At 39.7% G+C, this 60,948-nt stretch overlaps 6 protein-coding genes across 11 annotated transcripts in view; 4 read left to right on the top strand and 2 right to left on the bottom strand.

Moving 5' to 3' along the window:
• The first annotated feature begins 543 nt into the window (after positions 1 to 543).
• On the top strand, positions 544 to 25,483 carry LOC131952985 (cell cycle checkpoint protein RAD1). Of its 2 annotated transcripts, none has more exons than XM_059315958.1 (9): positions 544 to 562; positions 11,464 to 11,623; positions 12,627 to 12,782; positions 13,429 to 13,523; positions 17,946 to 18,057; positions 19,652 to 19,774; positions 20,168 to 20,232; positions 23,756 to 23,900; positions 25,371 to 25,483. In XM_059315958.1, exons 2-9 carry the CDS (start codon positions 11,507 to 11,509, stop codon positions 25,410 to 25,412), a joined length of 855 nt encoding a protein of 284 aa, XP_059171941.1. In that variant the 5' UTR covers positions 544 to 562; positions 11,464 to 11,506; the 3' UTR covers positions 25,413 to 25,483. The 2 variants fall into 2 exon arrangements, with proteins under 2 accessions (XP_059171941.1, XP_059171940.1); XM_059315957.1 differs by lacking the exon at positions 544 to 562 and adding an exon at positions 9,303 to 9,367.
• A 2,106-nt stretch (positions 25,484 to 27,589) lies between these two features.
• On the bottom strand, positions 27,590 to 35,002 carry LOC131952986 (17-beta-hydroxysteroid dehydrogenase 14). Of its 2 annotated transcripts, XM_059315960.1 has the most exons (10): positions 34,895 to 35,002; positions 33,130 to 33,168; positions 32,125 to 32,222; positions 31,859 to 31,925; positions 31,288 to 31,379; positions 30,761 to 30,865; positions 30,295 to 30,362; positions 29,359 to 29,455; positions 28,098 to 28,293; positions 27,590 to 28,030 (listed from the first exon to the last, which is right to left on the bottom strand). In XM_059315960.1, the coding sequence occupies exons 1-9, from the start codon at positions 34,986 to 34,988 to the stop codon at positions 28,141 to 28,143; spliced, it is 813 nt and encodes a 270-aa protein (XP_059171943.1). In that variant the 5' UTR covers positions 34,989 to 35,002; the 3' UTR covers positions 27,590 to 28,030; positions 28,098 to 28,140. The 2 variants fall into 2 exon arrangements, with proteins under 2 accessions (XP_059171943.1, XP_059171942.1); XM_059315959.1 differs by having other exon boundaries at positions 27,590 to 28,293.
• Positions 35,003 to 35,093: 91 nt separating this feature from the next.
• LOC131952984 (general transcription factor IIH subunit 3) lies at positions 35,094 to 43,750 on the top strand. Of its 3 annotated transcripts, none has more exons than XM_059315956.1 (13): positions 35,094 to 35,158; positions 36,159 to 36,193; positions 37,249 to 37,331; positions 38,706 to 38,812; positions 39,185 to 39,315; positions 39,899 to 39,985; positions 40,322 to 40,380; positions 41,539 to 41,613; positions 41,735 to 41,788; positions 42,706 to 42,774; positions 42,943 to 43,078; positions 43,252 to 43,288; positions 43,654 to 43,750. In XM_059315956.1, the coding sequence occupies exons 2-13, from the start codon at positions 36,178 to 36,180 to the stop codon at positions 43,709 to 43,711; spliced, it is 912 nt and encodes a 303-aa protein (XP_059171939.1). In that variant the 5' UTR covers positions 35,094 to 35,158; positions 36,159 to 36,177; the 3' UTR covers positions 43,712 to 43,750. The 3 variants fall into 3 exon arrangements, with proteins under 3 accessions (XP_059171939.1, XP_059171938.1, XP_059171936.1); XM_059315955.1 differs by having other exon boundaries at positions 35,100 to 35,257; XM_059315953.1 differs by having other exon boundaries at positions 35,100 to 35,286.
• A 422-nt stretch (positions 43,751 to 44,172) lies between these two features.
• Positions 44,173 to 46,179, top strand: LOC131952994 (thioredoxin domain-containing protein 17). 2 transcript variants are annotated; one of them, XM_059315971.1, is made up of 4 exons: positions 44,173 to 44,389; positions 44,831 to 44,909; positions 45,324 to 45,405; positions 46,000 to 46,179. In XM_059315971.1, exons 1-4 carry the CDS (start codon positions 44,233 to 44,235, stop codon positions 46,141 to 46,143), a joined length of 462 nt encoding a protein of 153 aa, XP_059171954.1. In that variant the 5' UTR covers positions 44,173 to 44,232; the 3' UTR covers positions 46,144 to 46,179. The 2 variants fall into 2 exon arrangements, with proteins under 2 accessions (XP_059171954.1, XP_059171953.1); XM_059315970.1 differs by having other exon boundaries at positions 44,828 to 44,909.
• Positions 46,180 to 56,228: 10,049 nt separating this feature from the next.
• On the bottom strand, positions 56,229 to 58,183 carry LOC131952972 (vitamin K epoxide reductase complex subunit 1-like protein 1). The gene is made up of 3 exons (XM_059315933.1): positions 57,972 to 58,183; positions 56,763 to 56,872; positions 56,229 to 56,582 (listed from the first exon to the last, which is right to left on the bottom strand). Exons 1-3 carry the CDS (start codon positions 58,181 to 58,183, stop codon positions 56,356 to 56,358), a joined length of 549 nt encoding a protein of 182 aa, XP_059171916.1. The 3' UTR covers positions 56,229 to 56,355.
• A 288-nt stretch (positions 58,184 to 58,471) lies between these two features.
• Positions 58,472 to 60,948, top strand: part of LOC131952995 (thioredoxin domain-containing protein 17) — a 5,882-nt gene continuing 3,405 nt past the window's right edge. Inside the window, exon 1 of the mRNA XM_059315972.1 lies at positions 58,472 to 58,735. Coding sequence (XP_059171955.1) covers positions 58,600 to 58,735 — 136 coding nt within the window. The 5' untranslated portion in view covers positions 58,472 to 58,599. The remainder of the gene's footprint in view (positions 58,736 to 60,948) is intronic.

Here is a 60,948-nt window from a genome sequence, read left to right as displayed (position 1 = left end):
TATATATATATATATATACATATATGGGGGGCCCAAAAAATTTTTTTGCGGGGTGGCCCATTTTATCTAGTTCCGCCACTGCCCCCCCCCTCCGTTAAAGTAAACTCCACTTAGTTACCCCCCCCCCCCTACGTTTAAAATCTTTTCAAACTAAATTATCTGCCCCTAATAGTCGTCACTAAACCCGGCTCTGCTTGTAAACATTTAGCGTGAACCACAGCTCACCAGACCATGTAGGGGAGGGGGTGGTAGGGAGCGCGCTTACAGCTTGTTTTCAAGCGTCTCCCAGAAGAGAATTATATATAGATCTAGATAGATAGATAGATAGATAGATAGCCCAGCGCTATTTACAGTTCAATAACTCACTTTAGAAAACTAGGGCATGTCTAAACTACACTAGATCTATATTGAATCGTTATAAAAAAAAATACGAGCCGACCCGCGGCGTATCATACGCCGCTATTTATTAGTTGTTTTATTTTCTACTTTTCAGTAATTCATAATTTGTGAATTCGACAGTACCACTGCTGTCACTGAACATATTTTCTTTAAAACACTATCAGTAAGTCGTTGAGGATCTAGATTTAGTTCTGAGTTCTTTACAGTGGCGGAACTAGAAAAAATGGGCCACCCCGCAAAAAAATTTTTTGGGCCCCCCATATATGTATATATATATATATATATATATATTTATATACATACATACATATGAGTGCATTGGTCTGTTTTGAAAATCTGTTTTCATTTATGTTTAATACTTCTAATCATTAAGTCGGTCAAAAGTATATCAATCATGAAGCTTTGTATAAGTAATGGTGTCTCGTGTTATGTTTATTTTTATGTTTTTTGTATTAATATTATTAATTTTATCTACGTTTCATTTTTATACTATACTATTCTTTAGTACTTATTTTTTTTTAAATAATAATTAAGACCAGTAATTGCTGTTTAATTTGATTATTACAAATCTATTAAAAAGAGCTTTTGAGCAACCCTATTTGACTATTTGAAAAAGGGAAATAATTTATGGAAGTGGTTTGAGCGTTTGCCTATCTTTCACACTACAGCTAATGTGTATATATTTTAAAAATATTTTTTTACACAACAGCATGTCTTAGCTACTATATAACATCACTGCTGTATTAGATCTGTTATCTGTTTGTTATTTACAAGGTTCCAGTGACGAAACTAATATATATATGTAACTAGGGGAAGTTACCAAGAGACATAACGTGTTACAGTCTGACGTCACAGTGCAGGTGTTGGCTGATGCCAAGGCGTAATATCTCGGGAAGCGATACGAAAGACGGTCTGTCAACTTTGATGTGACAGGATGCAGGTGGCTTATTAAAATCGGACTGTACGACAGAAGCGGCGTAATTAACAGTCTGATGTAACGATTAGAATCGATTACAATTACGATTATGATAGGACCGAATATGAGTACGATTATGAAGGGGATATAAGGAAGGCGACGGCTGAGCTCGAGGTCTCAGAAGGTCTCAGAAGGTCTCAGAAAGTCGGTCTGTCTCTCAGAAGGTCTGTCAGTCAGTCCGTCAGTCTCTCTCTCTCAGTGAGTCTGTGTGGCAGTATCCAGTTGGTTATATTGTGTTAAGAAGGACGTTAGACATGTGTATTCAGTTAGATGAAGCCTAGTGAGGACTGTTGGGGGTCCGTTGATTCAGACTATTATTGTGAAACATCTCTCTTGATTCAATATATTATTGTGAAACATTCTTTGATTCATGTAATAAAAGGATCAATAATGAACCTGCATCTTCGAGTATCTATGCTGTGGTCAATGTTGTGTGGAATGAGTGGTTAGACTCGGGAAGGTCACATTTGGCGTTGTCGGCAGGGTAGTCAGAGACTCGTTACATTTGGCGTTGTCGGCAGGATAGACTCGGGGACTCGTTACATTTGGCGCTGCGATCAGGATGAATTCAACGAGACTTGCCGCGTTAGGCACCCATAGTCAACCTAGTTCATAACTGTGTTTAGTGTGTGTGTGAATTCGGACATTCAGGAACAGTGAAAATTGAGGAACGAGGAAAATTTTTTTCATACACACACGGTAAGAAAGAACTCTTTTTTTTTACTAAAGGAATAAAATGTCTACTCTGGACGAGAAGCAGACCCATATTGTGGTCCTGTCCAGAGAGTCCCACATTAACAAATTTTACGGGGACGGTGATCCAACTTTAACCAACAGGTTCAGTGAAGAGGTCAAAGCGGCCTGGGCCTCGAGAAACATGTCACCAGAGGAAAGATTAAGACTGCTGATGGGCAGTATAGGAGAGACGGTTAGGGCAGAGGTCAAATGCCACGATAAAACCGTCCAATCAGATCCAGATAAGGTGCTGGATCTAATTATGGAGACCTTTGGGGAGAGACGGTCGGGATCGCAACTGCTATCGGGGTTCGTAGGCTTAAAGCAGAGAATGGCGGAGAGTGTGATGGAGTATTCACACCGAATAAACAGGGCCTTTGATTCGGTAAAGGGCAAAACACCTGACATTGATGTACGCCTACTGAGGGACCAGTTCATCGAGGGGCTAGCAACCCCGATCTTAAGGAGAGAGTTGAAAGAGGAGGTCCACAAAGACCCGCAGTTGACCTTCCTTCAGGTCAGGAACTCAGCGATCCGCAGGTCCGAGGATGAGGACCAATCGAACTGTTCGGTGGACAAAGTCTCGGTGCCGGAACAGAAACAATCCCCACCCACGGGGACCGGCACGGTGGAAACCATGATGGCTCAACTGTTGGCCCACCTGGATAAGGTTAACCAAAGATTGGAGAGGTTGGAAAGCAGGTCAACAGCTGAGAATCAGGAAAAGAACGGGACAAAACAGAGACAGGTTGGACGGCCGCGACCCGCCGGTCCATCGCTCCGGTGGACGGCTGACGGTCGACCAATTTGTTTGTCCTGTTCACAACCCGGACATATGGCACGGTACTGCCAGGGAAACGGTCGTCCTCTGTAAGGCAGGGCCAGGCTACAGAGGGGCGAGGTTATGGCCCAAGAAGCAAAATGATGGGAGTCTGTCCCGAAATGGTGATTACGATTGGGGACATCGCGGTGAAGGCAATTGTGGATACAGGCTCCCAGGTGACGACAATCACGGAAAATTTTTACACCAAATGGATGAAAGGAAAAGACCATAGGTTGAGGTCTGACACATGCATGCGCCTGACGGCAGCTAATGGACTAACCATTCCATACTGTGGTTATTTTCTGGCGGATGTCGTGGTGGCGGGACATAGGTTGAAGCAGGTTGGGGTGTTCGTTACGAAACACAACCTAGAGACAAATGTGTCAAATATACCTTGCCTGTTGGGCATGAATATTCTTGGCCAGTTGCCAGAATTTCTTACAAATATTGTCGGATCGACCACACCAGGTCGGGGATCCAAGTTGGCCAGGTTTGCCAAGACCAGAGGAAGGATATCAGTCCCGGCAAACACGGTCAAGGCAATCACATTACAAATTGGGGATAGAAGCGTGAATGGTGATGTGATGATAGAACCATGTGGCGCCGCACTGAGGGCAGGCGTCGTGTTACTGCGGACATACACATCAGCGGAAAATGGACTAGTTCAAGGATTAGTGGCAAATGTTTTGGATGAGGAAATTTTTATACCGCCTAATACTCTGGTAGGAGTACCACAGAACGTCGAGGTACAAAGGTCGGCACAGTGCATCGAACTGAGCAATACCAGCAGTAATGAAGTAACAATTAGGTCGGTCAATGTGACGGCCGAGGTGAAGAAAGAGGATGGCCGATCATATACATTCCCGGAAACTGAGGACCCAAAACTAAATGAATTGTTGAATAAGTACAGGGATATATTTGCCTCGTACGAGGGTGATTTGGGTTACACGGAAGTAATAAAACACCAGATACCCTTACTACAAGACAAGCCGGTGGCGCAACCTTATCGAAGATTACCACCGAGTCACTACTCTGCGGTGAAGGCACACCTGAACGATCTACTAAAAAAGGGAATTATTACAACCAGCACGAGCCCGTATGCGGCACCGATAGTAGTGGTAAAAAAGAAGTCAGGGGAGATAAGACTGTGTTGTGATTACCGGAAATTGAACAATATCACAAGAAGGGATGCATTCCCCTTGCCTCGTATTGATGAATGTCTTGATGCGTTGGGGGGAGCAAGATTTTTTTCTACCTTGGATTTGGCTAGTGGCTACCACCAAGTGGCCATGCACCCCAACGATCAACATAAAACTGCATTTATTTCTCCACTGGGACTGTACGAGTGGACCCGTATGCCGTTTGGTCTAACTAATGCACCTGCTACATTCCAGCGAGTAATGCAGAGTGCTATGAGTGACTTTCTATTTCAAATAATGTTGGTGTACTTGGATGATATACTGGTTTACTCAAAAACTTGGGAGGACCATCTAGAAAGATTAGAACAAGTGTTTCTCCGTCTTAGGGAGATAGGAGTAAAGCTGAACCCAGACAAATGCTGCTTCGGTCTGAAATCGGTACATTTTTTGGGTTACGTGATTTCGTCGGATGGCATCGCCACTGACCCAGATAAAATTGCAGCTGTTAAAGAATGGAAACAGCCAACAACTACGGTAGAGGTCAGATCATTCTTGGGCTTTGCTTCCTATTATAGAAAATTTGTGCCTGGTTTTGCAAAAATTGCCGCACCATTGCATGACTTGGTAAACAAAATGACAAAGAAACACAGTAAGGAGAAAAAGAAAGGTAAAACACAACTGATAGGTGAATTATGGACTGATGAATGCCTGAACTCGTTTAAGCTATTGAAAAAGGCTTTGACAGAGGCGCCGATATTGGGATACGCAGACTTTGACAAACCATTTCGGCTACAAATTGACGCCAGCTCTAAAGGTCTGGGAGCTGTGCTATCACAACAACAAAAGCAAGGCTTCAGGGTTATTGCTTATGCCAGTCGAGCTCTGAAGGAATCAGAGAAGAACATGACAAATTACAGCGCCATGAAACTAGAACTGTTGACATTAAAATGGGCTGTGACGGAAAAATTCAGGGACTATCTATTAGGTGCTAAATGTGTGGTATACACTGACAATAACCCCTTGAGTCACCTAAAGACAGCAAAGTTGGGATCCATCGAACAGCGATGGGCAGCAGAATTGGCACTCTTTGACCTGGAGATAAAATTTCGCCCGGGGCGGTCCAATGGCAATGCGGACGCCTTATCAAGGAATCCTTACGAGAGACCGGGCGATGAGGAAGAAACGCTGACAGGAATATGTGAGGTCAGAGCGTCAACAGATATCCCTCACGGGGTGCAAGTGAGGCAGAACGGACAGACCGGGGTGGAGCACATTTCCACAGAGCCCGGACATATGGACATTGGTGATTTTAATTGCCTTAATCACAAAGAGATAAGAAATGCCCAGAGAACGGATAGTGGCCTACAGCCGCTGTTGAAACACGTCCAGGAACAAAAATTCCCAGGAAGAAGGGAAAGAGAACAATTTGGTCGAGAAACAAAGAAAATACTGAGTCAGTGGGACCGTCTCAGTATACAGGATGGTGTTCTCATGCGGAGAATTCATGACCAAATTGATGGGACAATACACCAGGTGGTGGTGCCTGGACAATTACGAGAAGAAGTGCTAAGGTTGGCACATGACAGGGCAGGACACCAGGGTCAGGACAGGACGCACAAAATATTACGACGAAGGTGTTACTGGCCCAATATGGAAATGGAGGTCAAACGCCATTGTGAGGCTTGTGTGAGGTGTCAGCATGCGAAAATGCCAGTTGTCAAAATGAGACAGCCATCGGGACACATATTAGCGACAAAACCACTAGAGATTGTGGCTATGGACTTTACGTCGTTGGAGCAATCATCGGATGGGACGGAACATGTGTTGGTAATGACTGATGTTTTCACCAAATGGACTGTGGCGGTGCCCACACGAGATCAGACTGCCAAAACAGTGGCAAAGGTCTTAATAGAACATTGGTTCATCAAATATGGCATACCAAGACAATTACACTCTGACCAAGGAAGGGCCTTCGAGTCAGAAGTAATTAACCAACTGTGCAGCCACTACGGGATCAACAAATCTAGAACAACCACATTTAATCCGAAAGGAAACGGACAGCGCGAGCGGTTCAACCGCAGCATGCATGATTTGCTGCGTACTCTAGAACCTGAACAGAAAAAACGTTGGCCTGATTTTCTCCCAGAGTTGGTATATCTATACAACTGCACACCCCATGCCACAACCGGCTTTTCGCCATACATGTTGCTGTTCGGACGGGAGGCTCGACTCCCCCTTGACTTGTTCCTAGGAAAAAAGGAGAGTATGACTGGCTCATACACTGCACTGGAATATGTGAATGAACATATGAGACGAATTAGAGAAATGTACAGGGTAGTACAGGAAAGACTAGAACATGAAGCACGGCGAAGGGAACCGCCGGTACAGACAAAGGACCCGCCACTCAAACTGAACGACAGGGTATTACTGCGTAGCCACCCGTTAGGCAGAAACAAAATCCACGATCTCTGGGGACAGGAGATATGGCAAGTCGTGGAGATGCCTAAAGTAGCAGGTGGCCCCTTTAAGATAAGACCCATCGATCACGCCAAACCGGATCGGTGGGCGAATATTGCTCAATTAAAGAAATATTGTCATAGTCAAGAAGAGCAGTTACACACAAGGAAACCCAAGACAATTAGGGAACCGGAAACTATAACGGAAATTCACATACCCATCCCGGAACCATGTCACCATCAACAGCGCAACAGCGACACACAAAGGGAGGAAACCGGCAACAAGGAGGATCCCGGTCCCTCCAAAAGCAGAGAGACAGTAGACCATCAGATAAGTGGTCCGCGGAGAAGTTTGAGAAACAGAAAGAATACGAAATTTTTTGTCAGCAACCATCAATTCTTTCATGGTCGCGCTGGTATGAAAACAGACTGTTCAAAAAGTCATAAAAGTGAACTGGTGAAGGCACCAAACGAAAAAAGGTGGATGTGAATTCTAGAACTGTTTTGTGTCTGAGGAATATGATGTAGACACATTTGATATGTGAAAGAGGGATAACTGTCAATCTTATACGAATGTGACGACATTGACAGTGAGTGGAACAATGGATTTTTTTTTACGGTGGTGCGATGGACTTTGAAGGACTGCGCCTGCCAAGCGTTGTTTGTGGTTGATAACACACAAAAAAAGGCAGGGGTGGATGTAACTAGGGGAAGTTACCAAGAGACATAACGTGTTACAGTCTGACGTCACAGTGCAGGTGTTGGCTGATGCCAAGGCGTAATATCTCGGGAAGCGATACGAAAGACGGTCTGTCAACTTTGATGTGACAGGATGCAGGTGGCTTATTAAAATCGGACTGTACGACAGAAGCGGCGTAATTAACAGTCTGATGTAACGATTAGAATCGATTACAATTACGATTATGATAGGACCGAATATGAGTACGATTATGAAGGGGATATAAGGAAGGCGACGGCTGAGCTCGAGGTCTCAGAAGGTCTCAGAAGGTCTCAGAAAGTCGGTCTGTCTCTCAGAAGGTCTGTCAGTCAGTCCGTCAGTCTCTCTCTCTCAGTGAGTCTGTGTGGCAGTATCCAGTTGGTTATATTGTGTTAAGAAGGACGTTAGACATGTGTATTCAGTTAGATGAAGCCTAGTGAGGACTGTTGGGGGTCCGTTGATTCAGACTATTATTGTGAAACATCTCTCTTGATTCAATATATTATTGTGAAACATTCTTTGATTCATGTAATAAAAGGATCAATAATGAACCTGCATCTTCGAGTATCTATGCTGTGGTCAATGTTGTGTGGAATGAGTGGTTAGACTCGGGAAGGTCACATTTGGCGTTGTCGGCAGGGTAGTCAGAGACTCGTTACATTTGGCGTTGTCGGCAGGATAGACTCGGGGACTCGTTACATATATATATATATATATATATATATATATATATATATATATATATATATATATATATATATATATATATATATATAACACGCTATCATTCGTGTATTTATTTGAGACGTTTGCCTTGTTTTCTAGAACAGTGGTTATTAAACGTAAACAATGTCGGCACTTTATTTCTTGGATATTAGTTGTTGGAGCGTTAGCTTGTCTACACTACCACCAATACGAGCCAGCTTAGTTGTTGAGGCGCTATCTATTCGCTTCTTGTAAGGCTAGGAGCGGGAGGGGAGGCCTCAGAAAGGAACTTAAAAGGGACAACAAAGCACTGATGTGCTTTTATCCATCAGTACCAAATTTGGGATGGTCTCAAAAAGCCGTCTTAATATCTAGCGGCCTCTCGCGCAATTGATGTTTTTTCAAAAGAATTTGCCGACAACAGCGTGTGTTTGATTGTAGGAAAAAGAATATACAAGAGCGTGGGATGGTGTCTATAGAATAAATATACTCCAACCGCAGCTACAGTATTCTTTTTTCAAAACAACCATCAGGTCAAAAAAGAAAATTAATTTTAACTATAAAAAAATGATTATGGGCGGCTGTGGGCCCCCTAAACGGCGTGGGCCCCCCCGCATTGCGGGGTCTGGCGGCACTGTAGTTCCGCCCCTGAGTTCTTAGGCAGGGGCCTAGCTAAAGAAGATAAGTAAAAAAAAAAATTCATAAAAAACGTTTTAATAACAAGCTTTTATGTAATGATGCACTAAAAAGTAGAAAATAAATTATAGACTACTATTTAAATAACTATAAAGAAAAGCGTGGGTCACTTCAGTATCTATTGGATACCTTTACTAATGTTAAGGAAGACACCTACGCTTTTCTTTATAGTTATTTAAATAGTAGTCTATAATTTATTTTCTACTTTTTAGTGCATCATTACATAAAAGCTTGTTATTAAAACGTTTTTTATGAATTTTTTTTCAGTACTTTACATGTTTTATTTACAATAGAGTTACATGACTAAAAACCATTGCGCGCCTACTGAACATCACGTTCAGTAGGCGCGCAATGGTTTTTGAACGCAGCCATTACGTGATGGCGCAGCTATTGAAGGTGATGACGCGTGTGGTGTGGTTGGCTAGACATGCCTACTAATTCGGTCCAAATTTTAATTAATTCATAAAAAATTAATTAGGCATCCAATTAAGTCAAATTTAGTTTCAGATTGCATTGTCTTCATGTCTTGACCCACGTGCCAACTGTGAATCGTATCTGTCAAGTAGAACTGTCCGAATGTTCACTCCTGCGTTTCCGTCTAGACAGACAGACAGAGGAAGTGAGTTAAATAAAAGCTTGTAATAACAAGGGGTTTCTTTTTACTGCTGCACTGCAGGGGAATCTACTCTAAAAAAATGTTAAAAATGGCGGGTTAAAATCGTATGTTAAATGTTTTTTATTTATGTTAGATCTAGACTCTAGATCTAGTATAATAAATAAATAATGTGGATTATTTTAGATAATAATGTTTGAGTCGTTTTTTAACAAATTATGTATTAGTTACATTAGTATTACAGTATTATTACAAATTCAGAAAATATAGTTTAATATACAGATACTACTACTCTAGTCTAGACTAGAGGCTAGGTCTAATCTAGATTATGAGGTACCTATTCTAGTTCAGTAAACATAATAACTTTCGGAAATCTAGATCTATCATTTTTTTATGACTTAGGTAATAAGGTAGGCCTACGTAAAATCGTCCAAGACTAGTAATGTAAAAAAAGTGACACATTTTAGTAATTATTTCAGTTTATTTCACATTTTTACAAGGATTTATGTTTTGAAAGTTACAAAAATATTTTAAATATTGCAAAGTTTCATTCATGTACTCTGTACCTGTTTTTAAACAATTGTATTAAAGCTTTTCAGTAATAAATAAAGAGTAGCCATGTTTTCATCAGATGCCACCAAGTTCATTTAGACATTTACTTTAGCAGCCATAATTAATTTTGTTTTTTGTTAAATTATAGTTAGAGATGTGATGCAGGGGAAACCACTCTAATTTACAGATGGTCTCTTTTTATAAAGCAAATCTTGCTCGCAAACACTGCTGTTACAGTTGATTTCTGGCTTATATTGATATATTTATTATTTAGCCATTGATTTTTGTTTATTATTCAGTTATCTATAATATTTGACACAAATATATCACAACATATTTCTATTAAAGCCTTAACAATGAGGCAACTTTTTTTCACATTACTTATTACTAGCCTTGGCTAATTTTATGCACCTAAAATGATAGTGGAAAGTTACCAAAATGTGTTTGACTTGTTATAGTTATAGATAGTGGAAAGTTACCAAAATGTGTTTGACTTGTTATAGATAGTGGAAAGTTACCAAAATGTGTTTGACTTGTTATAGATAGTGGAAAGTTACCAAAATGTGTTTGACTTGTTATGGATAGTGGAAAGTTACCAAAATGTGTTTGACTTGTTATGGATAGTGGAAAGTTACCAAAATGTGTTTGACTTGTTATAGATAGTGGAAAGTTACCAAAATGTGTTTGACTTGTTATAGATAGTGGAAAGTTACCAAAATGTGTTTGACTTGTTATAGATAGTGGAAAGTTACCAAAATGTGTTTGACTTGTTATAGATAGTGGAAAGTTACCAAAATGTGTTTGACTTGTTATAGATAGTGGAAAGTTACCAAAATGTGTTTGACTTGTTATAGATAGTGGAAAGTTACCAAAATGTGTTTGACTTGTTATAGATAGTGGAAAGTTACCAAAATGTGTTTGACTTGTTATAGATAGTGGAAAGTTACCAAAATGTGTTTGACTTGTTATAGATAATGGAAAGTTACCAAAATGTGTTTGACTTGTTATATATAGTGGAAAGTTACCAAAATGTGTTTGACTTGTTATAGATAGTGGAAAGTTACCAAAATGTGTTTGACTTGTTATAGATAATGGAAAGTTACCAAAATGTGTTTGACTTGTTATAGATAGTGGAAAGTTACCAAAATGTGTTTGACTTGTTATTTTAAAAGTTGTAAAAAATCTGGCCTCAGGCCACCAAGGGGTCACCCATAAATGACGTCACACTCGTAGGGGGGGGGGGTCCATAATGTTGTGATGATGTGTGATGAGGGGGGGGGGTTCAGATGTTGCGACGTCACACTTTGCATTATAAAAAAGCAATGTTAGAAAACGAATTTTAGATGTCATTTCGCGTTTTAGATAACTGTTTTAATAAATTGTAATAGTTTAGACAAGATTTAAGAAAAATATCGATGTTTTAAAAAAATTCAACTGCAATTTTGAGGGGGGTTGTAGGTTGAGGTGTGACGTCATTTTAGGGGGGGGGTCTGGCTTTTTGTAAGGACGTGTGTCGGAGGGGGGGGGGGGTAAAAATCGTCAAAAAAACCAATACGTCATTTATGGATGACCCCCAACTAAAGAAATATTTTAACCTAATCATCTAGACATTAGTCTAATTATTTATGCTTAATTATCCGTCTTTCCCCAGATTAAATGATGTGTAAATGGATTAAGTTTGTTGCCTAGTAGAAATGCCGTCCCATTTGTCTACTCAGAGGGCTGAAGATGAGAGCCATTACCTACTTGTGGCCAAACTGGATAACGCCCGCAATGTTTCAACAATACTCAAGTCCATCCATTTTAAAGAAGTGAGCTGTTCTCCTTATATTGCTGTTCTCCTTATATTGCTGTTCTCCTTATATTGCTGTTCTCCTTATATTGCTGTTCTCCTTATATTGCTGTTCTCCTTATATTGCTGTTCTCCTTATATTGCTGTTCTCCTTATATTGCTGTTCTCCTTATATTGCTGTTCTCCTTATATTGCTGTTCTCCTTATATTGCTGTTCTCCTTATATTGCTGTTCTCCTTATATTGCTGTTCTCCTTATATTGCTGTTCTCCTTATATTGCTGTTCTCCTTATATTGCTGTTCTCCTTATATTGCTGTTCTCCTTATATTGCTGTTCTCCTTATATTGCTGTTCTCCTTATATTGCTGTTCTCCTTATATTGCTGTTCTTCTTATATTGCTGTTCTCCTTATATTGCTGTTCTCCTTATATTGCTGTTCTCCTTATATTGCTGTTCTCCTTATATTGCTGTTCTCCTTATATTGCTGTTCTCCTTATATTGCTGTTCTCCTTATATTGCTGTTCTCCTTATATTGCTGTTCTTCTTATATTGCTGTTCTCCTTATATTGCTGTTCTCCTTATATTGCTGTTCTCCTTATATTGCTGTTCTCCTTATATTGCTGTTCTCCTTATATTGCTGTTCTCCTTATATTGCTGTTCTCCTTATATTGCTGTTCTCCTTATATTGCTGTTCTTCTTATATTTTCAATCACTAGGCCCTACTTAGTTTAGGCTAACCATTGGAAAAATAAAAAAGTTTATTTGTAACCTTTAAAGGTATGAAAAGTTTTATAAAGATTTTTGTCTTTATAAAATTAATAAAACTAGGGCAGGCGACTGTTCATTAACTCTTTTGTTACTAATGTCAGATTTTTCCATTTATGTTTTGGACTAGACAAAAAATCCTAATGATTAATCTCATTTATGGCACTTAAAACATTAGCTAAAGCATAATTTTTTTTACCCGTTGTCACAATTTATTCTCCCTAAAACGCTGACTAAATCAGATGATAATTTTGTCAGACAGCTACTGTGTTTGCCAGTCCGCTGGGCCTGAAAGTCACAGTGGAGGATTCCAAATGTGTACAAGCCAACGCTTTCATCCAGGAGAGCATCTTCCATTTCTACAGCATTAAAGCAGATCAGTTGGCATTTAAAATCAACCTCACAGTTTTACTGGTAAGGGGGTCATACATCTTACATTACTACAGAAATGTGGGCCTTAGACATATGTGATGTGTTACCAGAAGGTGAACAGAAGAGGGGGGGGGTTGTAAAAAGTGACATTAGATTTGTGTTTTAACAAAAGTTTTCAAAATGAATTGTAGAAGTCATTTCACTTTCACATTTTTAAGTTTTCTAAATTTAATTTTTATACAATTGATCAATAATTGTAACCAAATATAACAAAAATATGTTAAAAAGAAATGACTGTTTCTGGTATTTAGCCATTTGCTGGTGGGGTTGATACGTTGGATGTGATATTTCCAGAGGAGGTGGTGTGATTGGTGTATAGCATTAGGAGCAAAATTTAAAATGGTGAAAAAAGTGTTGAAAAATATATTGTGTGTGGTTAAAGGAATGACCATTTTCTGACCCCTAATGTTGATGAATGTTTGACCATTTACTGACCCCTAATGTTGATGAATGTTTGACCATTTAATGACCCTTAATGTTGATGAATGTTTGACCATTTAATGACCCCTAATGTTGATGAATGTTTGACCATTTAATGACCCCTAATGTTGATGAATGTTTAACCATTTACTGACCCCTAATGTTGATGAATGTTTGACCATTTACTGACCCCTAATGTTGGTGACAGGAGTGTCTGACCATATTTGGCAGCAGTGTAATCCCTGGAGTCAGCACAAGTCTCAAGATGTGTTACGCTGGTTACGGCTGTCCACTCATTCTTATGTAAGTTTTTTGTTACGCTGGTTACGGCTGTCCACTCATTCTTATGTAAGTTTTTTGTTACGCTGGTTACGGCTGTCCACTCATTCTTATGTAAGTTTTTTGTTACGCTGGTTACGGCTGTCCACTCATTCTTATGTAAGTTTTTTGTTACGCTGGTTACGGCTGTCCACTCATTCTTATGTAAGTTTTTTGTTACGCTGGTTACGGCTGTCCACTCATTCTTATGTAAGTTTTTTGTTACGCTGGTTACGGCTGTCCACTCATTCTTATGTAAGTTTTTTGTTACGCTGGTTACGGCTGTCCACTCATTCTTATGTAAGTTTTTTGTTACGCTGGTTACGGCTGTCCACTCATTCTTATGTAAGTTTTTTGTTACGCTGGTTACGGCTGTCCACTCATTCTTATGTAAGTTTTTTGTTACGCTGGTTACGGCTGTCCACTCATTCTTATGTAAGTTTTTTGTTACGCTGGTTACGGCTGTCCACTCATTCTTATGTAAGTTTTTTGTTACGCTGGTTACGGCTGTCCACTCATTCTTATGTAAGTTTTTTGTTACGCTGGTTACGGCTGTCCACTCATTCTTATGTAAGTTTTTTGTTACGCTGGTTACGGCTGTCCACTCATTCTTATGTAAGTTTTTTGTTACGCTGGTTACGGCTGTCCACTCATTCTTATGTAAGTTTTTTGTTACGCTGGTTACGGCTGTCCACTCATTCTTATGTAAGTTTTTTGTTACGCTGGTTACGGCTGTCCACTCATTCTTATGTAAGTTTTTTGTTACGCTGGTTACGGCTGTCCACTCATTCTTATGTAAGTTTTTTGTTACGCTGGTTACGGCTGTCCACTCATTCTTATGTAAGTTTTTTGTTACGCTGGTTACGGCTGTCCACTCATTCTTATGTAAGTTTTTTGTTACGCTGGTTACGGCTGTCCACTCATTCTTATGTAAGTTTTTTGTTACGCTGGTTACGGCTGTCCACTCATTCTTATGTAAGTTTTTTGTTACGCTGGTTACGGCTGTCCACTCATTCTTATGTAAGTTTTTTGTTACGCTGGTTACGGCTGTCCACTCATTCTTATGTAAGTTTTTTGTTACGCTGGTTACGGCTGTCCACTCATTCTTATGTAAGTTTTTTGTTACGCTGGTTACGGCTGTCCACTCATTCTTATGTAAGTTTTTTGTTACGCTGGTTACGGCTGTCCACTCATTCTTATGTAAGTTTTTTGTTACGCTGGTTACGGCTGTCCACTCATTCTTATGTAAGTTTTTTGTTACGCTGGTTACGGCTGTCCACTCATTCTTATGTAAGTTTTTTGTTACGCTGGTTACGGCTGTCCACTCATTCTTATGTAAGTTTTTTGTTACGCTGGTTACGGCTGTCCACTCATTCTTATGTAAGTTTTTTGTTACGCTGGTTACGGCTGTCCACTCATTCTTATGTAAGTTTTTTGTTACGCTGGTTACGGCTGTCCACTCATTCTTATGTAAGTTTTTTGTTACGCTGGTTACGGCTGTCCACTCATTCTTATGTAAGTTTTTTGTTACGCTGGTTACGGCTGTCCACTCATTCTTATGTAAGTTTTTTGTTACGCTGGTTACGGCTGTCCACTCATTCTTATGTAAGTTTTTTGTTACGCTGGTTACGGCTGTCCACTCATTCTTATGTAAGTTTTTTGTTACGCTGGTTACGGCTGTCCACTCATTCTTATGTAAGTTTTTTGTTACGCTGGTTACGGCTGTCCACTCATTCTTATGTAAGTTTTTTGTTACGCTGGTTACGGCTGTCCACTCATTCTTATGTAAGTTTTTTGTTACGCTGGTTACGGCTGTCCACTCATTCTTATGTAAGTTTTTTGTTACGCTGGTTACGGCTGTCCACTCATTCTTATGTAAGTTTTTTGTTACGCTGGTTACGGCTGTCCACTCATTCTTATGTAAGTTTTTTGTTACGCTGGTTACGGCTGTCCACTCATTCTTATGTAAGTTTTTTGTTACGCTGGTTACGGCTGTCCACTCATTCTTATGTAAGTTTTTTGTTACGCTGGTTACGGCTGTCCACTCATTCTTATGTAAGTTTTTTGTTACGCTGGTTACGGCTGTCCACTCATTCTTATGTAAGTTTTTTGTTACGCTGGTTACGGCTGTCCACTCATTCTTATGTAAGTTTTTTGTTACGCTGGTTACGGCTGTCCACTCATTCTTATGTAAGTTTTTTGTTACGCTGGTTACGGCTGTCCACTCATTCTTATGTAAGTTTTTTGTTACGCTGGTTACGGCTGTCCACTCATTCTTATGTAAGTTTTTTGTTACGCTGGTTACGGCTGTCCACTCATTCTTATGTAAGTTTTTTGTTACGCTGGTTACGGCTGTCCACTCATTCTTATGTAAGTTTTTTGTTACGCTGGTTACGGCTGTCCACTCATTCTTATGTAAGTTTTTTGTTACGCTGGTTACGGCTGTCCACTCATTCTTATGTAAGTTTTTTGTTACGCTGGTTACGGCTGTCCACTCATTCTTATGTAAGTTTTTTGTTACGCTGGTTACGGCTGTCCACTCATTCTTATGTAAGTTTTTTGTTACGCTGGTTACGGCTGTCCACTCATTCTTATGTAAGTTTTTTGTTACGCTGGTTACGGCTGTCCACTCATTCTTATGTAAGTTTTTTGTTACGCTGGTTACGGCTGTCCACTCATTCTTATGTAAGTTTTTTGTTACGCTGGTTACGGCTGTCCACTCATTCTTATGTAAGTTTTTTGTTACGCTGGTTACGGCTGTCCACTCATTCTTATGTAAGTTTTTTGTTACGCTGGTTACGGCTGTCCACTCATTCTTATGTAAGTTTTTTGTTACGCTGGTTACGGCTGTCCACTCATTCTTATGTAAGTTTTTTGTTACGCTGGTTACGGCTGTCCACTCATTCTTATGTAAGTTTTTTGTTACGCTGGTTACGGCTGTCCACTCATTCTTATGTAAGTTTTTTGTTACGCTGGTTACGGCTGTCCACTCATTCTTATGTAAGTTTTTTGTTACGCTGGTTACGGCTGTCCACTCATTCTTATGTAAGTTTTTTGTTACGCTGGTTACGGCTGTCCACTCATTCTTATGTAAGTTTTTTGTTACGCTGGTTACGGCTGTCCACTCATTCTTATGTAAGTTTTTTGTTACGCTGGTTACGGCTGTCCACTCATTCTTATGTAAGTTTTTTGTTACGCTGGTTACGGCTGTCCACTCATTCTTATGTAAGTTTTTTGTTACGCTGGTTACGGCTGTCCACTCATTCTTATGTAAGTTTTTTGTTACGCTGGTTACGGCTGTCCACTCATTCTTATGTAAGTTTTTTGTTACGCTGGTTACGGCTGTCCACTCATTCTTATGTAAGTTTTTTGTTACGCTGGTTACGGCTGTCCACTCATTCTTATGTAAGTTTTTTGTTACGCTGGTTACGGCTGTCCACTCATTCTTATGTAAGTTTTTTGTTACGCTGGTTACGGCTGTCCACTCATTCTTATGTAAGTTTTTTGTTACGCTGGTTACGGCTGTCCACTCATTCTTATGTAAGTTTTTTGTTACGCTGGTTACGGCTGTCCACTCATTCTTATGTAAGTTTTTTGTTACGCTGGTTACGGCTGTCCACTCATTCTTATGTAAGTTTTTTGTTACGCTGGTTACGGCTGTCCACTCATTCTTATGTAAGTTTTTTGTTACGCTGGTTACGGCTGTCCACTCATTCTTATGTAAGTTTTTTGTTACGCTGGTTACGGCTGTCCACTCATTCTTATGTAAGTTTTTTGTTACGCTGGTTACGGCTGTCCACTCATTCTTATGTAAGTTTTTTGTTACGCTGGTTACGGCTGTCCACTCATTCTTATGTAAGTTTTTTGTTACGCTGGTTACGGCTGTCCACTCATTCTTATGTAAGTTTTTTGTTACGCTGGTTACGGCTGTCCACTCATTCTTATGTAAGTTTTTTGTTACGCTGGTTACGGCTGTCCACTCATTCTTATGTAAGTTTTTTTTGTGGCAGTCATTTTTATTTGGATCCTAACTCTAGCTGTCCACTTGAAAACTTGACAACTCTAGCTGTCCACTTGAAAACTTGACAACTCTAGCTGTCCACTTGAAAACTTGACAACTCTAGCTGTCCACTTGAAAACTTGACAACTCTAGCTGTCCATTTGAAAACTTGACAACTCTAGCTGTCCACTTGAAAACTTGACAACTCTAGCTGTCCACTTGAAAACTTGACAACTCTAGCGGTCCACTTGAAAACTTGACAACTCTAGCTGTCCACTTGAAAACTTGACAACTCTAGCGGCCCACTTGAAATGTTGACGTAGGCTTATAAATGTCACATTGTGTACATAGGCTTATAAATGTCACATTGTGTACGTAGGCTTATGAATGTCACATTATGTCCGTAGGCTTGAAGAAGACGGTGTACTCACAGACTGCAGCATCAAGACTCTGGAGCCAGATGAGGTTCTAGACTTTGATTTTTGCAGTGCCAATGTTGTCAATAAAATTATCATGAAGGTAAAGTTTAGGTTTTTACGACAAAATTTACGAATAGATTAATTCTATTTTTAAAGTCTGTTATATTAAAAGATAGATCTTTGTGATTTGTTGAACTGAGTGAATAGATTTTTGTGATTTGTTGAACTGAGTGAATAGATTTTTGTGATTTGTTGAAGTGAATAGATGTTTGTGATTTGTTGAAGTGAATAGATCTTTGTGATTTGTTGGAGTGAATAGATCTTTGTGATTTGTTGGAGTGAATAGATCTTTGTGATTTGTTGAACAGAGTGAATAGATCTTTGTGATTTGTTGAACAGAGTGAATATATCTTTGTGATTTGTTGGAGTGAATATATCTTTGTGTTTGTTGGAGTGAATATATCTTTGTGATTTGTTGAAGTGAATATATCTTTGTGATTTGCTGGAGTGAATATATCTTTGTGATTTGTTGGAGTGAATATATCTTTGTGATTTGTTGAAGTGAATATATCTTTGTGATTTGTTGGAGTGAATATATCTTTGTGATTTGTTGAAGTGAATATATCTTTGTGATTTGTTGAAGTGAATATATCTTTGTGATTTGTTGAACAGAGTGAATAGATCTTTGTGATTTGTTGAACAGAGTGAATAGATCTTTGTGATTTGTTGAACAGAGTGAATATATCTTTGTGATTTGTTGACCAGAGTGAATAGATCTTTGTGATTTGTTGAAGTGAATATATCTTTGTGATTTGTTGAAGTGAATATATCTTTGTGATTTGTTGAACAGAGTGAATAGATCTTTGTGATTTGTTGAACAGAGTGAATAGATCTTTGCGATTTGTTGAACAGAGTGAATATATCTTTGTGATTTGTTGACCAGAGTGAATAGATCTTTGTGATTTGTTGAAGTGAATATATCTTTGTGATTTGTTGACCAGAGTGAATAGATCTTTGTGATTTGTTGAACAGAGTGAATAGATCTTTGTGATTTGTTGAACAGAGTGAATAGATCTTTGCGATTTGTTGAACAGAGTGAATATATCTTTGTGATTTGTTGACCAGAGTGAATAGATCTTTGTGATTTGTTGAAGTGAATATATCTTTGTGATTTGTTGACCAGAGTGAATATATCTTTGTGATTTGTTGACCAGAGTGAATAGATCTTTGTGATTTGTTGAAGTGAATATATCTTTGTGATTTGTTGACCAGAGTGAATAGATCTTTGTGATTTGTTGAAGTGAATATATCTTTGTGATTTGTTGACCAGAGTGAATAGATCTTTGTGATTTGTTGAACAGAGTGAATAGATCTTTGCGATTTGTTGAACAGAGTGAATATATCTTTGTGATTTGTTGACCAGAGTGAATAGATCTTTGTGATTTGTTGAAGTGAATATATCTTTGTGATTTGTTGACCAGAGTGAATATATCTTTGTGATTTGTTGACCAGAGTGAATAGATCTTTGTGATTTGTTGAAGTGAATATATCTTTGTGATTTGTTGACCAGAGTGAATAGATCTTTGTGATTTGTTGACCAGAGTGAATAGATCTTTGTGATTTGTTGAACAGAGTGAATAGATCTTTGTGATTTGTTGAACAGAGTGAATAGATCTTTGTGATTTGTTGAACAGAGTGAGAGCCTGAAGGAGGTCTTCAGTGACCTTGACACCACCAGTGAAGTCCTGCAGGTCCTCATGTCACCAGACCAGCCGTTCCTGCAGTTTTCTACTTTTGGCAATGCTGGCAGCACACACGTAAGTCCACTCACACACAAGCCCACTCACACACAAGTCCACTCACACACAAGCCCACTCACACACAAGTCCACTCACACACAAGTCCACTCACACGCAAGCCCACTCACACACAAGTCCACTCACACACAAGCCCACTCACATGTAAGTCCACTCACACACGAGCCCACTCACACGTTAGTCCACTCACACACGAGCCCACTCACACGTAAGTCCACCCACACACGAGCCCACCCACCCGTGTGTGTGGCATATGTAAGCCCATCCCCCACCCCCAAATTTGTTTGGACTAATTAGGAAATGAGTGAATTGGACGAACTTAAAAATGTAACTAAGAAAAGCAAATGCTTTACCCAACCGGTTGGTGATAAATGACAATTTGATTTATTTCAGTCATCATTTCCAAAAGATTCTGAGATGGTTGAATCCTTCATGTGTTCTCAAACACAGACCAACAGGTAGGTTTTAGTTTGACCAGACCAACAGGTAGGTTTTAGTTTGACCAGACCAACAGGTAGGTTTTAGTTTGATCAGACCAACAGGTAGGTTTTAGTTTGACCAGACCAACAGGTAGGTTTTAGTTTGACCAGACCAACAGGTAGGTTTTAGTTTGACCAGACCAACTGGTAGGTTTTAGTTTGACCAGACCAACAGGTAGGTTTTAGTTTGACCAGACCAACAGGTAGGTTTTAGTTTGATCAGACGAACAGGTAGGTTTTAGTTTGACCAGAACAACAGGTAGGTTTTAGTTTGACCAGACCAACAGGTAGGTTTTAGTTTGACCAGACCAACAGGTAGGTTTTAGTTTGACCAGACCAATAGGTAGGTTTTAGTTTGACCAGACCAACAGGTAGGTTTTAGTTTGACCAGACCAACAGGTAGGTTTTAGTTTGACCAGAACAACAGGTAGGTTTTAGTTTGACCAGACCAACAGGTAAGTTTTAGTTTGATCAGACCAGACCAACAGGTAGGTTTTAGTTTGATCAGACCAACAGGTAGGTTTTTGTTTGACCAGACCAACAGGTAGGTTTTAGTTTGATCAGACCAACAGGTAGGTTTTAGTTTGACCAGACCAACAGGGAGGTTTTAGTTTGACCAGACCAATAGGTAGGTTTTAGTTTGACCAGACCAACAGGTAGGTTTTAGTTTGATCAGACCAACAGGTAGGTTTTAGTTTGACCAGAACAACAGGTAGGTTTTAGTTTGACCAGACCAACAGGTAGGTTTTAGTTTGACCAGACCAACAGGTAGGTTTTAGTTTGACCAGACCAATAGGTAGGTTTTAGTTTGACCAGACCAACTGGTAGGTTTTAGTTTGACCAGACCAACAGGTAGGTTTTAGTTTGACCAGACCAACAGGTAGGTTTTAGTTTGATCAGACCAACAGGTAGGTTTTAGTTTGACCAGACCAACTGGTAGGTTTTAGTTTGACCAGACCAACAGGTAGGTTTTAGTTTGACCAGACCAACAGGTAGGTTTTAGTTTGATCAGACCAACAGGTAGGTTTTAGTTTGACCAGAACAACAGGTAGGTTTTAGTTTGACCAGACCAACAGGTAGGTTTTAGTTTGACCAGACCAACAGGTAGGTTTTAGTTTGACCAGACCAATAGGTAGGTTTTAGTTTGACCAGACCAACAGGTAGGTTTTAGTTTGACCAGACCAACAGGTAGGTTTTAGTTTGACCAGAACAACAGGTAGGTTTTAGTTTGACCAGACCAACAGGTAAGTTTTAGTTTGATCAGACCAGACCAACAGGTAGGTTTTAGTTTGATCAGACCAACAGGTAGGTTTTTGTTTGACCAGACCAACAGGTAGGTTTTAGTTTGATCAGACCAACAGGTAGGTTTTAGTTTGACCAGACCAACAGGGAGGTTTTACTTTGACCAGACCAATAGGTAGGTTTTAGTTTGACCAGACCAACAGGTAGGTTTTAGTTTGACCAGACCAACAGGTAGGTTTTAGTTTGACCAGACCAACAGGTAGGTTTTAGTTTGATCAGACCAACAGGTAGGTTTTAGTTTGACCAGACCAACAGGTAGGTTTTAGTTTGACCAGACCAATAGGTAGGTTTTAGTTTGAACAGACCAACAGGTAGGTTTTAGTTTGACCAGACCAACAGGTAGGTTTTAGTTTGATCAGACCAGACCAACAGGTAGGTTTTAGTTTGATCAGACCAGACCAACAGGTAGGTTTTTGTTTGACCAGACCAACAGGTAGGTTTTAGTTTGACTAGACCAACAGGTAGGTTTTAGTTTGACCAGACCAGACCAACAGGTAGATTTTAGTTTGATCAGACCAACAGGTAGGTTTTAGTTTGACCAGACCAACAGGTAGGTTTTAGTTTGACCAGACCAACAGGTAGGTTTTAGTTTGACCAGAACAACAGGTAGGTTTTAGTTTGACCAGACCAACAGGTAGGTTTTAGTTTGACCAGACCAACAGGTAGGTTTTAGTTTGACCAGACCAACAGGTAGGTTTTAGTTTGACCAGACCAACAGGTAGGTTTTAGTTTGATCAGACCAACAGGTAGGTTTTAGTTTGACCAGACCAACAGGTAGGTTTTAGTTTGACCAGACCAACAGGTAGGTTTTAGTTTGACCAGACCAACAGGTAGGTTTTAGTTTGACCAGACCAACAGGTAGGTTTTAGTTTGATCAGACCAACAGGTAGGTTTTAGTTTGACCAGAACAACAGGTAGGTTTTAGTTTGACCAGACCAACAGGTAGGTTTTAGTTTGACCAGACCAACAGGTAGGTTTTAGTTTGACCAGAACAACAGGTAGGTTTTAGTTAGACCAGACCAACAGGTAAGTTTTAGTTTGATCAGACCAGACCAACAGGTAGGTTTTAGTTTGATCAGACCAACAGGTAGGTTTTTGTTTGACCAGACCTACAGGTAGGTTTTAGTTTGACCAGACCAACAGGTAGGTTTTAGTTTGACCAGACCAACAGGTAGGTTTTAGTTTGACCAGACCAACAGGTAGGTTTTAGTTTGACCAGACCAACAGGTAGGTTTTAGTTTGATCAGACCAACAGGTAGGTTTTAGTTTGACCAGACCAACAGGTAGGTTTTAGTTTGACCAGACCAACAGGTAGGTTTTAGTTTGATCAGACCAACAGGTAGGTTTTAGTTTGACCAGACCAACATGTAGGTTTTAGTTTGACCAGACCAACAGGTAGGTTTTAGTTTGATCAGACCAACAGGTAGGTTTTAGTTTGACCAGACCAACAGGTAGGTTTTAGTTTGATCAGACCAGACCAACAGGTAGGTTTTAGTTTGATCAGACCAACAGGTAGGTTTTAGTTTGACCAGACCAACAGGTAGGTTTTAGTTTGACCAGACCAACAGGAAGGTTTTAGTTTGACTAGACCAACAGGTAGGTTTAAGGGCACAGCAATTGGCATTATGACAGCAGTCTTTAGCTGTCTTCTCTGCCAGAATTGACCATCAGTTTTTGCTTGTCAGATACAAAATCAATCTACTGAAACCATCATTTATTGCTTGTCAGATACAAAATCAATCTACTGAAACCATCAGTTTTTGCTTGTCAGATACAAAATCAATCTACTGAAACCATTAGTTTTTGCTTGTCAGATACAAAATCAATCTACTGAAACCATCATTTATTGCTTGTCAGATACAAAATCAATCTACTGAAACCATTAGTTTTTGCTTGTCAGATACAAAATCAATCTACTGAAACCATCATTTATTGCTTGTCAGATACAAAATCAATCTACTGAAACCATCATTATTGCTTGTCAGATACAAAATCAATCTACTGAAACCATCAGTTTTTGCTTGTCAGATACAAAATCAATCTACTGAAACCATCATTTATTGCTTGTCAGATACAAAATCAATCTACTGAAACCATCATTTATTGCTTGTCAGAAACAAAATCAATCTACTGAAACCATCAGTTTTTGCTTGTCAGATACAAAATCAATCTACTGAAACCATCAGTTTTTGCTTGTCAGATACAAAATCAATCTACTGAAACCGTCGGTCAAAGCCCTGACCATCTCCACCAGGATTTCCATCAGAACAGACACCAGAGGCTTCTTGTCCCTACAGTACATGATCAAGATAGAGGACGGACAAATTTGTTTTGTTGAGTTTTATGTAGGTATCTTTTTATTCCCACTTTTTCTTTCTTTCTTGAGCTGATGTTTTTAAATAAAACATTTATTTGAATGTAGCCTACTTTTGACAAGCTTTTCTTTCATTTGCTTCCTTGTGCATTGTCACATGGATAGAAACTGTAGAGTGAAATTTCGACCTCTTCAAACAAAATTTTTTTAAACTTGGCTTGTGTGTCAAGACCTGATGACAATGCAAAATTGGCATCAAACTTTTTATAAAGTACTATTTACCACGTTATTTAACAGACATTTTCAGTGTTCATTTTTTGCTCAATTGTTTTTAGTCATGGGATTCTATAGTATTTTCATTTAATGTATAATCAGAGGCGTAGCGACCCTTCCCGGCGCCCGGGGACATACTTTCAATTTGGCGCCCCCCCCCCCCCCTCAGAGCAAATTTTCTATTTGCACCCCCCCCCCCCTCGAACTTTTCATTTGCACCCCCCCCCCCTCAAACTTTCAATTTGGCGCCACCCCTAAGGTCGGCGCCCGGGGACATATGTCCGTCCGTCCCCCCTCGCTACGCCTCTGTGTATAATAACGAACTACTATTTAAATAACTAAAAATAAAAGTGTGGTTCTCTAAGCATATACCTTTACTAAAATTTAAGAAGTGACCCACACTTTTCTTAATAGTTATTTAAACAGTCATGCATTACTATATATTTCATGAAAATCATTTATTTTCTCATTTTTAGTGCATAATTATGTGTAAGCTTGTTATCAACATGTTTTTTATGATTTTTTAAATTTTAGTGTGAACAAAATCGACACAACTTTCCATTCCACTCTTATATTGACTCTACTTTCTATTCTAGTGTGACTCTTATATTGACTCTACTTTCTATTCTAGTGTGACTCTTATATTGAAGTCTACTTTCTTTTCTAGTGTGACTCTTATATTGACTCTACTTTCTAGTCTAGTGTGACTCTTATATTGAAGTCTACTTTCTATTCTAGTGTGACTCTTATATGGGCTCTACTTTCTATTCTAGTGTGACTCTTATATTGACTCTACTTTCTATTCTAGTGTGACTCTTATATTGACTCTACTTTCTAGTCTAGTGTGACTCTTATATTGAAGTCTACTTTTTATTCTAGTGTGACTCTTATATGGGCTCTACTTTCTATTCTAGTGTGACTCTTATATTGACTCTACTTTCTATTCTAGTGTGACTCTTATATTGACTCTACTTTCTATTCTAGAGTGACTCTTATATTGACTCTACTTTCTATTCTAGTGTGACTCTTATATTGAAGTCTACTTTCTATTCTAGTGTGATTCTTATATTGACTCTACTTTCTATTCTAGTGTGACTCTTCTTGACTCTACTTTCTATTCTAGTGTGACTCTTATATTGACTCTACTTTCTATTCTAGTGTGACTCTTATATTGACTCTACTTTCCATTCTAGTGTGACTCTTATATTGACTCTACTTTCTATTCTAGTGTGCACCAGATGAGGAGCCCACTGAAGAGATAGACTCTTGAAGTCAAGACTCTTTTAAGTCAAGACTCTTGATGTCTCATTGTAAAAAATTGTTGTGTAAATAAAATTGTAATTTAAAAAAAATTTGTCAACAAAAATGTACAACTTCGTCTAAAGCCTGTGAGAGTTGATCGTGAAGTTAACCGTGTTGGTAGTTCACTTCATGGTGTGATTTGTGTTGGTAGTTCACTTGATGGTGTGATTTGATTGGTTTCAAATGTCAGTTCACTTCATGGTGTGATTTGATTGGTTTCAAATGTCAGTTCACTTCATGGTGTGATTTGATTGGTTTCAAATGTCAGTTCACTTCATGGTGTGATTTGATTGGTTTCAAATGTCAGTTCATTTCATGGTGTGATTTGATTGGTTTCAAATGTCAGTTCATTTCATGGTGTGATTTGATTAGTTTCAAATGTTAGTTCATTTCATGGTGTGATTTGATTGGTTGATAACACAACTTGTTTGGTTTGCACTCAAAGTTGCGACTTAGCAGACTAATAAAACCACAAAGATGCATTATTAGACCTAATTGGCTATGGATAATTAAAATAACTAATTTCTGTGTGAACCAAACACTCATGGATTCACTAGACCTAATTGTAAAAAAGTTCTTTAAAAAAATATATAATTGTCACATGGAGTTTTATTGGTTTAACAAGTTTAACATACCTGTGTAGAGGATAAGTAGAAAGCTGATTAATGCCTAAACTTCAAATATAGCTTTAAAAATATTATTTATAAGATTTAAAACATGTTGGTAGTATTATAAGTATCATGGAATGTAATCTAAAAACGTGGCTACAAATGATGCTGTGTGGATATGAGACTTACCCTGTAGTAGATAGTAAGGCAAGCCTGATTGTTTACATGATCCACACAAAATATTATAGCAACTCTAAAGTTTACAGAGAGCGAATAGCAACTCTAAAGTTTACAGAGAGCGAATAGCAACTCTAAAGTTTACAGCATAGAGAGCGAATAGCAACTCTAAAGTTTACAGCATAGAGAGCGAAAAAAAGAATTTAAAACAAAGAAATATTAAAAGCTGAGTTATTATCTTAATGAAACCATCTAAAGGTTCGGATATGATGAAATATATTGGACTGGTAAAAATAGTCTAAGCAACCTTCAAACGTACCAAATTTAAGAGCGTACATGTTAACAGTTAAATATGAAATAGGACCACCTACATTTAATCAAACTTACACACAGTTAAATATGAAATAGGACCACCAACATTTAATCAAACTTGCACACAGTTAAATATGAAATAAGACAACCTACATTTAATAAACGTACACATAAACAAATACAAAGATTACAAAAATTGCACTTTCATTCAATACTGAAAATATGAAAGATATTTGGGCGGTTGTAAAATGTGCAATACAATATCACAAGAAAAATTTTTAAAATCCCTTTCCCCCCCCCCCCCCCCCCAGCACATGAGTATTTTTGTGCTATAAAGCACTGAATTCAAAGTTTTATAACAGATGAATAAAACAGCTGTATTAGAAGAATGAACAATCTGGGGGACAAAAGTTTTATAACAAGTGAATAAAACAGCTGTATTAGAAGATTGAACAATCTGGTGGACCAAAGTTTTATAACAGATGAATAAAACAGCTGTATTAGAAGAATGAACATGGTGAACAATGAGGGTGACTAGTGCTGAACTTAGGACAGCCAAACAAATGCTAGAATACATTATACACATATTATTCTGATTATGTTCTAACTTCATTCTGTCATCAGTTCTAATTATTTTACTGATTTTATTTTACTGATTTTATTTTGAAATCCATGCGTAGCTAGAAAGTGGGGTGGGTCCAGAACAAAAAAGTCAACTTGGGAGGGAGGGGGGAAAGACTTATTAAAGAGCTGTATACAGCTACAAAAAATACAACATTGAATTTTGTGAGAACATATAAACTTGTGACTTTGGGGACTGGTCAATGGATGGCAAGGGGGCAAACATTATTAATGATGGACACATGATTAATAAGGGCATAATTTCAAATCAAATATTTAAAACGCATAACATGATTAATTATTACAGTCATACATATCAGAAGTGTGAAATCTTTGGAAGTTGTGAACTTTTTTTTTACAACAATTTTCTTCTCAATCTTGGGGGGGGGGGGGGGGGGTGCATTTGAAACTTCTTTGAAATTTTGAAATTTAATGGGGAGGGGAGGAGGTGAGTGAGCTTGGCAGTGCCCACAAAAGAGATGCCTGATTATGAACAACCCTGACGTAAATTAAATGTAATATTAAAATTTAAAACAAGCCTACAAGAAAATATTCAAAAGGTAAAAACAAAATAGCATCACTTTTGATTTAAAACAATTGTAAAAATACAACAATAATTTTTAAAAATATTCAGTATAAAATTTTTTCAAGCATGTATAGTAGTCAAAAATGTATAAATAACGAGTAAAAACAAATTAGCTAATGTAATAAGGGATAAAAAAAAGTTTAGCTAAACCATTTAAAACTGTTACAAAAAAAGTTTACCTAAACCATTTTAAACTGTTACAAAAAAAGTTTACCAAAACCATTTTAAACTTACAAAAAAAGTTTACCTAAACCATTTTAAACTGTTACAAAAAAAGTTTACCTAAACCATTTTAAACTGTTAAAAAAAAATTTAACCTAAACCATTTTAAACTTACAAAAAAGTTTACCTAAACCATTTTAAACTGTTACAAAAATAAACTCCAAGGGAAACTACTCAGAAGGGCGTACTTTGTTTTTATTCCCATAATCCAGTTCTGCTCCACCACTGACGTTGATATTGATGCCAGTGCAGAAGGTGGCGTCTGCTGCTAGGAACAAACAAACTAATCCACACTCTTCTACGGTGCCAAATCTTCCAATTAACTGCAGATTGAAATGATGAAACACTAAACAATTTAAAATACTTCATGTTGAACAAACACAACAATACAATTGTAAAATTGTAGCCAGTTGTAAAAGATCTACTTTTAGTTCAGGTCAACATCTGTACAGAATAGGTCCGTTTTAAGTCGAATTTGGGACAAAAAATATATCTAACTAGAAAAAAATAAAACTATACCTTTTTTGTAAACAAATTGAAAACCAATTATTTTATGAAAGAAGTATAAAAACATTTTATAGCAACAAGCTTTTAAATTAACTGAAAATAAGAATATAAAACTAATCTGCTTTCGTTCATAAAAGCTTTGGTAATTTATGAGATCTTTTACATATTTTAGAGACCAAAGCTTTTATGAAAGAAAGCAGATTATTAGTTTCATTTTCTAATTTTCACTGAATTTAAAAGCTTGTTGCTATAAAAAAAAAATTTTATCTTTGTTTTATTTTCTACTTTTTAGTGATTCCTAATATATGAAGTCAACATGACTAAAAATATTTGCTTGAAAACACCATCAGTAGCTCGCGATATCTATAAGACAATTACCTGGTGCTTAAAATTCAGCCGTCCATGACAAAATTTTACAGACGATAGTAATTCTTAATTATTCCTACCTCCCATAAGTTTCAACTAGTTTAAAAACTTTATTATCTGCCCCTAATAGCCTTCACTAGATTGACTGGCTCGACAATTGTACACATTCAGGGTAACCCACAGCTCAATAGACTGTTGGGGTGATTGCGTCTAGCAGTTAAAAGTGATTGTGTCTAGCTAGCTATCTCCACTTCTGTTATTGAATATAGTAATCTATCGAGTGATTTAATTTTGTTATTTCCTCTTAGTCTCAAAACTGTTAAATTAATTTTGAATGACTAATTAAACATCTAATTAAATTAAAAAGCAGATAGATTTGTATTGTCTTCAATGTGGAACATATCTGGAAAGTTTGAACGAAATCGCTGCATTAAAAGAGGGTCAAAATTGAGTTACAAGATTTTCCTCAAACCCACAAACAAACAGATGTGCGAACTAAATAAAAAGCTTCTCACCTGCGCATCTTCTCCATGTTTTCTACAGGTGTGATAGTCAGGGGATGCTAGGGCTGCCTGTTCCCATAGAGGTGTCCAGATATTGCCTGGGGCAAACCTGGTCATTTGAACAGAATGTTATCAAGGTAGTTTTAACAACATTTGTACAGAATGTTATCAAGGTAGTTTTAACAACATTTGTACAGAATGTTATCAAGGTAGTTTTAACAACATTTGTACAGAATGTTATCAAGGTAGTTTTAACAACATTTGGACAGAATGTTATCAAGGTAGTTTTAACATTTGTACAGAGTGTTATCAAGGTAGTTTTAACATTTGGACAGAATGTTATCAAGGTAGTTTTAACATTTGTACAGAGTGTTATCAAGGTAGTTTTAACATTTGAACAGAATATTATCAAGGTAGTTTTAACATTTGTACAGAATGTTATCAAGGTAGTTTTAACAACATTTGTACAGAATGTTATCAAGGTAGTTTTAACATTTGTACAGAATGTTATCAAGGTAGTTTTAACATTTGTACAGAATGTTATCAAGGTAGTTTTAACAACATTTGTACAGAATGTTATCAAGGTAGTTTTAACATTTGTACAGAATGTTATCAAGGTAGTTTTAACAACATTTGAACAGAATGTTATCAAGGTAGTTTTAACAACATTTGTACAGAATGTTATCAAGGTAGTTTTAACATTTGAACAGAATATTATCAAGGTAGTTTTAACAACATTTGTACAGAATGTTATCAAGGTAGTTTTAACATTTGAACAGAATATTATCAAGGTAGTTTTAACAACATTTGAACAGAATGTTATCAAGGTAGTTTTAACAACTAGTCAAATGACTGGTATCTACTAAACTTTGAGGAAAATATTTTTCCATATCACTTATTTAGGAACAAATATTGCTACAAATTGAATGTGAAGAGAGATTGACTTACGAGTTGACTCGTACGTTGTACTTTGCCTCATCAATAGCCAAAGCTTTGGTCATAGATGTGATTGCACCCTGGAACATTACAAGCTTTTACTTAGGTCATAGCGTCTTTTTGTTTGTGTAGTCAAATGTTGTCATTTGAGATAGAGCTCACGTAGAGTGACCTCTATAAGAGAAGTTGAGCTATTATTAAATGATCTGATAGAGGTCATATCACGCAAACAATTTTTAGACATGATAGGCATTGAACATAAACATGGACTACAATATCTGAATACTTTAAAGTAGAATAAAAAAGCTTTAATAGTAACAAGCTTTTAAATATGTTACCAATAAGAAAATAAAAATTAGCTGACAGCCTACTAGTAAAAAAAGCTTTTCTCAACATTTTGCAGACATTAAGTAATGAAGATGGTTCACAATATTAAGTTGACTGGGAATTGTTAGGAAAAAAAAAGTGAGTAGTTTACCTTGCTGGCTGCATAAGTTACAGCCCCTGGTTGACCTATATATGAGACTAGGCTGCTGTTGTTTATAATATTACCCTGTGTTTTCCTCAGGTATGGCAAGGCATACTGAAAATAATTAGAGGTCAAACTAGTTACAGATAAACTTGGCAAACAGTTCTATTAATATACAATATGATGGATAAAGTTTTGAAACAATTTTTTTTTTGTTGTTGTTGGTTTTATTTGAAAATAGATCTCAAAACATTTTTGACCTGATATTGTTTTAAGTTGAACAGCTGCCAGTTGGTAAGTTAAAACAAAGACCAGCTGCCAGTTGTTAAGTTAAAACAAAGACCAGCTGCCAGTTGTTAAGTTAAAACAAAGACCAGCTGCCAGTTGGTAAGTTAAAACAAAGACCAGCTGCCAGTTGGTAAGTTAAAACAAAGACCAGCTGCCAGTTGTTAAGTTAAAACAAAGACCAGCTGCCAGTTGTTAAGTTAAAACAAAGACCAGCTGCCAGTTGTTAAGTTATAACAAAGACAACTTACTTTTGAGGCTGAGAAGAAGCCCAAGACATTTATATCAAAGGTGCGTCTAAAGTCTTCACAGGAGAACCCATCAATGGACTTGTGTGGGGGGTCTGTGGTCAAACATATTTATTATGTGGAGGTCTGTGGTCAAACATATTTATTATGTAGGGGTCTGTGGTCAAACATATTTATTATGTGGGGGTCTGTGGTCAAACATATTTATTATGTGGGGGTCTGTGGTCAAACATATTTATTATGTGGGGGTCTGTGGTCAAAGATAATAATTATGTGGGCGCTTTGTCATCAAAAATTTATACCTGAAAACATTTTTTTTCCACAAACTATTTTTTAAAGCTTATCAAAATAGAAACTTGAAATGCACTATTAAAACTTACTCAAATAAATCATGAGTATTGACTGAAACATTACATTCTATTTTACAACTGTTTTTTGCTCTAACTAGAAAATTAAGATTTCAATGTTTTATTTTACTTTACAAACTCTTATAATCCTTAAACATCATCTATGTTCCATTACTAAACCTAATCAATGTTCATTTTTTAACTGTAATCAGTGTTCATTTACTTACGAATTCCTGCATTATTAACCAAACAATCAATTCTACTGTAGTTTTTAACAGCTGTATTTATGACATTCTGTAAAAGATAAATAATTCTAGACAATCCCATTTCAAATACAACTAAAGCTATACAAATATTTATAACAATCCCATGCAAATACAAATTTAGCTATACAAATATTTATAACAATCCCAAAGTAAATACAACTAAAGCTATATGAAGATTTTTAAGCTGTGACAACATTGGTCTTATAAAATATGAATGCAATACCAACCTCAACTTGATCTTCTTTGCTGACGTCACACGCGACAAACTTACAAACACCAGGTCCCATAGCATTTAGCTCCCCTTCTACAGCTGCTCCAAGTGACTCTGAAAACATGAGCAAGTTCTCTACAACAGTCTTGAATGATACCCATCCAAGTTCTCTACAACAGTCTTAAATGATACCCATCCAAGTTTTCTACAACAGGCTTGAATGATACCCATCCAAGTTTTCTACAACAGGCTTGAATGATACCCATCCAAGTTTTCTACAACAGTCTTGAATGCTACCCATCCAAGTTTTCTACAACAGTCTTGAATGATACCCATCCAAGTTCTCTACAAAAGTCTTGAATGATACCCATCCAAGTTTTCTACAACAGTCTTGAATGATACCCATCCAAGTTTTCTACAACAGTCTTGAATGATACCCATCCAAGTTTTCTACAACAGTCTTGAATGATACCCATCCAAGTTTTCTACAACAGTCTTGAATGATACCCATCCAAGTTTTCTACAACAGTCTTGAATGATACCCATCCAAGTTTTCTACAACAGTCTTGAATGATACCCATCCAAGTTCTCTACAACAGTCTTGAATGATACCCATCCAAGTTTTCTACAACAGTCTTGAATGATACCCATCCCCATGGAGACAAATAGTGTTGATAAATATTTTTCTGGCTACATACAAGTTTTCAAGTCCAGTCATAATAAAAATCTAAATTTTTAAATCAACATAATATCCAACATATTCTAATAATTTTTAAAAATGTTAACACATATATATTGAGTATTATTGAGTGACTAGATAGATTTAAGTCTTTCATCAACCTGTCACTGAGCACTTTTTTCACTGTCTATATCAAAAAGGAATTTTAAAGTTGCAAGAAACTCTTGTAAAAATTAAGGTTCAATCATTAAAAATAATGACATACTAAATGTACTTCTATGCAGGAGGAATAATTTGACTTGTCAGTTTGCTGGTCAGAACCAGGATCAGTTGAAAGCTTACCTTGGACATCACAGAATACAACTTTAGATCCATTGAGAACTACAGAAAAAGTAAAAATACAAAGTTAGTTTTCATGACTACAACAGCAGTCTAACAAAAACATTTTGCAACTATAAAATAATCGATTGGATTTTTCAGCAGCTTCATGACAGGGCGTGGTCAAATTGTAGAGCTAATGACTTAATGGGTGCCTGACTCTGGTCCACCCAGCTCTGATGGGCACCTGACTCACTTCTGGGCATAGTACTGACCACACTATCCCCTTCTATGCCGAGGTCTTTAAACATGTTGAGCTCTACTTCATCTGCCATGGATGTGTCTTGGGCACAAACAGAAAAAAATGACCAGCACACTACTACCATGGTGAGACCCTTGTAAGATTTACATATTTAAATACCTTGGCAGGAATGTAGTTATGTGTTATTTAAGGACTAACAGGCTTGTAGATTGCAAAGGGAAAAAACTCAATATATTTGGCAAAATAATATAGTTGTGGTTATATCCCCTTGAGACACAACTGGGAGTGGGCAGCCATGACACCAAGAAAAAAATTATATTGGGCAGGGGGGCTGTTAAAACTAAACAGTGTAACAGGAATATTTATGATTATTAGTATTAGATTAATGCTATGATTTTTAAATTAACTTTGTTATTATTGCATAATGCAATATTATGACTGGTCAGTGACTTTATAGACATCGGTCATCAGGAGAAAATGTGCAGAACAAAAATGTATTCAATGATACATTTAATATGAGCACACATGTCTTGTGTTGCTGGAGTTTAGTCCTTCATACCAGAGTGACGAAATATTTTATAAGGGTTTTATATATACGTTAAAAATCATGAACTTTTAGAGGTATGACTTTTTTTTCTAAAACTGAGTTATTTGAATGTAAACAAGGCCAGAGCTAGATTTCTTCGATCTCAGTTATTGGGTCACAGGTCACCCACACTACCACCCAGATGCACAAAAATGTGCTGTGTATGAAAGCTTTGAGTGTATGTTAATCACCATCTGTAATGGTGGAGATGCAACCCTGGTTCAGTTTAGTCCTCAAATGTAGTATCCCACCTTGCCCCTAGTGTAGGGTGCTCTTAAAACAAATATAGGCACCATTCCATAGTACTCATAGGAAAGCCTGGTGTGCTATGGGTCATGGAACACCAGAGTGCTAAAGTTAAAGATGCTCTTGTTGCAAGTCTTGACTCCTTGTGCTGATCTCATGTGCTAAGATAGCCACTAAGGAAATCTGGGTGATAAATTGCACCTGACTGCAGGAATACCTCTCCTCCAAAATTAGAATTTTTTAATTTTTTTTTGCAGAACCATTCCTAGGCCTAGGAGTGTCATGGCGATCGGATGACAGGTGTAGTAGGTAGTTAATTTATGCAAACAAAAAAGACAAACACACCCACAGACATCTGCGCTTAGACTCGGCACTATTCTATTGAATATTGATTTATAATATAATTGACTAATTGTAACTGTACTCACACACACAGAGATTTGAGTGACTAGAGAGAAGCAGTAGACTAGTACTGTAGAGTTAGTAACTTAGGTAGTAGTTAGTAAGTACTAAGTAGTAGTAAGTAGTAAGTAGAGTTAAGTGAACTTAAGTAAGACTTAAGTCAGTTAAGAACTTAAGAAGAGTGTCGTTGCGTCGAGTGTATCCACTCCTGTCAGACGGGGGTCTATATCTACATTCTAGATCTAGTTCTACTATTCTAAAAAAATGTCACTAAGCTTCTAGATTCTACCTACCAAATGTTTTGACAATCCCATAACCAATTCCCGAAGCACCTCCAGTAACAATGACAACTTTATCCTTGTATCGTAAAGCCAGGGGCATCGCCATTTTGTATATTTTGATCACATGATAATGCTTGTTTTGCTGCTAAATATAGATCTAGGTTTAATCTAGGTCAACTTTTGAAAATAAAAAAGTTTGTAGGCTAGGCTATGTGGAACGAAATAGATCTAGATTCTACAACTTTACAGTTTTCAAATATTTTGAGTCAAATACATGTTGCGTTCAATACAAAGCTTGATTGCAATAGCCGCTAGAGACTAGATTTAGATCAAGAATCAAGATCTAAATACTAATTAGATCTAGATCTAAATGCCGTGAAGTTTTAAAACTAATTTAAACTTAGGTCTAGATCTAGAAGATTAATTTAATAATTTCGAGAAAATAATTTCAATAATTTGTCATTCTACTGATTCTAGTTCTAGCACTCTAAGGTAAAATCACGATATAGCGTCGGAAATTATTGGGTAATGTTCGTTGAGTTTCGGTAACATTCGTTACTGTAAACCATAGTTTATTTGACCGGTGAAATAAAAATAGAGTCAGGTGCATTAAATTATTGTTTTAACGTAATTTAATGTTTAACTGACAAAAAAATAGCAATAATTAGTAAATCTAAATATTATTAATAAAGTCGAGTGTAGTAATTAATGTTTTTTTTTAAGAAACAGAAAAAACCTGCAGAAGATTTGCGACAACCAGCTCTAGTTCTGTTAGTAAATAAGACGATTAGATTAACTAAAGTTAAAAGTAGTAAGAATATCTAGAATAATGTTTAGTAGCAGCAATAATTAGCACATACACTTAAAATAATTAGAAATACAAAATAATTAGCAAAACAGTATTTAAAATGCAACTAAAATCAATCCTTGCACATTTTTAAACATTATGTATTAAAAATAATATGGCGGCAAATAAATGATGGTTTACAGTATTTCCGGTGGTTTCCGGAACGGCTCGACAGACTACGCCATAGTTTTACTGTTTTTTACTGCTGTACAGTTCCGGAATAATAACCGACGCTATATCGTGATTTTACCCACTCTAAATCTAGATTTCTAGATCTAGATCTAGAATTGTTGTAGTAGTGTAGTGTCAGCTATACTCGACTCCTCATGAGCTAGATCTCTAGAGAAAGTAGTTAAATCTAATCTAGTAGAGAGAGATCTATTCTAAAATCTAGAGATCTTTAGTTCTTACATCCACATCTACTTCCAGTACTAGATTCTAGATCTAGATGTCTACAATGACAGGTAGGCTAAACTTAATTAAAACTGGTAATCTCATTATTATAATTAAATTAGGCCTACAGGCCTATACTATAATATATTACTGGTGAGCTGTGGTTCACGCTAAATGTTTACAATCGTAGAGCCGGGTTTAGGGGCAGATAATTTAGTTTGAAGCGATTTTAAACTTAGGGGAGGTAGCTAAGAGGAGGCTGCTCTCACGGGGGGGGGGGGGGGGTATGGGTTGGGGGAAAGGAGGGGGGGATATTGTCCTTAACGACTTACTGATAGTGTTTTAAAGCAAATATTTTCAGTGACAGCAGTGGTACTGTCAAATTCACAAATTATGAATTACTGAAAAGTAGAAAATAAAACAACTAAATAGCGGCGTATGATACGCCGTGGGTCGGCTCATATTATATACTAATATATTATATAGCCTACCTAATACCTATCCTATATATATTGAGACACCTTTCTTTCACATACTAGTTTTGGCTAGTTTACATATCAAAAACAATTAATAACAGAATTTTATATTTGTTTGTAACCTGACATTTAATATTCATTATTTTCTTTACATTGTTAGTTTGCCGTATCTGTTGAGCTGTCATACTAGCAGACAGTTTTTTACATGTTTAGTTGTGAGAATTTATAGCCTCCATTCATGCAATAATCAAATGGTTTTATATTATTAATGAAACATTTCACTGTTTTTTTTCAGCTCCTAGATTTAAATGTGTTTGGGTCATTTAGATACTTTAAAATATACTTTGCAATGTAGAGTCATAATTTACATATGAATTAGTATTTGTATATAGTCATTATTTACATATGTATAGAGTCATAATTTACATTTGTATAGAGTCATTATTTACATATGTATAGAGTCATAATTTACATATGTATACTAGTATAGGGTTGTAATTTACATATGTATAGAGTTGTAATTTACATATGTATAGATTTATAATTTACATATGTATTTGTATAGAGTCATAATTTACATATGACTTGTGACTGATTGATGTAGGAGAACAAAGTTAATTGATGAATTTCTAAAAAATTTTTTGCCGCAGATAAACTAAATAACAGCCTGTTGGTTATTATTATTGATACAAATCCCGTGTGGTGGGGGAAGAAAGGAGTCACTGATGAGCAGGTATGGTGGTGGTGCAGTTTAAATTGGGTGTTTCATTGTTTGTCTGTTTGTTTGTGGCCATCTGGCATGTGTTTTAATCATGACAGTTTGGCCATCTAGCATGTGTTTATCATGACAGTTTGGCCACCTGGCATGTGTTTATCATGACAGTTTGGCCATCTGGCATGTGTTTGTCATGACAGTTTGGCCATCTGGCATGTGTTTATCATGACAGTTTGGCCATCTGGCATGTGTTTTAATCATGACAGTTTGGCCATCTGGCATGTGTTTTAATCATGACAGTTTGGCCATCTGGCATGTGTTTATCATGACAGTTTGGCCACCTGGCATGTGTTTATCATGACAGTTTGGCCATCTGGCATGTGTTTATCATGACAGTTTGGCCACCTGGCATGTGTTTATCATGACAGTTTGGCCATCTGGCATGTGTTTATCATTACAGTTTGGCCACCTGGCATGTGTTTATCATGACAGTTTGGCCATCTGGCATGTGTTTGTCATGACAGTTTGGCCATCTGGCATGTGTTTATCATGACAGTTTGGCCATCTGGCATGTGTTTGTCATGACAGTTTGGCCATCTGGCATGTGTTTATCATGACAGTTTGGCCATCTGGCATGTGTTTTAATCATGACAGTTTGGCCATCTGGCATGTGTTTATCATGACAGTTTGGCCATCTGGCATGTGTATATCATGACAGTTTGGCCACCTGGCATGTGTTTATCATGACAGTTTGGCCATCTGGCATGTGTTTGTCATTACAGTTTGGCCATCTGGCATGTGTTTATCATGACAGTTTGGCCATCTGGCATGTGTTTGTCATGACAGTTTGGCCATCTGGCATGTGTTTTAATCATGACAGTTTGGCCATCTGGCATGTGTTTTAATCATGACAGTTTGGCCATCTGGCATGTGTTTATCATGACAGTTTGGCCACCTGGCATGTGTTTATCATGACAGTTTGGCCATCTGGCATGTGTTTTAATCATGACAGTTTGGCCACCTGGCATGTGTTTATCATGACAGTTTGGCCATCTGGCATGTGTTTATCATGACAGTTTGGCCACCTGGCATGTGTTTGTCATGACAGTTTGGCCATCTGGCATGTGATTGTCATGACAGTTTGGCCATCTGGCATGTGTTATCATGACAGTTTGGCCACCTGGCATGTGTTTGTCATGACAGTTTGGCCATCTGGCATGTGTTTATCATGACAGTTTGGCCATCTGGCATGTGTTATCATGACAGTTTGGCCATCTGGCATGTGTTATCATGACAGTTTGGCCACCTGGCATGTGTTTGTCATGACAGTTTGGCCATCTGGCATGTGTTTGTCATGACAGTTTGGCCACCTGGCATTTATTTAATCTCCAGCTGAGCCTGAGCCACTGTGTTGACAGTGTAATTGTCCTGGCCAACTCCCACCTCATGTTGACACACAGAAACAAGCTGGCTGTCATTGCTGCTCACACAGACCACTGGTCAGTTCACATTTCCTACCATCCTAAAACTGTCAGCTCACTTCCATTTCCTACCATCCTAAAACTGTCAGCTCACTCACATTCCCTACCATCCTAAAACTGTCAGCTCACTTCCATTTCCTACCATCCTAAAACTGTCATCAGTTGAAAAAAATGTTACCATCTTAAAACTTTGCTTTTATTTATCTGTATAATTTCACATTTTACAATTAGTCTGTTAAAATGAGTTTATAGAAATTACTCTACCATTATTTACTACATGTTCATTACAAATAACATAATTTGTTATTAATTAGAAAAATGTAATAACAGTTTTGGTTGAAAATAATGATAACATAAAACACAACTAATGAGCAGATTGTTCGTCTGCAGTGAATTCTTGTATCCCTTACCTGAATCATCAAACAAAAGATTGGTAAAATTACCTGATGACGGACAGTACGAGCTCTTCAGTCAAGTTGAAAGTCAACTCAAGTCACAAATCAAGCAGCTGATTGCTGCAGGTAGAAAACTCTCACCCCACGGTGTCCTGACTTGTCATGTTAGGTCCTTGTTGCATTAGGTCTTTGTTGTTATGTTAGGTCCTTGTTGCATTAGGTCCTTGTTATCATTTAGGTCCTTGTTGTCATGTTAGGTCCTTGTTGTCATGTTAGGTCCTTGTTGTCATGTTAGGTCCTTGTTGTCATGTTAGGTCCTTGTTGTCATGTTAGGTCCTTGTTGTCATGTTAGGTCCTTGTTGCATTAGGTCTTTGTTGTCATGTTAGACCCTTGTCATGTTAGGTCCTTGTTGTCATGTTAGGTCCTTGTTGTCATGTTAGGTCCTTGTTGTCATGTTAGGTCCTTGTTGTCATGTTAGGTCCTTGTTGTCATGTTAGGTCCTTGTTGTCATGTTAGGTCCTTGTTGTCATGTTAGGTCCTTGTTGTCATGTTAGGTCCTTGTTGTCATGTTAGGTCCTTGTTGTCATGTTAGGTCCTTGTTGCATTAGGTCCTTGTTGTCATGTTATGTCCTTGTTATCATGTTAGGTTTTTGTTGCATAAGGTCCTTGTTGTGTGAAGTCCTAGTGTCAGCCATTGTGTTTCCCCAGATAAGGAGAAGATGGACGAGATGTACGAGCTGATGGAGGGACCCAGTGACTCACTGCTGGCAGGGGCCATGTGTAAAGCTCTCTGCTGTATCCTTGACCTTGGTGGTACATGGCTGCTTGACATGACATGTGGCAGGATGCCATTAGATATGTCATGACACTTGTCACCTTAAGCCTTGAAACACTCGACTGAAAATGACCAGAGTTTTTTTAAATAGCTTTATTAGGTGATTTGTTGCCAGCAGAACTGAATGACCGAGTTTCTGCACATATCTGGCCAGTTTTCTTATTGACACTTGTCCCTGTTGTGTAAAGCCCCTGTTGTTGTGTGTGTGTCAGTAAAGCCCCTGTTGTTGTGTGTGTAAAGTCCTTGGACTACTGACTGACATTTAAAGATAACAAAAACAACTTAACACAGTTGAGATATCCACAGACTTGAGAAAGAGTGTCCTATTGGAGAAACTTTGTCTGCTCGTATGCTGGTAAGACTTGCAGTCACTCAATTTTTGAAGTTTTGTGTTTGAATGGGCCTGACGTCAACCTGTGTCTCATGCTGTCAACATGTGTCTCATGCTGTCAATATGTGTCTCATGCTGTCAATATGTGTCTCATGCTGTCAATATGTGTCTCATGCTGTCAATATGTGTCTCATGCTGTCAACATGTGTCTCATGCTGTCAATATGTGTCTCATGCTGTCAATATGTGTCTCATGCTGTCAATATGTGTCTCGTGCTGTCAATATGTGTCTCGTGCTGTCAATATGTGTCTCATGCTGTCAATATGTGTCTCATGCTGTCAATATGTGTCTCATGCTGTCAATATGTGTCTCATGCTGTCAATATGTGTCTCATGCTGTCAATATGTGTCTCATGCTGTCAACATGTGTCTCATGCTGTCAATATGTGTCTCATGCTGTCAACATGTGTCTCATGCTGTCAACATGTGTCTCATGCTGTCAACCTGTGTCTCATGCTGTCAACATGTGTCTCATGCTGTCAATATGTGTCTCATGCTGTCAATATGTGTCTCATGCTGTCAACATGTGTCTCATGCTGTCAACATGTGTCTCATGCTGTCAACATGTGTCTCATGCTGTCAATATGTGTCTCATGCTGTCAATATGTGTCTCATGCTGTCAATATGTGTCTCATGCTGTCAACCTGTGTCTCATGCTGTCAACATGTGTCTCATGCTGTCAATATGTGTCTCATGCTGTCAATATGTGTCTCATGCTGTCAATATGTGTCTCATGCTGTCAATATGTGTCTCATGCTGTCAATATGTGTCTCATGCTGTCAACCTGTGTCTCATGCTGTCAACTTGTGTCTCATGCTGTCAATATGTGTCTCATGCTGTCAATATGTGTCTCATGCTGTCAATATGTGTCTCATGCTGTCAACATGTGTCTCATGCTGTCAATATGTGTCTCGTGCTGTCAACCTGTGTCTCATGCTGTCAACCTGTGTCTCATGCTGTCAATATGTGTCTCATGCTGTCAATATGTGTCTCATGCTGTCAATATGTGTCTCATGCTGTCAATATGTGTCTCATGCTGTCAACCTGTGTCTCATGCTGTCAACATGTGTCTCATGCTGTCAATATGTGTCTCATGCTGTCAACATGTGTCTCATCTCTACAGGTGATCAAAGGATCTGAGGACTGCCCCTCTCAGTACATGAACTTTATGAATGCTGTCTTCACTGCCCAAAAACAGGTTTGAAGTTTTTTTGTCCAGCTAAAAACTGTATGAACCCTGACCAAACATTGTAAACTAGATCAAATATAGCTAAAATAATTTCTAAATTTGGGACTTTGTCATCCCCCCCCCCCTACAGAACATCGTGATAGATGCATGCATACTGGATGCTGAGTCCGGCTTGCTTCAACAGGTGAGTTGCTTCAGGTATACACAAACAGGTGAGTTGCTTCACACAAACAGGTGAGTTGCTTCACACAAAAGGTGAGTTGCTACAGGTATACACAAACAGGTGAGTTGTTTCACACAAACAGGTGAGTTGCTTCAGGTGTACACAAACAGGTGAGTTGCTTCAGGTATACACAAACAGGTGAGTTGCTACAGGTATACACAAACAGGTGAGTTGCTTCACACAAACAGGTGAGTTGTTTCAGGTGTACACAAACAGGTGAGTTGCTTCAGGTATACACAAACAGGTGAGTTGCTACAGGTATACACAAACAGGTGAGTTGTTTCACACAAACAGGTGAGTTGCTTCAGGTATACACAAACAGGTGAGTTGCTTCACACAAACAGGTGAGTTGCTTCAGGTATACACAAAAAACAGGTGAGTTGCTTCAGGTATACACAGTAGATACTTACGCCAGTTTCCATCACTAACTTGGTCCTATTTAATAAATAATTCAAGAAAAACCATTTCTTGTTTAGGCTTTAGAAGCAAATGAGTTAACCCTTTACTGCCCTGGTAAAATGATTTTCATTTAAGAGAAAAGATTTTAGAAACCATTATACTTTTATGGTATTATCCAGGAAATGGACTTTTCTTTTTTGTTAACAATGTTCAGGGAGTCTAGAAAAATAAAATTGTTTGATTTACAAATATCAAATAAAAGTATCATTAGAAAGCTGCTAATTTTCACTGAGGATAGAATATTTGGCTCTAAAAGGCACCTCTTGGGTTATATATAGGAGAAAATAAAACTCTGAAGCAAATAACCACAGTAATGACACTTTGATGGAGTGATGTTATACACCTTAACACTCCAGATTTCCTGGATTGGGTCGGAAAGGTTTAACTTGTTGAACTATCAGTACCTCAAATCTTTTCAGGCATGTGACATAACTGGTGGAGTCTACTTAAAAATTCCGCAGCCAATGGGCTTGTTACAGTACCTGATTGTAAGTTTGTAACATGTCTTATGTTTAAACGTACTAGATCTAAAACTGTTCCATTTTTTCCTGATTGTAAGTTTGTAACATGTCTTTATGTTTTAAGGTACTATATCTAAAACTGTTCCATTTTGCTATAGTCCATCAGTTTCAATGTGTTTTATTTTAATTCTTCAGTGGGTGTTTCTACCTGACCCGAGCACTCGATCAAAGCTGGCTTTACCTCCCCGTGCCCAAGTGGATTACAGAGCTGCATGTTTCTGCCACAGGAATCTCATAGACATCGGCTACGTCTGCTCTGTTTGTCTGTCTAGTCAGTTACCTTTTTATTTGGATCATCTGTCTCTCTGTAATCTTACATCAATACATGTAATCTAAAAGAATTGTTTGTTATCTTACATCTGACATGTAAACTAAATAAATCTTGTGTCTATGTAATCTGAGGATTGAGCCAACTGAACCGTTCATAAATTTTTTTTATTTCAGTTTATTGCACCTTCAGCCCCATCTGCTCCACCTGTCAGTAAGTCACTCAACAAATTATATCTGACTTGCCAGTTAGTCTGTCAATTATCTGTTGGTCATATCTGACTTGCCAGTTAGTCAACTATCTGTTGGTCATATTTGACTTGCCAGTTAGTCTGTCAACTATCTGTTGGTCATATCTGACTTGCCAGTTAGTCAACTATCTGTTGGTCATATTTGACTTGCCAGTTAGTCAACTATCTGTTGGTCATATTTGACTTGCCAGTTAGTCTATCAATTATCTGAGGTTGTTTATATTTGAATTGCTATTAAGAAAGTCTGTCAATGTTCAGTTTACTAATTTTGATTAGTTTTAACACCATCAGCAAGCAGTTGTCATAAGTTGACTTTTTTTTTTTACAGGACAACGTTCAAGATTCTAGGACCACAGAAAATTTTAAAAAAGAAAAAAAAGATTTAAGATTGATCATAATTGTTTGCATAATTAAATCTGTAAATATACATGAACCGTAGTTGATGTTAATTGTGTTTTATCATAAGTATACACTTGTATAGCAGACTGAGGGTCTAGAGAGTCCAATCATTGAGTTCTAGTCACTGTGTAGCCAGGACTACACCCTTGGCTTTTATCTCAGCCCCATTTTCAGTGACAAAATGAAAACAAATTGTTTTAGGCTTTTTTTTTTTTCAATTTTTTTTTAGTTACCAAAAATACTAAAAACGTACAGTAAGATTTTATAACTATATTTATTTTAATATAGTACATAATTTTTAAAAATATTCAATGGGCCTTTCAACTAATTTCAAGATTTTTGCTGGTGTCAATAAGCCTACTACAATAAATTGTGTACATACACCAAAAAGGTAACTTTGTAGCACAAGTTCGCACCAATCAGCACTACTCTGCTGAACAGGAAGCAAGACATCTTTTAATCCTTGCTACTTGGTACACAGGTTTAAAGATCACAGTCAAAAGTAATCATGGAACAGGAGAATGCTAAATTTAGAACATTTGAGGTTCAAGGTTATGCAGCATTAAAAACTGTTCTCAATGAAATAGATTCAGGTCATATATTTGTCCTGTTTAGTGGATCCAATGATGAGAATGGTCAAAGCTGGTGTCCTGACTGTGTGGAAGGTAGGAATTCATTGACCACTGACTAGATCAAATGGTCAGACACTGGAAGGTATGAATTCATTGACCACTGACTAGATCAAATGGTCAGACACTGTGGAAGGTATGAATTCATTGACCACTGACTAGATCAAATGGTCAGACACTAGAAGGTATGAATTCATTGACCACTGACTAGATCAAATGGTCAGACACTGGAAGGTATGAATTCATTGACCACTGACTAGATCAAATGGTCAGACACTGTGGAAGGTATGAATTCATTGACCACTGACTAGATCAAATGGTTGAGACAGGTGTCGCCAATGTGTCTTGTGACAAACTAGCCCACCACTAGACATGTGTCTTGTGACAAACTAGCCCACCACTAGACATGTGTCTTGTGACAAACTAGCCCACCACTAGAAGACTTGTATTGTAACAGCTCTTTTTTCTACACAGCAGAACCAGTGATAGACCGTAACCTTCACTTGTTGTCCAACAATGCCGTCATCATACGTTGTAGTGTTGGCGACAGATTGTAGTAAGTCTTTCATGCAACTTGTATATGTTGTGCTACAATGCCGTCATCATACGTTGTAGTGTTGGCGACAGATTGTAGTAAGTCTTTCATGCAACTTGTATATGTTGTGCTACAATGCCGTCATCATACGTTGTAGTGTTGGCAACAGATTGTAGTAAGTGTAAGTCTATAGCATGACTTCTATATGTTGTGCTACAACGCCATTATCATACGTTGTAGTGCCGCTGTAGGTTTTGTGCAATTTGTAGTACATATTGCAATGTTAGTAAAAAAATTCCTTAACCAAGTTTAGCAGCTAGTTTAAAAAAAAAAGAGCTTTATAATATAATTATAAAATATTTCAATGTTTGGTGAAGGAACGCAACATTTTGATTTGAGATAATAATTTTTTCCCCCACTACAAACCTGCTGCAGCTGGAGTAACCCATCCAATGAGTTTAGAAAAGATCCAGAGTTGAACTTGCGCTACATACCCACACTCATCAAAATTGGAACAGTAAGTTCAAGCAATTTATTATTCTAATCTTACACAGTTGAGAAAAAAATGTAGGTTTACTGGGCATTCATTTCTAAAAACTATTCTTAGATGTTCCAACTGAGTAGCACGGGTAAAATGTTCCAACGTGTAAAACCTGGAGAGCCACTGATTGGGTAGATAACCAGATTTTTTTGTGCGTTGATGCAGTAAAAATAAGGTTGCAAATTTCACTAAAAAAAGTTTTTGTGAAAAGTTGAACATTCAAACAGCTCCTACAAAAACAAGTTCAAACATCTGTGAGCTAATCAATGTGTGAATGTCTTGAGCTGTGAGCTAATCTATGTGTGAATGTCTTGAGCTGTGAGATAATCAATGTGTGAATGTCTTTAGCTGTGAGCTAATCTATGTGTGAATGTCTTGTGCTGTGAGCTAATCGATCTGTGAATGTCTTTAGCTGTGAGCTAATCTATGTGTGAATGTCTTGAGCTGTGAGCTAATCTATGTGTGAATGTCTTAAGCTGTGAGCTAATCTATGTGTGAATGTCTTGAGCTGTGAGCTAATCTATGTGTGAATGTCTTGAGCTGTGAGCTGATGAATACTAAACCTTTCAGCCCAAGAAGCTTGAAGAGAAGCAGTGTCTGAGTGAAGATTTGGTCCAGATGATGTTCGAGGAAGACGAGGAGGAGCCCGTCAAATTGATACCACCCCCCTCACTCACTACCTTTGGCTACACACCACAAGAAAATGTTCAGTAAACTCCCACTCACAAAAAATAAAACAAGTACAAGTGTACAACAGAAAGGTTTTTTAACTATATTTTTTAGTGTTTGAAAATTGTACACTTGATAGTTTGGATACATTTTTTGTCAGATTAGCCAAGTAGAGAAATGACAGGTTGTAATAAAAAACCACCAGTAAGCAATTCAGCTCACTGGTTGTAATGTATGGCATGGGTTGACAGCTCTGGTTGTAAGGTATGGCATGGGTTGACAGCTCTCTGGTTGTATGGCTGGGATGACACACAACACAAAGTGAATTGTTTTAATTTGATGTATTTTATCTTTTAAACTCTGTATTGCATTATCGTCATTTGGTTTTTATTAATCTTTTTTATTTGAACTATAATGGCACATGTATTTTATCACTACAAAGATAGAGTTCACCTGTTTGTGTCTGCATGTGAAGGTGTGGTCAGCTGTTTGTGTCTGCATGTGAAGGTGTGGTCACCTGTTTGTGTCTGCATGTGAAGGTGTGGTCACCTGTTTGTGTCTGCATGTGAAGGTGTGGTCAGCTGTTTGTGTCTGCATGTGAAGGTGTGGTCACCTGTTTGTGTCTGCATGTGAAGGTGTGGTCAGTTGTTTGTGTCTGTATGTAAAGGTGTGGTCAGCTGTTTGTGTCTGTATGTGAAGGTGTGGTCACCTGTTTGTGTCTGCATGTAAAGGTGTGGTCAGCTGTTTGTGTCTGCATGTGAAGGTGTGGTCACCTGTTTGTGTCTGTATGTAAAGGTGTGGTCAGCTGTTTGTGTCTGCTTGTGAAGGTGTGGTCACCTGTTTGTGTCTGCATGTGAAGGTGTGGTCAGCTGTTTGTGTCTGCATGTGAAGGTGTGGTGTGGTCAGCTGTTTGTGTCTGTATGTGAAGGTGTGGTCAGCTGTTTGTGTCTGCATGTGAAGGTGTGGTGTGGTCAGCTGTTTGTGTCTGTATGTGAAGGTGTGGTCAGCTGTTTGTGTCTGCATGTGAAGGTGTGGTCAGCTGTTTGTGTCTGCATGTGAAGGTGTGGTGTGGTCAGCTGTTTGTGTCTGTATGTGAAGGTGTGGTCAGCTGTTTGTGTCTGCATGTGAAGGTGTGGTCACCTGTTTGTGTCTGCATGTGAAGGTGTGGTGTGGTCAGCTGTTTGTGTCTGCATGTGAAGGTGTGGTGTGGTCAGCTGTTTGTGTCTGTATGTGAAGGTGTGGTCAGCTGTTTGTGTCTGCATGTGAAGGTGTGGTGTGGTCAGCTGTTTGTGTCTGTATGTGAAGGTGTGGTCAGCTGTTTGTGTCTGCATGTGAAGGTGTGGTCAGCTGTTTGTGTCTGCATGTGAAGGTGTGGTGTGGTCAGCTGTTTGTGTCTGCATGTGAAGGTGTGGTCACCTGTTTGTGTCTGCATGTGAAGGTGTGGTCAGCTGTTTGTGTCTGTATGTGAAGGTGTGGTCAGCTGTTTGTGTCTGCTTGTGAAGGTGTGGTCACCTGTTTGTGTCTGCATGTGAAGGTGTGGTCAGCTGTTTGTGTCTGCATGTGAAGGTGTGGTCACCTGTTTGTGTCTGTATGTGAAGGTGTGGTCAGCTGTTTGTGTCTGCTTGTGAAGGTGTGGTCACCTGTTTGTGTCTGCATGTGAAGGTGTGGTCAGCTGTTTGTGTCTGCATGTGAAGGTGTGGTCACCTGTTTGTGTCTGTATGTGAAGGTGTGGTCAGCTGTTTGTGTCTGCATGTGAAGGTGTGGTCAGCTGTTTGTGTCTGCATGTGAAGGTGTGGTCAGCTGTTTGTGTCTGCATGTGAAGGTGTGGTCACCTGTTTGTGTCTGCATGTGAAGGTATGGTCAGCTGTTTGTGTTTGTATGTGAAGGTGTGGTCAGCTGTTTGTGTCTGTATGTGAAGGTGTGGTGTGGTCAGCTGTTTGTGTCTGCATGTGAAGGTGTGGTCAGCTGTTTGTGTCTGCATGTGAAGGTGTGGTCAGCACTATGCCCAGGTGCCTTTACTTTCTCTAAAATGAGTCAGGTACCCATTACAGCTGGGTGGACTCAGGGCATTCTACAGACAAGAACTTGGGAATTGAACTCAAGACTTTCTGGTTAACTGTCATATGCTATAACATTGAACCATGTCGTCTCATAAAGGTCTTGTACAGAAAAAAATGTCTCGGTTGGGTTGGGTTGGTCTACCAAAAAAATGTCTGGGTTGGGTTGGTCTACCAAAGAAATGTCTTGGTTGGGTTGGTCTACCAAAAAAATGTCTTGGTTGGGTTGGTCTACCAAAAAAATGTCTTGGTTGGGTTGGTCTACCAAAAATGTCTGGGTTGGGTTGGTCGAACATGATGGTTCAACACTCCCAGCTGAGATCTCATGAGTTTTGGACAATCAAAGTAGATGTAGATGCTACAAGTAGATGTAGATGCTACAAGTAGATGTAGATGCTACAAGTAGATCTAGATGCTACAAGTAGATGTAGATGCTACAAGTAGATCTAGATGCTACAAGTAGATGTAGATGCTACAAGTAGATGTAGATGCTACAAGTAGATGTAGATGCTACAAGTAGATGTAGATGCTACAAGTAGATGTAGATGCTACAAGTAGATGTAGATGCTACAAGAAGATGTAGATGCTACAAGTAGATGTAGATGCTACAAGTAGATGTAGATGCTACAACAACGTCCATTCAAACATTCACTTAAAGTTAAAGATCATTTAAAATCACCTTTAATATGTTTATATGGAAAAAAAGTGATGTAGAATAGTAAAACGCACTTAATAAAGGAGGAGTGCTATGAAAACTATCAGCAATAAGAGTTTGGTTGGACATTCAGCAGCAACAGAAAATATGAAAACAACAGCATTTATTTTTATACAGACATGTTGGGCCAACCAGATCAGACATGTTGGGCCAACCAGATCAGACATGTTGGGCCAACCAGATCAGACATGTTGGGCCAACCAGATCAGACATGTTGGGCCAACCAGATCAGACATGTTGGGCCAGGGCCAACCAGATCAGACATGTTGGGCCAACCAGATCAGACATGTTGGGCCAACCAGATCAGACATGTTGGGCCAACCAGATCAGACATGTTGGGCCAACCAGATCAGACATGTTGGGCAAACCAGAAGAGCAACTGTGTTTGACTTCATGAATAAAACTAGCAGCAGAATCAAGGATATCATTAAATGGTAGCAGAGACACACTGGTCATTCTTGATTGTCCTGTATCAGATAAAGGATAAGATTGTCCTACAGAAAATATAGGACATCTGTCTGACGACATGGATGACACAAACTTATAACACACCCTGGACACACACGACAAAGACTGCTGTTCCCTATTGCGCAAGACAGAAACTAAACTTGTGTACTGGCTTTTGTTTCCACAAAACACCACAACAGTTGACCCCACACCACACCACAACAGTTGACCCCACACCACAACAGTTGACCCCACCCCACAACAGTTGACCCCACACCACACCACAACAGTTGACCCCACACCACAACAGTTGACCCCACCCCACAACAGTTGACCCCACACCACACCACAACAGTTGACCCCACACCACACCAGTTGACCCCACCCCACAACAGTTGACCCCACACCACAACAGTTGACCCCACCCCACAACAGTTGACCCCACCCCACACCACAACAGTTGAACCCACACCACAACAGTTGACCCCACACCACAACAGTTGACCCCACCCCACAACAGTTGACCCCACCCCACACCACAACAGTTGACCCCACACCACATCAGTTGACCCCACCCCACAACAGTTGACCCCACACCACAACAGTTGACCCCACCCCACAACAGTTGACCCCACCCCACCCCACAACAGTTGACCCCACACAACAACAGTTGACCCCACCCCACACCACAACAGTTGACCCCACACAACAGTTGACCCCACCCCACACCACAACAGTTGACCCCACACAACAGTTGACCCCACACCACAACAGTTGACCCCACACGACAAAAGTTGACCCCACACCACAACAGTTGACCCCACCCCACACCACAACAGTTGACCCCACACCACAACAGTTGACCCCACACCACAACAGTTGACCCCACCCCACACCACAACAGTTGACCCCACACCACAACAGTTGACCCCACACCACAACAGTTGACCCCACACCACACCACAACAGTTGACCCCACATAACAGTTGACCCCACACCACAACAGTTGACCCCACACCACATAACTTGACCCCACACCACAACAGTTGACCCCACACCACACCACAACAGTTGACCCCACCCCACAACAGTTGACCCCACCCCACACCACAACAGTTGACCCCACACAACAGTTGACCCCACACCACAACAGTTGACCCCACACCACAATAGTTGACCCAACACCACAACAGTTGACCCAACACCACAACAGTTGACCCCACACCACAACAGTTGACCCCACCCCACACCACAACAGTTGACCCCACCCCACACCACAACAGTTGACCCCACACCACAACAGTTGACCCCACACCACAACAGTTGACCCCACACCACAACAGTTGACCCCACCCCACACCACAACAGTTGACCCCACACAACAGTTGACCCCACACAACAGTTGACCCCACACCACAACAGTTGACCCCACACCACAACAGTTGACCCCACACCACAAGTTGACCCCACACCACAACAGTTGACCCCACACCACAACAGTTGACCCCACCCCACACCACAACAGTTGACCCCACACAACAGTTGACCCCACACCACACCACAACAGTTGACCCCACACCACACCAGTTGACCCCACACCACAACAGTTGACCCCACCCCACACCACAACAGTTGACCCCACCCCACAACAGTTGACCCCACACAACAGTTGAGCCCACACCACAACAGTTGACCCCACCCCACAACAGTTGACCCCACCCCACACCACAACAGTTGACCCCACACCACAACAGTTGACCCCACACCACACCACAACAGTTGACCCCACACACAACAGTTGACCCCACTCCACAGTTGACCCCACACAACAGTTGACCCCACACCACACCACAACAGTTGACCCCACACACAACAGTTGACCCCACACCACAGTTGACCCCACACCACAACAGTTGACCCCACACCACAACAGTTGACCCCACACCACACAACAGTTGACCCAACACCACAACAGTTGACCCCACACCACAACAGTTGACCCCACCCACACCACAACAGTTGACCCCACACCACAACAGTTGACCCCACACCACAACAGTTGACCCCACACCACAACAGTTGACCCCACCCCACACCACAACAGTTGACCCCACACAACAGTTGACCCCACCCCACACCACAACAGTTGACCCCACACACAACAGTTGACCCCACACAACAGTTGACCCCACACCACAACAGTTGACCCCACACAACAGTTGACCCCACACCACAACAGTTGACCCCACACCACAACAGTTGACCCCACACAACCGTTGACCCCACACCACAACAGTTGACCCCACCCCACAACAGTAGACCCCACCCCACAACAGTTGACCCCACCCCACACCAGTTGACCCCACCCCACAACAGTTGACCCCACCCCACAACAGTTGACCCCACCCCACACCACAAGAGTTGACCCCACCCCACACCACAACAGTTGACCCCACACCACAACAGTTGACCCCACCCCACAACAGTTGACCCCACCCCACACCACAACAGTTGACCCCACCCCACAACAGTTGACCCCACACCACAACAGTTGACCCCACACAACAGTTGACCCCACACCACAACAGTTGACCCCACCCCACAACAGTTGACCCCACACCACAACAGTTGACCCCACACCACACCACAACAGTTGACCCCACACAACAGTTGACCCCACACAACAGTTGACCCCACACAACAGTTGACCCCACACCACACCACAACAGTTGACCCCACCCCACACCACAACAGTTGACCCCACACAACAGTTGACCCCACACCACAACAGTTGACCCCACACAACAGTTGACCCCACCCCACACCACAACAGTTGACCCCACCCCACACCACAACAGTTGACCCCACCCCACAACAGTTGACCCCACACAACAGTTGAGCCCACACCACAACAGTTGACCCCACCCCACACCACAACAGTTGACCCCACCCCACACCACAACAGTTGACCCCACACCACAACAGTTGACCCCACACCACAACAGTTGACCCCACACCACAGTTGACCCCACACCACAATAGTTGACCCCACACACAACAGTTGACCCCACACAACAGTTGACCCCACACCACAACAGTTGACCCCACACCACAACAGTTGACCCCACCCCACACCACAACAGTTGACCCCACACCACAACAGTTGACCCCACACAACAGTTGACCCCACACCACACCACAACAGTTGACCCCACACAACAGTTAACCCCACCCCACAACAGTTGACCCCACACCACACAACAACAGTTGACCCCACACCACAACAGTTGACCCCACACCACACCACAACAGTTGACCCCACACCACAACAGTTGACCCCACACAACAGTTGACCCCACACCACAACAGTTGACCCCACACCACAACAGTTGACCCCACACCACACCACAACAGTTGACCCCACACCACAACAGTTGACCCCACCCCACAACAGTTGACCCCACACCACACCACAACAGTTGACCCCACACCACAACAGTTGACCCCACCCCACAACAGTTGACCCCACACCACACCACAACAGTTGACCCCACACCACACCAGTTGACCCCACCCCACAACAGTTGACCCCACACCACAACAGTTGACCCCACCCCACAACAGTTGACCCCACCCCACACCACTTGAACCCACACCACAACAGTTGACCCCACACCACAACAGTTGACCCCACCCCACAACAGTTGACCCCACCCCACACCACAACAGTTGACCCCACACCACATCAGTTGACCCCACCCCACAACAGTTGACCCCACACCACAACAGTTGACCCCACCCCACAACAGTTGACCCCACCCCACCCCACAACAGTTGACCCCACACAACAACAGTTGACCCCACCCCACACCACAACAGTTGACCCCACACAACAGTTGACCCCACACCACAACAGTTGACCCCACACCACAACAGTTGACCCCACACGACAAAAGTTGACCCCACACCACAACAGTTGACCCCACCCCACACCACAACAGTTGACCCCACACCACAACAGTTGACCCCACACCACAACAGTTGACCCCACACCACAACAGTTGACCCCACCCCACACCACAACAGTTGACCCCACACCACAACAGTTGACCCCACACCACAACAGTTGACCCCACACCACACCACAACAGTTGACCCCACATAACAGTTGACCCCACACCACAACAGTTGACCCCACACCACATAACTTGACCCCACACCACAACAGTTGACCCCACACCACACCACAACAGTTGACCCCACCCCACAACAGTTGACCCCACCCCACACCACAACAGTTGACCCCACACAACAGTTGACCCCACACCACAACAGTTGACCCCACACCACAATAGTTGACCCAACACCACAACAGTTGACCCAACACCACAACAGTTGACCCCACACCACAACAGTTGACCCCACCCCACACCACAACAGTTGACCCCACCCCACACCACAACAGTTGACCCCACACCACAACAGTTGACCCCACACCACAACAGTTGACCCCACACCACAACAGTTGACCCCACCCCACACCACAACAGTTGACCCCACACAACAGTTGACCCCACACAACAGTTGACCCCACACCACAACAGTTGACCCCACACCACAACAGTTGACCCCACACCACAAGTTGACCCCACACCACAACAGTTGACCCCACACCACAACAGTTGACCCCACCCCACACCACAACAGTTGACCCCACACAACAGTTGACCCCACACCACACCACAACAGTTGACCCCACACCACACCAGTTGACCCCACACCACAACAGTTGACCCCACCCCACACCACAACAGTTGACCCCACCCCACAACAGTTGACCCCACACAACAGTTGAGCCCACACCACAACAGTTGACCCCACCCCACAACAGTTGACCCCACCCCACACCACAACAGTTGACCCCACACCACAACAGTTGACCCCACACCACACCACAACAGTTGACCCCACACACAACAGTTGACCCCACTCCACAGTTGACCCCACACAACAGTTGACCCCACACCACACCACAACAGTTGACCCCACACACAACAGTTGACCCCACACCACAGTTGACCCCACACCACAACAGTTGACCCCACACCACAACAGTTGACCCCACACCACACAACAGTTGACCCAACACCACAACAGTTGACCCCACACCACAACAGTTGACCCCACCCCACACCACAACAGTTGACCCCACACCACAACAGTTGACCCCACACCACAACAGTTGACCCCACACCACAACAGTTGACCCCACCCCACACCACAACAGTTGACCCCACCCCACACCACAACAGTTGACCCCACACACAACAGTTGACCCCACACAACAGTTGACCCCACACCACAACAGTTGACCCCACACAACAGTTGACCCCACACCACAACAGTTGACCCCACACCACAACAGTTGACCCCACACAACCGTTGACCCCACACCACAACAGTTGACCCCACCCCACAACAGTAGACCCCACCCCACAACAGTTGACCCCACCCCACACCACAACAGTTGACCCCACCCCACACCACAACAGTTGACCCCACCCCACAACAGTTGACCCCACCCCACAACAGTTGACCCCACCCCACACCACAAGAGTTGACCCCACCCCACACCACAACAGTTGACCCCACACCACAACAGTTGACCCCACCCCACAACAGTTGACCCCACCCCACACCACAACAGTTGACCCCACCCCACAACAGTTGACCCCACACCACAACAGTTGACCCCACACAACAGTTGACCCCACACAACAGTTGACCCCACACAACAGTTGACCCCACACCACAACAGTTGACCCCACCCCACAACAGTTGACCCCACACCACAACAGTTGACCCCACACCACACCACAACAGTTGACCCCACACAACAGTTGACCCCACACAACAGTTGACCCCACACAACAGTTGACCCCACACCACACCACAACAGTTGACCCCACCCCACACCACAACAGTTGACCCCACACAACAGTTGACCCCACACCACAACAGTTGACCCCACACAACAGTTGACCCCACCCCACACCACAACAGTTGACCCCCACCCCACACCACAACAGTTGACCCCACCCCACAACAGTTGACCCCACACAACAGTTGAGCCCACACCACAACAGTTGACCCCACCCCACACCACAACAGTTGACCCCACCCCACACCACAACAGTTGACCCCACACCACAACAGTTGACCCCACACCACAACAGTTGACCCCACACAACAGTTGACCCCACACCACAATAGTTGACCCCACACACAACAGTTGACCCCACACAACAGTTGACCCCACACCACAACAGTTGACCCCACACCACAACAGTTGACCCCACCCCACACCACAACAGTTGACCCCACACCACAACAGTTGACCCCACACAACAGTTGACCCCACACCACACCACAACAGTTGACCCCACACAACAGTTAACCCCACCCCACAACAGTTGACCCCACACCACACAACAACAGTTGACCCCACACCACAACAGTTGACCCCACACCACACCACAACAGTTGACCCCACACCAGTTGACCCCACACCACACCAGTTGACCCCACACCACAACAGTTGACCCCACACCACAACAGTTGAACCCACACCACAACAGTTGACCCCACACCACAACAGTTGACCCCACACCACAACAGTTGACCCCACACACCAGTTGAGCCCACCCCACCCCACACCAGTTGACCCCACCCCACCCCACACCACAACAGTTGAACCCACACAACAGTTGACCCCACCCAACACACCAGTTGAGCCCACCCCACACCACAACAGTTGACCCCACCCCACACACCAGTTGACCCCACCCCACACACCAGTTGAGCCCACACCACAACAAGTCCTCAGATTTGTATTTATCTACTGACTTCAACAACACAAATACTTTTCTCATTGTTCATTTCTTGACATTTGTTAGTGCTAAGAGAAAGATATGCAAGATTTCATCACGTCCAGTTGTGTGTGACTCAAGATTTCATCACGTCCAGTTGTGTGTGACTCTACTTCCTCTTCTTCTGTGACCTCCTGATATCCTCCACTGCAGAGTTTTTCAGCTTGACCAGGATGACAATGAGCATGCAAAAGTTGATGATGTACGTGGAGACACAGACGATGCACAAGTCCCTGATGATGTAGACCAGGATGTAGCCCAGATAGACGGAGCCCAAATTGGCCACAACACTGAACACTGTCTGCACCACAGCAGCCGAGGACGATGGGTTCAGTGCTGGCAAACAGAAAAAAATTTGGCTCAACTTTATCATGGGACTTCAAACTATAAAACTAGTTTGTCCAACACAGCAAGCTGTCATTCAGTCAGTCCTACTTTACCTAGAGTAGCTTGTAGCCAACACAGTCTGGTACAAGACACAGTCTGGTACAAGACACAGTCTGGTACAAGACTTACCTAGAGTAGCTTGGAATGTGTAGTAGGCCATACCATACACTGTATTTGGCTGGTTTAAGATACTTGTGTTGGAAAAAATTTTCTCAACCAATCCAAAACCTTTACCATACCTGAGAATGTCAAAGTGTTTTGTTTAGTAAAAACAAGTGAAATAAAAATATTTCATAAAAAGAGAAATGACAAAATTTAGCCAGATTAGGACAAAATTAGGAGATTATATTCAATACATGTGTCTTCACTAGTCGTTACACACTTTGTCAATACAAGTATCTTCACTAGACATTACACACTTTGTCAATACAAGTATCTTCACTAGACATTACACACTTTGTCCAATACATGTGTCTTCACTAGACATTACACACTTTGTCCAATACATGTGTCTTCACTAGACATTACACGCTTTGTCCTCAAGGAAAAAGATGACTCACAACTGGACACCTTAGCCTTAAGGGAGATGTGGAGAATCACATTGTGAATTGATATAATTTTGTCAGCGGGAGAAATATTCAGCCAAATTGTTAATGTAACACTTTGAATTGTTGTACTTGTAAAAAGCGTAGAGTATAAACAAACAATTTAAAAAGTGTAATTGATTTTTTATTAAGTATCATAGTCATAGATTAAATTTTAAATGAAATCAAAAATGGGTAATCTATCGTTTTGGGTACGTAAAATCGGCCGCGGCTATTAATGTACGAAAACGTTACCTCATTGTCAAGGCTGTAATAGAAGTATATTGTAATATGTTTGTGTCAAATATTATAGATAAATGAATAATAAACCTAAATCAATGGCTAAATATATCAATATAGGCCAGAAATTAACTTTAAACAGCTGTGTCTGCAAGCAAGATTTGCTATATAAACAGCAGCCATTTGTAAAATAGAGTAACTTCCGCCTGAATCTCGCGCTATATGTCTATAAAAATAAAACTTTAACAAGATGGCTGCTATAGTAAATGAGCGTGGTTGCATCTGTTGGAAACATCGCTGGTGTTCATTTATTACTGAAAAGTTTTAATTCAATTGATTAAAAACAGGTACATAAATGAAACAAGGAAACATTTTTGTATTTTTCAAAACATAAATCCTCCTCAAAATGTGAAATAATTATTAAAATGTAAGGAGTCACCTGTTTTTCACATTACTAGTCGCGGCCGATTTTACGTACCTTAGTAAAACGATAGATTACCCAAAAATGACTTACCTTGAGGTTAATGCTCGTGAGCATGAAACATAACCGCTAATGTCACATAATGCAACATAGTCTGGGTTTTTTTCTTTGAGAACTTCTATGTACAAAGCAAATATAGATAAACAGAGTCCTAATAAACATAACAATAGAGTTATATTTCTTGTAATTTTAGAAGATCTTGGTAGAGGTGTATGAATGATTGTTTTAGATGTGGAGGGGGCCATTTTTTTTCTTAAAAAGTTACACTACTAAACTAACAATATGATCAAAACAGATTTGAACATATCAACATCTATTACTAGATCTGGAACATATTAAAAATAATAATTCGTTATTGTATTTTTTAATATTATTTTATGTATTATTACACTAATTTAATTCTTTTGTTATTACAATGACTTTTTAAAGATACAATTATTATTTAAACTGTTATTCATTAAAAAAAAAATACCAAGTTAAACTTTTAGACCGCTTTTATAAAGAAAAGTTTAGTAAAATATTTATTTATTTTCATTTTTCTACTGCACAGCTGATCTACTCGTGACCACACCACAACCCGTCACGAAAGACTCTAATTTTTATCATTTAAAATTTTAATCAGAATCAGTTCAGGTTTACAGTGAAGAATTAAAGATCAAACATGGTTCGTCTGTTGACTGTTCATGGCTACGAAGCTTTGACTAAAACATTGAACGGAATGAAGGGCTCTGTATTCGTCTTATTCAGTGGTAGCCCAGATGAAAGTGGTGTCAGTTGGTGTCCAGATTGTACCAAAGGCAAGGCATGCATTCGCTATTTTTATTTGATAGACCGATAGATCTATGCATTCTCGAGAAACATTATATTATACTAATGAAAACTAGAGATCCATTTAAAATATTTCAGACACTAGTAGTAGTACTAGGCCTAACTAAATTTGAGGGTAGGCCTAACTAAATCAAATCTAAGTTAAAATTACCCGGTAATCCTAATCCATCGGTTTAGGTACGTAAAATCGTCCGCGACTAGTAATTTGAAAAACAGGTGACTCCTTAAATTTTAATAATTTCACATTTTGAGGAGGATTTTGTTTTAAAAAATACAAAAATGTTTCCTTGTTTCATTCATCATTCATGTAGGGCGTAGGCCTACCTGTTTTTAAACAACTGAATTAAAACTTTTCAGTATTTAAAAAAGACTAGCGATGTTTCCAACAGATGCAACCATTGACATTTACTATAGCAGCCATCTTGTTTAAGTTTTTTTTTTGTAAACTTGTAGCGCAAGATTCAGGGGAAGCCACTCTATTTTACAAATGGCTGCTGTTTATATAGCAAATCTTCTTCGCAAACACTGCTGTTAAAGTTAATTTCTGGCATGTATTCAAACTATATTGATATATTTAGCCATCTATAATATTTGACACAAATATATCACAATATACTTCTATTATAGCCTTGACAATGAGGTAACTTTTTTGTACATTACTAGCCGCGGGCGATTTTACATACCTAAAACGATAGGTTACCAATTACCCTAAATAAATCATTAGGCCTAAGCCCTAAATGGAGGCCTAATTTGTAGGCTCCCAATTTATTAGTATTACTTGCTACTTGGAGGTGGGGTTGGTTGCTAACAACAATATAACGTCAGGACCAGACACATTACTTCAGACGATTTTTCAGCCAAATTCCAGTGACCTTCTATGATTTACTTTTAAAAAATGTTTACCATGAGCAAAATGGTAGGGTTTTCACATTATAACTACAAACTATAGGTGGCAGGGCTATATATGTCGGAAAAGCATTTCAAAATTTATGTTGGAGAATGAAAGCTAAATTTAAAACTTGGTTTCATTAAAAATGCTAAAACTTTTTAAATATAAATTTCCATAGTATAAAATTGATTTCCACACTGAAGCGTTATTAGGTTTATCAGTCTATGAAAAAATAAATCAAATATTATGAGCCGTTTTTTTATAAGACAGGCGAAGAAAATGACAACCAAATTTAAAAAAAAAACAACCACGTGACCACTTTTTGTTGATCACTAGTGAGGAACTCTTGTCCAAAGCCAGTTAAAAAGTCAAACCGGATTTATGGCTTTTTGTAGCTTCAAACACAAGGGTGGTTGTTATGGAGAGGTGTGTCGTAACATAGCTGTGAGTAGCGTGAGTGACAATAAATTTTAAATTAAGTAATTTAGTCTAAAATAAGCTAACACCCTCAAAATGAGTGCCTAATGGATTAAATTTGGATGTTTAATATTAAGTGGTTATGTTCAAATTGACAATTGAGTAAAATTTAGATTTAGCGAGAATAACTACAAGTTATTACTATTTAAATTAGGAATTTTAATTTTTGGTTACTTAATCAATGCTGTGCACATTTGACAAGAAAACGTGTAGTTTGAATTTAAAGAACAATTTATTTTACCATTTCAGTATTTTGAACAATTAAAATCTAATATAAATGTAGGCCTAAACACTAATTTTATTTATTATGTAGAGTTAATCTTCTTTGGCCTGCCTATCCTATTCAATATTAGTTCACTTTTTTCTGGGAAAAAAACGAAATAATGATGAGGCTTTGCTCGTCCCGACTACAACAAAATGGCCGCCTACATCTCGGGTTGCTTTTAATCGCTCATATCTCTCAGCGGGTAATTCAATGGAATAAAATTTGACGTGGATGGACATATTTACTACCAATGCTATGTTTCTATGTAACACATCCAATGCTATGTTTCTATGTAACACATCCAATGCTATGTTTCTATGTAACACATCCAATGCTATCTTTCTATATAACATTAACACATCCAATGCTATGTTTCTATATAACACATCCTATGCTATGTTTCTATATTACATACCAATGCTATGTTTCTATATTACACATCCAATGCTATGTTTCTATATAACACATCCAATGCTAACTTTCTATATAACACATCCAAACATTGCAATTATGTTTGAAAGTGAGAGTTACTGAGGTGTTCATAACGAGGC

This window comes from Physella acuta, unplaced genomic scaffold, assembly GCF_028476545.2.
Source record: "Physella acuta isolate Inbredline_101_S28 unplaced genomic scaffold, ASM2847654v3 ptg000897l, whole genome shotgun sequence".
In the NCBI taxonomy this organism is placed as follows: Eukaryota; Metazoa; Mollusca; class Gastropoda; family Physidae; genus Physella; species Physella acuta.
The sequence above is the reverse complement of the archived record's forward strand: the minus strand, read 5'-3'. Positions and strand labels throughout refer to the sequence as shown.

Coding starts and splice junctions, on each gene's coding strand:
- LOC131952994 (XM_059315970.1), top strand. CDS start 44,233: ATGGAACAGGAGAATGCTAAATTTAGAACATTTGAGGTTCAAGGTTAT. Junction 44,910..45,323: donor AGTGTTGGCGACAGATTGTA/GTAAGTCTTTCA, acceptor AACCTGCTGCAG/CTGGAGTAACCCATCCAATG. Junction 45,406..45,999: donor CACTCATCAAAATTGGAACA/GTAAGTTCAAGC, acceptor TAAACCTTTCAG/CCCAAGAAGCTTGAAGAGAA.
- LOC131952972 (XM_059315933.1), bottom strand. CDS start 58,183: ATGGCCCCCTCCACATCTAAAACAATCATTCATACACCTCTACCAAGA. Junction 56,873..57,971: donor TCACGAGCATTAACCTCAAG/GTAAGTCATTTT, acceptor TGACATTCTCAG/GTATGGTAAAGGTTTTGGAT. Junction 56,583..56,762: donor CACATTCCAAGCTACTCTAG/GTAAGTCTTGTA, acceptor TCTGTTTGCCAG/CACTGAACCCATCGTCCTCG.
- LOC131952985 (XM_059315958.1), top strand. CDS start 11,507: ATGCCGTCCCATTTGTCTACTCAGAGGGCTGAAGATGAGAGCCATTAC. Junction 12,783..13,428: donor TCAACCTCACAGTTTTACTG/GTAAGGGGGTCA, acceptor TGTTGGTGACAG/GAGTGTCTGACCATATTTGG. Junction 23,901..25,370: donor TTTGTTTTGTTGAGTTTTAT/GTAGGTATCTTT, acceptor TTTCTATTCTAG/TGTGCACCAGATGAGGAGCC.
- LOC131952984 (XM_059315956.1), top strand. Junction 39,986..40,321: donor CATGTGTAAAGCTCTCTGCT/GTATCCTTGACC, acceptor AACACAGTTGAG/ATATCCACAGACTTGAGAAA. Junction 43,079..43,251: donor CTGCTCTGTTTGTCTGTCTA/GTCAGTTACCTT, acceptor TTTTTATTTCAG/TTTATTGCACCTTCAGCCCC.
- LOC131952986 (XM_059315959.1), bottom strand. CDS start 34,988: ATGGCGATGCCCCTGGCTTTACGATACAAGGATAAAGTTGTCATTGTT. Junction 31,926..32,124: donor GCAAAGAAGATCAAGTTGAG/GTTGGTATTGCA, acceptor TATCTTTTACAG/AATGTCATAAATACAGCTGT. Junction 31,380..31,858: donor GGTTAATAATGCAGGAATTC/GTAAGTAAATGA, acceptor GTTTGACCACAG/ACCCCCCACACAAGTCCATT.